The sequence below is a fragment of the Ruditapes philippinarum genome, unplaced genomic scaffold, assembly GCF_026571515.1.
Source record: "Ruditapes philippinarum isolate M1 unplaced genomic scaffold, ASM2657151v2 ctg2208_1_1_1_1, whole genome shotgun sequence".
Lineage (NCBI taxonomy): Eukaryota > Metazoa > Mollusca > Bivalvia > Venerida > Veneridae > Ruditapes > Ruditapes philippinarum.
The window spans coordinates 233-62,380 of NW_026859269.1; the positions used below are offsets into that span (position 1 = coordinate 233).

Sequence of the window (62,148 nt, forward strand, 5' to 3'; positions counted from 1 at the left end):
TATTTAGAGCTCTACATTATAAGTTTGAATATGATATCATTATAAACAGAAGCATATTGATGATTGTTCAGCAGTTTTATTCATATGGTAATGTATAAATGAATGAATATGCAAACTTATATTCTAGTGATATTGTTATAAAAAAAACATTCTAAAGTATTGGATGAAAATATGAAAATGTGAATCTTAAAGGGTAGACGAATAAAGATTCGATATTACTTAAATATGTTTTCTAAAGTAAGGCCATTTTTTACAAAGACAAAAAAAAACGATAATTGAGCCGCCCTTTTAAATGATTTTTACCTTTCAGATCATTTTTAAAAGGAAAATATCTCTCTTTTTCTCTTTCAACATGCAAAGTTAAAGAAAATTTTCAAGAATAGTTTAAATTTTCCTTTTGCTCTACTGAAGGAAACGTCGCATTATTATAAGTTATTATAGGACCTAGATATTGATTTAGCTTGCATTGTGGTATATAAGCTCAGTTGTTTGAAAATTAATCACCAAGGCTTACTGCATTTTTATCATACGTATTTTTGCGCATCTAATTTCCATGTACCATAAAGCACTCAAAATTAACGCTCGAACGTCAGAACAAGTTAAGAGTTATATTAAAATCCTACTAGTCTCGGGTACACTACACTTTTCGATTACATTACATTTTTTTTAATTACATTTCATTACCTGAATATGCAGCACAATGATATAAAATATACTCACTTGAAAATTTTGTAAAATGAAATCACGGTTTATTCATTTTGTTATGGTTTGCCATAAACGATTTATCATATATGTTGTTTTTTTCAAACGTATCTTGTCTACTAACTGCAGCATGAAGTTCACATTAGCCTCCATATGCACTTTGCTGGTGGTATCTGATGTCTTAGGCGCTGGAATAAATAGCTATGGTTAGTCTCAAATTTATAAATAAAAAATCTATAATCTTTGTCCATGTTTTATTTAATCTTAATATTTTCAAATATAATATTTATCGGTACACACATAAGTAATAGCAATTGAAAAAAAGGAAATATGACAAATGTATCGTGAATAGTAATTTATAATTGTTTAAATTTAAATATAACATTTGTCCGATGAATGCAAATATGACGGTTAAAATATGAATACAAAGATCAACCAGGGATGGCGATGTTCATGGAAGGCAGATACCGACAACATCCAGTTATACAGAGAGGCATCCAGTAGGGCACCGAACAAAAAATTGAAACAAAAGAAACCAAAAATGAAACTGGGAGGTATCGAAAGGCAAAGGAAGAGAGGAGGCTTAAGAATAAAATAAATATAGTTTTACCTTATCAATTTTTATCACACACCCGTGCCGATTTTGCAATTCCGTAAATATGGTATTGCACGGCCGTGCATATATTTGACGTGACGTCATTAGCGTTAAACAAACATAGTGTAAAGACGCGCTAAATGTTAGCGTTATACTATAGACGCGTCAATGAAAAATGACTCTTATTTCACTTTAAACGGTCTTTATTTTGGGTATGTGATAAATAGAATATTAAATTCGTGTAAGTTCATTACTGAATTTATTGCACTCGTTGAATAAAATAATATTATGCTCGCCAGAGGCTCGCATAATACAACTCGTGCAATAAATTCAGTATTGAACTTACACTCATTCAATATCCTCTATATATGTAACAAACTTTAAGGATTGGTTACTGATAGATATAACAATTAAACTAATATTAGAACTTGCCTATCTAATTCAGGAGGAGGTAACACCGGTGGTTGGAGCAGTAGGTTAACTGGTAAGTCATAAAGTAAAAAATGACGCAGGACATAAAACCTTATCACGAACTTTTAATGAATAAATGTTTGAATATGGACATAATGTCTGAATCCCATTAATGTTAATATCATCTTGAATACGTTAATGATAATTGATATTAATGCAAAATCTAGTAAACCTCTCTGTGGCAAGGTAACGAAAACGAAAAAATAATCACATCAAACTTAACTTAAATGAGCTATAATCTTTAGTAATGTCAAAGAACATTTTTATTTCAGGTGGTTATGGGCCTAGCAGAAATGCGGGATTGATGTTCGCATCCAGCAGTTCTCTTGGTGGAGGTAACATATATGGAGGTGGGTTTGGAATAAGTGGTGGTAATATGTTAGGAGGAGGTACGATTGGGGGAGGTACTTTAAATAGTGGCAATACGGTTGGAGGAAGAGCTGAAAATGGAGGCGGTACGACTGAGAGTGGTGCTAGTAATGGAGGCGGCGTAACTGGAAGCGGAACATTCAATGGGGTCGGAGGCCCTAGTGATGGAGGTATGATTGGAAGTAATTACTATAAAATAATCAATGAGTTACAAATAATAAGACGTTGCATGCACCATTTGATTTTCAATTAATTAAGTTATAAATAAATCGTTGGTGCAAATTAATTAAACATATTCATTGAAATAAAATTTATTGAATATTCAACAATGAAATGTATGCTTTAGGCAGTGGAAGGAATATGGTAGGTGGCATTCTAAATGGATTTGGAGGTGGTTCGACTGCAAATAGTGGAACTGGTGGTAGATCATTGAATGGAAATGTAGGAATTGGCGGTGGATCATTGAATGGAAATGTAGGATTTGGTGGTGGTTTCCTAATTGGAGGCAGCAAATTAGGTGGTAGAATTGGGTATGGAAGCCTTAGAGGACTTGGAGGTGGAATCATGAATAATGCTGGATTGAATGGAAGTATGTCAATTAATTAATAGCAGTATTTTGATGAAATGTTTATCCAATTCATTAACATTCCAAAACTTGATTTTTAGATGACAAAAATTTTGTAAGTTTTTTAAATTTTTTTTCGTGTTCACTATTTTTCCTCAATTAAAACTAATATGTGATTACGCATTATTTTAAATCTATCAATTTTCCCAATTTTTAAACCTCTATAAGTTTTGTTTGACAAGGTGTTTGGGGGAAATAGAGCAATCGGGGGTAATGGGGGACTTGGCGTAATTGGGCTTGCGGTAATGGTGGGTTCGTAAGCGAATTGGGCAGAAGGGTGGGCTTTTAAAGGGGGAATTGACGGAAAAGGGGGACATAAGTCAATTTGCGGTAAAACCGGCTTTGGGGGTTAAAGGGGGACTTGGAGGTAAAGTTACTAAGGCATGGGGGCCTTTGGGGAACGCGAAATTGGGGGCCCAATGTTTTTGACTTATGGTATGAATGACTTAGCGGAGATAGCAGGCTTGGCGGAAATGATGGTGCAATTGGCGGTAATGGTGGACTTGGTGGCAATGGTGGATTTGGCAGTAATGATGGTATTGGTGGTAATGGTGGACTTGGTGGTAATGGTAGACTTGGTGGTAATAATGGACTTGATGATAATAGTGGACTTGGAGGAGGTAATGGTGCACTTGGCGGTCTTGGCGGTATGGCTGGTGGTTTGGGTGTAATCAATGGAGGCTTTGGTGGTATTGGGGCCGGATTCGGTAAAATTACAATGGGAGGTGCTGGAAGTTTAGGTATATTAAAATATTTCTCTATAAAATTATTTGTTCTAGCTTTTCGAAATGATTATGTTAATTGCATTTTGCAAAAAGATTTTTTTATTAAATATATTTAAGTTGTTTTACAATGATAACGAATGTAGAAACTGAATAAACACATTTAACGAGATCTTAATTTTACAAGGTGGTAGTAACCTAGCTGGTAGCAACATAGCGGGCGGTAACACTGGAGGTGTAGAAATCGGGGGAGGAAGCACTAGAGGAAATGGATTTCGCGGATTTATGGGGATTGGTAGTTCAGGTACGTTTTGTCTTTTAAAGTCTATGATATACATACATATGTTTAAATAATGTTTACGATTCTCTACAGGTAGAAATCCTGGATAAAACCAAATTCATTTACCTCATAAGTTATTATTAGTTGAATGTACAAATACTTGTTATATGATTTCAAAAGATGCAACTATTCAAATTTTAATGTCGCATTTAACACAAAGACTTCTAATAAGTTTTAATTTTTGACAGTTAAAATATAATAAAACACGTGTGTACATTTCAACATGCATGTTGGTATGCTTAACATGAATTTGGTATAATTTTTTTTTTGTTCAGTTAGTTATATACCTTAGTTCCTTATATTTTCACTAAGCCAATATATTTACATTATTCCAGGTATGAACAGATTGAGGAAAACCTATTAGTGACTGGTTGAGACATAAGTCCGCTTTTTATGTGCAGGAATTTACTTAATATATCGGAAAGTGTTATTTGGTTAGCATATTTCTTGTAGACTACAACCAGCATTTGAAAAATATTATCTTGCAACTGAGATATCAAATATTGTTTCTGTTAATGATTTTGTATGCATTTGAATGCTTTGTTTGTTGTAAAGTTTATAAGTAAGTTATTTTACGTATGACAGTTTATGTAGTCCGAAAGAGAGAGAAAGAGAGACAGAGAGTTTATAATATTTAAAATATCATATTCTTACGAACATTTTACATTCATGTTTAGATTGCATTGTGTTGTAAATGTCAATAAAAGTGTACTTTGCATGGAAAACATGACTCATTCTATTTTGTTTTACGTAATATTTAGTAATAGAAAGAGCATCCAAACACGAGGCTATCTAATTTATGCGAGGGGGCGTATCCCCCAATTATTAATAAGATTGCCGAGTGTTTTGATGTTCTTTCTCTTTTGTATCACAGTCAAACAAAAAAACACGTTCCCTGTTGCCAAATATGAAACCCCAGAAAAAGTAACCAATGACCGAGCATCTGGATGTGATGTTTCTGTCGCTTTCCCTTTCTCTGTCGTCACAATAAGTAAACCCCTGCAAAGATGAGCCAATCAATGGGCATGCTCTGGAGTGCGGGTAACTGATACCTGCACTCCAGTTAATGCACTGTGCATGTATATGTATACGATGTAACTCTGACACATTTTCAACAGAAAGGTCCCCAAACTATGATACAATTCTGAGATAGAATATAATAAAACAAATATTAAAAATCGAAGACTAGGTTCGATAATGTCAAAATCATGTATGATACAGAATCATGTGAATGAGAATTGAAAGTAGTCACATGGTCATCTCGTATTATCAGATTATATAACTTAAATATAACATTGGTACATGTATCAAAATAATCTGAATAAGCAATAATAAATTTATCCTGTCACTTGTATCAATTTCGACCCGATAACAAGGTGCCGTATATTTTTACTGATCTACGGCACTTGATCACGTGGTATGCATGTTTGTCGGACTACTTTTCAAGAAAAAATATAAAAACCGTCGTTAAATCTTCTGTGTGTAGAATTACGAATTTTGGAAACGTTGATAAAACTTTGTTTGTTTATTTTATTTCACTCTATACTTTTTCAAGCGAAATAAAAATTATTAAAAGTGAAATAAATGTGAAACTTAACTCGTTTGCGACATTAAAATAGCGTATTTGATTTGATTGTTTTGCACGTGCTGTTTGGCGCTACATTGTGACGTCACGTAAACAATACTTTAAACGTCTGTACAGCGTTAACGACTGAATAAAAGATATTGGTGTTCGAATTCATTTTCTTAGTTAGACCATTTTCTTTCATTCTAGATAGTTTTCACAACAAACTTCGGCAAAAAATTGTTTTTATTTATGACATTTTTCAAACAAAATGGCGCCCTAAATGTGAAAATACACAGGAGATAATAAGAACGGCGAGTGCATTGTTGTAGAATAATGCACGCTTCGGACCTTCTTTGTTTATATAGAAACATTTTCGATAGGGTGATTAAATAAAATTCTTTAAAAAAAACGGTGACAGGATAAATAGAATAATAGATTGGTGCCGTGGATGGAGAAAGTTTATCTGGCTCTGCTCCGGAATTTATTGGGTTCGCCTTCGGCTCACCCAATAAATTCCTCCGCCTCGCCAGATAAACTTTCTCCATCCACGGCACCAACCTATTATTCTCTATATACATTTCTATTTTGCTGTTAAGAAAACACAAACCAGAATCAAAAATGTGTAACTAACTAAACTAACTAAAAATGATAAATTTGGGATACTTTCTTCAACTAAATTCATGCATTATGGTGAAAAAATGCCAATTCAGAGGTAATACAAATAATGTGAAACTTGTCAGAAGAGCAGCAATCAAATGAAATATTTCTCATACATTTCCTAAGAGATTGTATAACATTACAGTGATTTACCATATGTTTGGAGATAATTTATTGTTTACATTCAGTTTACGTACATAACAGTCAAAAGTCTTTCTGAGAATGGTGTGCGAATTTATTATAGAAATGACATTTGAACATGCGAATGTTGTTGCTGTTGTTGTTTTTACATCGTAACGTACAACTGAACTATCTTAAAACTTAATGCAATATTATGAAAGATATTTCTTTATGGTTTAACTGTGGTTTTGAGTTCCTTTAAACAATGTCACAAACTGTTCGAACCTTAATGGCTAATGTTGATGAGTTGAGGATTTGACAGCACATACATATACGTAGTTATGAACAATAGTAGTTTAATTCATTTGTCTGCAGAAATTGTTTACCTTACATGTTATTTGATACATAAATTTTTCAAACTGAGAACAATTTGTTTTATTTTGAATAAAGTTTATATGTAATATTTCTTATTTAAAGACACACTATTACTCAGTTATGCTTTTTTATTTAAATATTAAAGGCTACTTTTATGGTGACCTCTTATCGTTTCCTAAAAGGTTACTCATTGGCCTATTACCTGAACTTTATTAAGCTTCTGTTACCTTTGACAATAAGTAAAATTATAGTGATAAAGTAGTTTGTATGGAAGTCAAAACAATACTTTGTTTACATTTTGCTACTTTTATGGCAAATGATTTTACATGTAGCACATCTGTGCATATGGCATGCTTTTTAAATATTATTTTAACGTTAAAAACTCATGTTTGTCCATTCTAAAGAAGAAAAATATTATTTAATTTTAGGTTCATAATGTGTAGATCTTTCAGGTTCATTATTATTCAAGATGATAATGCATTTCCTAATGCAAGCAGTTTAACCATTAGCACAATTGCACTGTCTAGTTTTGTTCCTGGAAAAAGGAGTCTTGAAATACGCAAACGATCGTCTCAAGCAGATTGAAAGTGCTAAGAAAATACGCTAATGATCTCTTGTCATACCGATGATTAACAATTGGTGTAACAGCTTGTTTTGACACTTGTGAACATTTAAAAAAAGAAAGTATGTCTAAGAGTAAATTTGTATGATTTTTTCTAACAGTTAAGCTCGCGTTTCTTAAATGACATTTTCGACTTTGACATTGCTTTTATTTAATTAGACGTAGATAATTCATATGTTTGTACGCAGTGTGCAACTGTGCTGCATGTGTATACTTCACAGTTAGTGAAAATATTTGTAAGTTTTTGTATATACACTTAACAAAAGTTCTAACCGATCACTTTTTAAATTTTGATTATTTTATAACGGGTCAATAGATCCTTATAAAATTTTACAGAGGTCATTTTTGTGTCATTTTCTACTGATTTGTGGAATGAAAAATAATTTAATACGGTTCCATGCACTCACGCGGGAGACAGGGCTAGGTTTACACATTTTGGCACGAAATGTTCGTGCAGAGCGTGGTGAGTATTAAATGTTACATTGTATAAATCCTTGTTAACTTTATAAGTGAAAAAACATAAAACATGGCACAAATGTCGATGCAGGATCGTGCCGTAGCAGTTCGAATGTTGAATGCTGGGGCCTCTATCAGACAGGTGAGTGGCTGTTCATAAAAATTTTTTTTTTAATATCGATACAGTATTATTTAAATAGAAAAATGTTATAATTTATTATTCTCAGTATGTTCATTCTCTTCGAAATAAAATAAAAGTCGGATCTATTGGTATTATTCTTTTTCATATATAAGCGAAAACTCAGGGTGATCGGTTAGAACTTTTGTTCAGTGTAGTACACGCTGAAAATGTTATAAATAAAATCAATTCATATTTTTATACCAGTTATAATTGTTTTGTGTGTGTGTGTGTGTGTGTGTGTGTGTTGGTGCGTGCGTGTGCGTGTGCGTGTGCGCGCGCGTGTGCGCGCGCGTGTGTGTGTGTGTGTGTGTGTGTGTGTGTGCGTGTGCGTGTGCGTGCGCGTGCGCGTGCGCGTGTGTGTGTGTGTGTGTGTGATTTTAATTCATATCACGAGTTTCAAAAAAGTATTATGTTTTTTTGAAGCTCACTCGATGAAATGACGAAATCCAATTTACGCAAAACAAATATTAAGTTTTATGACAGCAACTGATTAAGGCTGTTTTGCAACTCAATCTTTATTTTATTATTCAAATTTTAATTTAGTGTTCATAGCTAAAAAGTATTTCTCGATTACGTTCTTGCACTGACAGATTGTTCTCAAATCTGTTTAAGAGGTCGTCCGCTGTGTGGCGTTTTACAACAATCATAATCTTGTTAAGACTGTAATGCTAACCTGTTGTTTGTGTTTATTTCTACTTCGGACAAAGTTTGATGGACAACATTAGATAAAAAATATTCAGTCTTGCTTTGCTATTAGAATTAACATCGAAATATACTTCTAGAGATAAAGCTAAAACTAAACATACACAATGACTGACAACGAAGTAACCGCGGAACCGTCATAAAAACACGTTAAAATTAAAAGATAAAACTCAATACATTACTATTACGACATGCAAGCGCCTGGGGTCTTGCGAATGGAAAAATAATCAGGATGTAGTCTTCAGTGTTAGAAATAGAACACTAAACAAACACTACAGTTTCATTTAATAACACATACTGTAACACATACGGTACCGATGGCCTAGTGGTTATGGCGTCCGCCTTCGGATCGGGAGGTCGAAGGTTCGAGCCCCACGGGGAGCGTTAATTGAAGGATGAATGTTTCTCGTGGGACTCGTTCCGAAATGGCCGCTTCGTGAGCCGCGAGGTAGTTAAAATGAATGGTTGCCTCGCGCCTGGCATAGTGGTAGGAATTTGGAGGTACATGGTATGCAACCAAAAGGTGTCTCATAAGTCAAAATGGCTGGCCCTTTCAGTAGGGGTGACGCTATAATAAACAAGACCTTTACCTTTTTTATATATATATATATATTAAGAGTGTTTCATCGATTATTATTAATTATTTAATCTTACCATTTTATAGATGTTATGCCAATTTCAGCAAACGTGTTTTTATAGAGCTCTTTAAATATAACTTTTGGATTTTAAGACTTCTTTTCATTTTTTCCGTCAATGTTCCAGATCTATGGACAAAATGTTAACTTATCAAGTCAAAGGCCGAGTTCTTGCTTCATTTATTGGAACTAACATTTCCTTTACTCCAAACAGTACAACAGTTCTCAAATTTCAACATTACTAATTGGAATACGAATAATTATATGTGTACATATTTTGGTTTCTTTCTTTGGTGAAGCAATCACTCTTCAGAGTTTGGGGTGATTGCTGGCGGCGTTAATTTTTTGTGTAGCAAGTCTAAGTTAATGTTCACGAGTTAAAGCATTAAACTATTTGAACCTGTCTAAAAAATATGAGCCGCGTCATGACAAAACCAACGTAACGGGTTTGCGACCAGCATGGATCCAGACCAGCCTGCGCATCCACGCAGTCTGATAAGGATCCATGCTGTTCGCTTACCAACTCTATTACAAGTAGAGAAACTGATAGCCAACAGCATGGATCCTGATCAGACTGTGCGGATGCGTAGGCTGGTCTGGATCCATGCTTGTCGCAAACGCAGTACGTTGGTTTTGTCATGGCGCGGCTCATATGTTGTGCGCATGGAAAATCTTGAGATACGAATTTAATTAAACGAAAAATTGAATACGTTACATTAACAAATTGAAGTCAAGTAAATTTACTTAAACCCTCTATTTCTTATCTATTTATCAAAATTAGCAAGTCATAAATATCATATTAGTTTTATAATGATATATAGTTTATTGCTGAATAAATTTTAATATCTTTTTACAATGTATTTGTCATAGTTTTTCTTATTTTGTTTCATTTAAAGATTTCTAAACTTAAGGTAAATATACGTAACAGTGCACTCCAAAATGTAAATTTAATAAACTTACTAAAGAGCAACACCAATCCAAAAGTAACACTTATTGTTACCAAACCCTTTTTCTTTTTAACGTAATATTTATTCTGAAAATTAGTTTGTTTGGGTGAAAATTGCTTAAAGGTATGTTTGAATCTTGGTTCAGGCAACTAAATTTTACTTATTTTGCAAACGGGTGGTTTTCGGATGATAACACATAAATATGCCAATGGATACTGATAATATTTAGTACAAATATGTAAGTTCCGGTCGTGTTTAAATCTCGGCAAATACTACTAAATCTTAAAATAGCAGTAGTCTAGCTGTTTTCGTTATAATTGTTTCTATGCATTTTTTCTTAATAGTATTATCTGATCGATTATGAAAAATTCGCCTGTCCGATGTTTCGTGCGAGTTTTCAATACACATATATCTATTTTGAGGTCGATTTTTTTTTTTGAAAAAACAAAACAAAACAAAAAACAAAAAAAACAACAACAAAAAACAAGAACAAAAAAAACAAAAAAAAACACTAAAGGTATTGTTACAGTCATGCCGGGTTAACGTTGGAAATGCAAATATTTTCTGTAGTTTTATATTTTCAATCTGTACATACATTTAATTTCAATTATATCTATTGATAATTAAATGAGTTTTTTATATGCCCGAAACAATTTCGGGCATATATTATGTTATGCCCCCTAGAGTCCGTCCGTCCGTCCGTCTGTCTCTCTATCCGCACTCACAGGAGGGTAATTATGTGGCTAGAGGGACAATAGGTAACTGTTCTTTCTCTTTTATGTCATTCATTCCGTAATGCTTTTATTTCACGGCGTCTCAACGCCGTGATATTGTGATGGGTAGTTTTCGGTAGCATGGGCATAAGTCACGTGACAAAATGCCTTTCGATTTCTACAGCCGACATTTTATTGATTTTTCACGCAATCATTGTACAGCCCATTTCAGTGAAAAGTTACATAGAAACAGTTTTTTTTTCATAACCATATAGAATCTAATCAGTATTTTATCAACACACAATATATCAGTGTTTTATATTAACACATTTCCGCGCATCCTTTCGACACACTTCAGAAATTCACCAGTTAACATTGTCACCGTAGGGAACGTGTTACAGTATCGCGTTTTTCGGTTACAGTATAAAATTTTTAAGATGGAGGATTATTTATGAGAAAAGAAGTACGTGATTTTAAGTCAGGTCCATACTACTATTAGTTTAATTTCGTAAAGTTGTTTTAGTGCTTTGCTTGTAAGGAACAGAATCCGGTATCTAGCCAAATGTTTCTTCAGACCCTGCACCCCAGATATATCGCTAAATTGTCTCATAAATGTGCAGATTTGACAGTTTAAAAATTTGAATCGAGAGACCAACGCATTTTTCTCCCATTCCGACATTATTTAAGCATGCCTATATAAAGTAAATGTACAAAACATTAGTCCTTTGTGTTTAGAAACGTTTATATAAAAGTAAATGACCAGTTGAACCTATTTTCCTGTGAAAAAATAACCAGTGTTACAGTATAGAGCGAGGTTAATTTTGAAGAGTTACAGCATAGATCTAGTTTATACCCAGATTTCGGTTACAGTTTAGGATACTTGCCAAATTTCAAACAAAGTTCGTGTATCGCTTATTGTTATGAAATTACTCATACCTTTCTATTTAATACATTCTTGAAAGGTTGTATTACTTTTTTTCTTCAGCAGAAGTTATACTAGTAGTTTGCTATTTTTTTATTTTAAGTTTCAGATTGAGACTTTTTTGATGAATAAGTAATGTCCTAAGTAATGACTGTTTTCATGACAACAACAGTAACTTTTATCGAATTGTATTGAGAGAAGAAAGATTATTGCTTGATTTCATTACACATTATAATAATGCCTATTAGTAATAAAATAGAGAAAAAAGAATCTTTAACAGAAGTCCAACACGGAAAACATGAAAATGTTGCTGGCTCAGTTTGATTAAACCTGTTCATAGACGATAGTGGTAACCACGCCTCCTAGCATCGGCTTCGGCAGAATTCACATTAAACATGAACTGGTACACTTTAGATTTTTTAACATCTGTGGATGTGTTCATGTGGCGGTTATCATGGAACTTTCAATGTGACACGTTATTTCCATTCTATGAAAAGCGGCATATTATCACCAGGTTAAAAAGTGCGTGTGCCCTAAACGAGAATACAATGAGTGAAACTAAATAAAATGAAATTTTGACCGGGGATCGGAGGTTATGAAGCCTGCATACCATGGTTAAGCTGTCAAAATGCAGAATTAACAAGCAGGCAATGCCTTAAGAATGATTAAACAGTATTTAAGTGAGCAATATATCAATCTTAAATTTTATTTTAATTTGGAATTTCCATCTACCATAATGTATTTTGTAAATACTTAAAAGGGTTTGTTACTTTTGGCTTTCTTGGATTTTAAGTTTCAACGACACTGAGGTCATGTGAAAACATTCCTACTTAAGTGTAAAGAAAAACCCTAGATACCTTTTGTGAAACATTTCAAACACGAGCGGGAACCTGACTAGAACCACCGACCTTCCGTAAATTAGCTTGATAGATTCCTTACATACAAATAATCCAAAGTCATGATTTGATTCAAATTCAGCAGTAAATGAAAGATGATTTGAAATCGACGGCCTTATCCCGACTCTGCCACTTTTATGTACGTCCATCAGGCTCACTAGAGAAGATAATGTAATAGTCTGACCTTAATTTATACTCTTTCAATATTATTTTCTTTTTCAGAAACATGATAACTGCTATACAGGATGTCTGAAATAAAAAAACGACCTATAATTTAATAATGACAAAATAATCGTAACTTCAACAAAGAAGCATTCGAAATGACCCCATGATCATGATTTGATTTGAATGCTTTTGGTTCGAGATGAGAAGGGTCTTTAAACATTGCCTTTTTTCAAAATCTATGTTTTGGGCTTTCGTATCCCCGATTGCAACCGAAACCATTTGGACAACTTAATTGGTAGATAGTCATGTAAATTTCATCACATTTAATCAAGTAGTTACTAAGCGGATGAGATTGCACACACATGTGTAAGATCTAGACAGACGGGCGCATTTAACGAACAAGAAAATAGGTTCAACTGGTCATTTACTTTTAGAAACGTTTCTTAACATAAGGGACTAACGTCTTGCAGATTTACTTATTCTAGGCATGCATACATAATGTCGAAAATGAAGAAATTTAAAATGCGATGGTCTCTCGATTCAAATTTTCAAACTGTCAAATCTGCATATTTATGAGACAATATAGCGATAAATCTGCGGTGCAGAGTCTGAAGAAATATTTGGCTAGATACCGGATTCTGTTCCTTACAAGCAAAGCACAAAAACATCTTTTAGAAACTAAACTACTTGTAGTATGGACCGGTACCTGTCCTCCCAACAAATAATCCTCAATCTTTAAAATTCTATACTGTAACCGGAAAACGCGATACTGTAAAACGTTCCCTACAGTGATTGTATACGCACCGGTCTCTCAAATAGTATATTAATTAAAGGATTATGTATGGTGGCTGATTTACGCCATGTCGTATTTTCGCTTCTTCGCCTCAAAATACGAAAATGCGAAAACAGGAAAGGACGAGAAAGTTGGACTTATGTGTTCTCATGTCGGAGTAAATCTTTTCACGTGTAAAATGTCTTTTGAACATTACATTTCTAAGTTTCTATATTTGCAATTAAAAGCTTTAATTGTCTTTTTTGAATAATTTCATTTTTCTTGCGCAATAACACATTTTTTTCACTAAACTGACACTTGGTTTTCTATATGCGTTTCACAATAAACATTCACCATACCAGGTTGTACGATAACTTAAGTTGGTCCGTAAATCAAGCCTTTACCACAACATCAAACTTCATTCAGAATTCATGTCTCATTATTGTGAGCAAAATTCTGAGTTTCCTTTAGATATGTTAGATATGAGCAAATGCGAGGGGGTTATAGAATTAGTCTCCGTCCGTCCATATGTCCTTCCTGCCGTCAGTCCATCCACATTAATTTTTTTTGTCCGGATCATATCTAAAAAAGTATTAACTTGAAACTTCATTGGTGGAGATATCAACTTGAAACTTCATAGGTGGATAAATCAAATTTAAGAGAAATGCAGTGCACAAGAATGATAACTCTACCCTGCATAATTTTTCAGTTATTGCCCTTTGTGATTTTTCAAACTTAATTTTTGTCCAGAGCATAACTGAAAAAAAAAGCCTATGAGATGTCAACATAAAACTTCATAGGTGGTTAGATCTCACTTAGTGATAACTCTACCTTTCCTAATTTTTGAGTTATTGCCTTTTATTACTTTTTTAATACTTAATTTTCACCTGAATGGAGTATAAATTAAGTAAAAAAATTGAGATGTCAATATGAAACTTCATAGGTGGATAGACTTTGTGAGGAGGACTGTTGAGCGAAAAAAATGTTAACTCTACCCTTTTTATTTTCTAAGGTACTGCCATTTGTTATTTTTCATACTTTGTGTCCGGAGCATATCTGAAAAAGTGTTAGAGGTAACAACTTGAAACTTCATAGGCAGATAGATCTCATTGAGGAGGAGTGCAGCACAAAACCGTGCATTATTTTTCAGTAATTGCCTTTTGTTATTTTTCATACTTAAATTTTGTCCAGAGTATAACTACAAAAGTCTTTGAGATATCAACATGAACCTTCATAGGTAGATAGATCTTACTCAGGAAGTTGCAGTGCGCAAGAGTGATAACTCCACACTTCATAATTTTTTAGTTATTGCCCTTTGTTAATTTTCATACTTATTTTTTCACCTGAGTGGAGCATAAGTCAAAAAGTCTTTGAGCTGTCAACATGAAACTTTATAGGTGAATAGATCTGATTAAGAAAGAATGATATGCACAAGAATGAGAACTCTATCCGTTATAATTTTTGAGTTATTGCCTTTTGTTATGTTTTATACGTTTTGTCTGGAGCTTATCTCAAAAAGTGTTCGAGGTTACAACTTGAAACTTCAGATGGATAGATCTCATTTAGGTGGAAAGCAGCATATAAGAATGCCTTTTTTCAGTTATTGTCCTATGTTATTTTTCATACTTAATTTTTGTCCAGGTCATAACTAATAAAGCCTTTGAGATATCAACATTAAACTTCTTGGATAGATCTCACTCAAGAGGTGTGCAGTACACAAGAATGATAAATAACTGCTTTACTACATATACATGTACATTGCTCTTGTAACAAGTTACATTATAATACTTAAAAACCTTCTCAACAAGTTAACATGTCAATTCAGCGCAATGCTATTTGGAGACTTTTTGTTTTTGTTGAGGGTGTTTTTTCTCTTTATTTTTTGTTTTTCGCCGTGACAATCACATTGCTGCATTTGCCAGCAATTTTTTACTTGTGTGGCTATTTTCTTTTGTGTGGTTAAAAAGAACAATAGAGAGAACAATGGAGTAGCCACATAATTACTCTCCTGTTAGAACGTCCGTCCGTCCGTCAGTTAGCAACTAGGTTTCTGAAGCATAACTAAAGTTTCATTTGGCCCACAATATTCAAACTTCATAGGATGATTGTCCATATTGGGTAGAAGACCCCTATTGATTTTGGGGTCACAAGGTCAAATGTCAAGGTCATTATCACCTTAAAACTGAAAACAGTTTCCGAAGCATAACTTAAGTTCCATTTGGCACACAGTCTTCAAACTTTATAGGATAAGTGGCCATATTGGGTACAAGACCCCATTGATTTTGGTGTTACAAGGACAAAGGTCAAGGTCACTATTACATTAAAACTGAAAACAGTTTCCGGAGCATAAGTTAAGGTCTATTTTGCCCACAATATTCACACTTCAAAGGATGATTGTCCATATTGAGTAGAATACCCTTATTGTTTTTTGTGTCACAATGTCAAATGTCAAGGTTACTAATACTTTAAAACTAAAAACAGTTTCCAGAATATAACTTAATTTCTATTTAGCGCATAGTGTTTAAACTTCATAGGATGATTGTCCATATTGGGTAGAACACTCCTATTGACTTTGGGGTCACAAGGTCAAAGTTCAAGGTCGCTGTTACCTCAAAACTGAAAACAGTTTGCAGAGCATAACTTAAGTTCCATTTGGCCCACAAAATTCAAACTTTATAGGAGGATTGCTATTTGAAGGGGATAATACTTTATTTAATGTATGTAATGTCTTACAAATGCTTCATCCTTACTAAAAAAACACTTTCGGGCATATAATAATCCGCCAAGCGGTGCTCTTCTTAATTTATCTGTGCTATACACATATTCTTAAGTATAGGATCTTTATGTACATCAAACTCAAATTGACTTAAACTATTTATGACCTTGACCTTAAAGGTCAAATTATTGAATTTTTACTCATTATTGGTAAATTTGGCTGTAACTTGTAACTTATAAAAAGATTATCTTCCTACTTTGACTAAACAACAACATTCTCGACAAGACCTTGACCTTTAAAGGACATTGACCGTCCAGGTCAACTTATTGAATTTTGGTTAAATTGTCATAATTGTGTTACTAATGTATGGAATTTATTTAAATTTCGTCAAAACAAGACTTATTACATGTACCAAACCCTCATATCAAATAATTAATATGTGATACTGACTTTAAATTTACATTGTCAAGGTCAAATTAATGAATTTTTCTTGTTTCTTTAAAGGACCTTTTTCATGAGTTTGTTATTTAATTGCGGATTTGATTAATACGTGGACAAACAACTGAATTTTGATTGTATTTTCTAAACTTTGTCATTTATTTATAGAAAGGATTCATGCTACCAATGTTTTTCTTCAACTTTCTTATTGAAGATTTATTTAAACCGCTTATATGTTAGCTTTTAGAAAAATAAAAAAAAGCCAAGAGTCGTTTTTCGCCAATCTTGTTTTCTCATTGAAATTGCTGTAAAAGTTGATATAAGTTAAAATGTTTTTGCTTTCTTTCCATTTTAGAATCAACATGCCGAAAAAGAAGAAAAGTAGAGCAAAACTTGACGTCGAAATGTCAAGTCTTCAGATATTAGTTGAAAGAAAGAGGGCTGAAGCAGCAAAATATTGTAATGTGCAAGAACAAAATAAAGAAACAACCATCTACCCTGCTAATGAAAATAAAATGACAAAAATACAAGAAGAAATAAAGGTCCCTGCAATGAAAGAGGGCACGTAAGAACACCAATCGAATATTGAACGTGGAACAAGGGTCGGTTATTCATGTGAGTTATTGAACAAAACATCCAGTGGAGATGGAAATTTTAATGAGTTATATGAAATAATGGAACAAGATGAGAAGGAAAGTACAAGCAAATCAAAAGACAATATACTTGATGAAAAACACTATCATGTACCTGACGATGACTTTCAACGTGAGAATCCTGAAGAAGACGTGAAAACTGAAAATAATGAGGAAAACATAAGTGAGATTTTAGACACTATAGGCAAGAAGAAAAGAAGGAAAAAGATTAAATCTTCTCCATTTCATGATGAATTATCTAACAAAGCGTGTTGTGAGAATTATGCTTATAATGAGTCAAATGAAATAATGGAACAAGATGAAAATGAAAGTACAAGCAAATCAAAAGACACTTTACTTGATGAGAGACACTATCATGTACCTGACGATGACTTTCAACGTGAGAATCCTGAAAAAGACGTGAAAACTGAAAATAATGAGGAAATCATAAGTGAGAATTTAGACACTATAGGCAAGAAGAAAAAAAGGAAAAAGATTAAATCTTGTCCATATCATGATGAATTATCTAACAAAGCGTGTAGTGAAAATTATGCTTATAATGAGTCAAATGAAATAATGGAACAAGATGAAAATGAAAGTACAAGCAAATCAAAAGACATTTAACTTGATGAAAAACACTATCATGTACCTGACGATGACTTTCAACGTGAGAATCCTGAGAAAGACGTGAAAACTGAAAATAATGAGGAAATCTTAAGTGAGAATTTAGACTCTAAAAGCAAGAGGAAAAAAAGGAAAAAGATTAAATCTTCTCCATTTCATGATGAATTATCTAAGAAAGCGTGGAGTGAGAATTATGCTTATAATGAGTCAAATAAAATAATGGAACAAGATGAAAATGAAAGTACAAGCAAATCAAAAGACATTTAACTTGATGAAAAACACTATCATGTACCTGACGATGACTTTCAACGTGAGAATCCTGAGAAAGACGTGAAAACTGAAAATAATGAGGAAATCATAAGTGAGAATTTAGACACTAAAGGCAAGAAGAAAAGAAGGAAAAAGATTAAATCTTGTCCATTTCATGATGAATTATCTAACAAAGCGTGTAGTGAAAATTATGCTTATAATGAGTCAAATGAAATAATGGAACAAGATGAAGAGGGAAGTACAAGCAAATCAAAAGACATTTAACTTGATGAAAGACACTATCATGTACCTTACGATGACTTTCAACGTGAGAATCCTGAGAAAGACGTGAAAACTGAGAATAATGAGGAAATCGTAAGTGAGAATTTAGACTCTAAAGGCAAGAAGAAAAAAAAGGAAATAGATTAAATCTTTTTCATATCACGAAGAATTATTTAACATAACATGTAGTGAAAAGTATACTGAAAATAATGAGGACATCATAAGCGATAATTCAGACACTAATGATATGAAGAAAAAAAGGATAAAATCAATCTTCTCCTGAATACTTGAGCAAAACGTGTAGTGAAGATGAAATCTATAACGAGTCATATGCTGAAATGGATGAATTTGATATTGATGATTGTGATATAAACATTACCAGTGCTGATATGTCTAAGTTCCAATTCATCTTGACTTTTGATGAATGGTGTAAAATGCAGCCTGTTGAAAAGATTTATAGTAATGGAAGGAAAGTAAGACGCTTAAGCGCAATTGGACGGATGTTTTTCAGAAAAAAAACGAACAAATTATATAAAGGATGTGTTTTGGCATTCAAATCTCACAACATTAAAGCTGCTCGAAGTAGAAAAGTACTAGGAACCTTCCTCGTGGCAACTGCTCGATGTAAGGGGCCATTTATACAAGGGGAAATTTGAATTTCAAATTCACAATAATCCAAGCTTTGAATCACAGATAGTCGTACACTGCATGGTAAATTGCTGCATTCAGCACAATGAAAATGAAGTAAACCGAAGAAATATTACCGGAATTAAAAGACAAAAAGTAGCCGATGAAATTATGAAGTCATCATCTCTTAAAACGTATTAGAATAATGTAATAACAGATGACATTGAACAAATGAGAGAATGTCATTTCACAACTTTCCCAAATAATGACGTCCTACGAAAAATAGTATCTGAGGTAGTTCAGAAAGAAAATTTATACAACAATACTTTGGCGGAAATACAAATTCTACAAGAGAGTTACGATAAGGAAAACGACTCCTATATAAGAAACATAGGTCTTGATCCATTCACAGTTATTATGATATCTGACAAACAAATAAAATTAATGAAACACTTATCCGACAAAAACAAGTTAACTATTTACCTGGATGCTAAAGGTTCAGTGATATCAAATATTGCAGGACAAAAAAAAAACATTTTTATATTCAGCAGTAGTTAAACCAGAACTTCCGGCTGTTTCAATAGCTGACATGTTGTCAACACAACATACAATACCGAGGATTGAACTTTTTCTCTCGACACTTAAACGACAAATGAATATGATGGGTACAAAAATAAAAATACACAAAATCGAAACGGATTACAGTTTTGCTTTATTACAAGCGTCACTCATACCTTTAATTCTAGCAACTTGAAAACGTATCTAAATCAATGCTATGGAATTGTTAAAGGTAATGCGATTCCGGAAAACTTCACTATTCATCATTTATGTACAACACACATGATTAAAGACTTTAGCAGGCAATTTAAAAAATACAACCCAAATTCTAATTCTAATTCAAGAGCAACGCTAGGCGGAGCATTATATGCCCGAAAGTGTTTTTTTTTAGTAAGGGTGAAGCATTTGTAAGACATGGGAATTAGCTGTTCATCCTATAAAATTTTACAGATGTATGTTGATTAATACTTAAGTTATTAATAATGACCTTAACCTTTGACCTTGTGACCCTAAAATCAATAGAAGTCTTCGACCTTTTATGGACAATCATCCTAAAGAGTTTGAATATTGTGGGCCAAATGGAACTTTAGTTATGCTCCGGAAACTGATTTCAATTTTAAGGTAATAGTGACCTTCACCTTTGACCTTGTGACCCCAAAATCAATAGGGGTCTTCTATCCAATATGGACAATCATCCTATGAAGTTTGAACATTGTGGGTCAAATGGAACTGAAGTTATGCTCCAGAAACTGTTTTAAGTATCAAAGTAATAGTGACCTTGACCTTTGACCTTTTGACCCCAAAATCAATAGGGGTCTTCTACCCAATATGGACAATCATCCTATAAGGTTTGAACATTGTGGGTCAAATGGAACTTAAGTTATGCTTCGCAAAGTGTTTTCAGATTTAAGGTAATAGTGACTTTGACCTTTTGACCCTAAAATCAATAGGGGTCTTCTACCCAATATGGACAATCATCCTATGAAGTTTGAACATTGTGGGCTAAATGGAACTTAAGTTATGCTCCGGAAACCAAATTGCTTACGGACAAATTGCTAACGGACAGAATTTGTTTTCAGTATCAAGGTAATAGTGACCTTGACCTTTGACCTTTTGACCCCAAAATCAATAGGTGTATTCTACCCAATATGGACAATCATCCTATGAAGTTTGAACATTGTGGGTCAAATGAAACTTAAGTTATGCTCCGGAAACTGTTATCAGTTTTAAGGTAATAGTGACCTTGAGCTTTGACTTTTTGACCCCAAAATCAATAGGGGTCTTTTACCAAATATGGACAATCATCCTATGAAGTTTGAACATTGTGGGTCAAATGAAACTTAAGTTATGCTTCGGAAACTGTTTTCAGTTTTAAGGTAATAGTGACTTTGACTTTTTGACCCCAAAATCAATAGGGGTCTTCTACCCAATATGGACAATCATCCTATGAAGTTTGAACATTGTGGGTCAAATGGAACTTAAGTTATGCTCTGGAAACCAAATTGCTAACTGACAAATTGCTAACGGACGGTAACTGTTTTCATTATCAAGGTAATAGTGACCTTGACCTTTCACCTTTTGACCCCAAAATATATCCCTGAAGATAATTATGTCAATCCATTCAAAAATAACAAAGTTACAGCCAATAATTGCCAAAAAAATGAAAATTTCAATTATTTGACGGTTTTTTGACCTTCAAAGTCAAGGTCATTTATGAGTGAAGGTCAAGGTTTGGCTGGTTATTTTTAAGGGATATCCTTGAAGATTTTTATGTTCAAGTTTGAAGACAATCGATTCAAAAATAACAAAGTTACAGCTCTCAATTTGAGAGTGTGCAGTTTTTACATGGACAGACATATCTTATGTTCTTTTAAAGTTAATTTACCTGCAAAATCTTTATTCTTTGTGTAATGCCAGTATTGTATGCTGGTAACTTTGTCATCACTGTGCATTTTATTTGTAGACTTCACCAGACTTGATCCTAATTTCATGGTCATTTGTAGCATTTGTCAATGAACCATACATTAAATATGCATTCTGGTCCGATAAATATTAACCAGCCAGCCTGCATATAAAACAAACAGTGCTTGCCATTCATCTTTTTTAATGTTCCAGCGTTTACGCTACATCAGTACATGTACAGAATACTGTACTCGGGTATATTTTCCTTGCGTTTCCATCTTTATCAGTGATTATTCCACTATAATGTTTGTTAAATCCATTTGTAAAATATTAAAACTGGGTGTTAGGAAATATGTTAGCAAAGTCTGAATTAATAAACCCATTTTTTAAACACTTTAAAACACTTATAAATAATTGCTCACACGGAGCACAATCTTTATCTGTTGCATTGTGGTAATTAATGAGTCAGTAAGGGTCTGACTATCGTATTGATTTTTATTCCATATGCTTGTTAATAGTTATCGCTGCACTTTTGTAAAATCACTGTCAAAAACTAGGTTTATAACTCTTTAATATGTTTTATGATTGGGAAAAATGTCCCATTTGTGTTAAAAGTGACTGATTAATATTTGACAGGACATAAACCAGTGCAGGTGTGAAATAAAGGCACATAATACACAAGTGTAATAACACGTTGACGTGGCGTTATTTGCGCCATATTTTTTAAAGCAGCACGCCTCCAGATTCAAAATAATTTTCATGAAATGTTTGAAAATTTATTTGAATGTCTAATATTGTGAAGTAACCAAAAGGAAGCAATAAACGCATTATCAATGGCGCTTACAACCCACGTTAATTACCAAAAAGTGGTCAAAATATACTTAAATAGCCCTTACTGCGTTAGTAACGCAGTAGAAATATAGTTGTAAATACTGAAAAATCAGTCATTGATCGCACACAAAATGTAAAATATTACTTGAATCTTGGATCATTTTATCATTCCTAAAATCCTAGTACAATTTTATCAAGTTTGATTTTATTAAGATATTTTGACTCATCTGGAGGCATGTAGCTTTAAGGAGGTTAATGTTGGCTATCTGTGCGCGTCAAAGAAAAATGACGCTTTTTAACTGGTAACCATACTTACTTTGGATATGTAATAAACATAATATTTAAGTCGAAAAAAAATACCAAATTTATTTAACTCGTCGATAATAATTTTTTCAAGGTCATTTATGTGTCAAAACCATAAAATGGGTGATGACAAACGGATTGCCATGGTTTTGTTTGAAGTAAATCTGTTCTGTTGTAATATAGTTATGACTAATGTTAGCTTTATTGACAAAAAAACCTTAAAAATAAATGGGCATTCAGAGGTTAAAGTCACAAAATTAAGTAATGTGCTGGACAAATATGCAATAATTATGTCCAGTAAAGTATGCAAGTTTTTTTTGTTAAACAGTAACAGTTATACCTTAAATTACAAATTCATTCCGAAGTTAAAGTCAAAGAAATATACGCAATTTTTATTTCTACAGAGTTATTGTGGCCAAATTTTAAGTAATTTCGTTCAGTATTAGGGAAGTTAAATCCAATGTTTAGGTAGTTAAACAACTTTAAAGGTCAAGTTATTTTGAGATTAAAGTAAGGTCGAAGAAAGATATGCCATAAAAATACCTTTTCAATAGTGGTGTAATGGAAAGTATGAAGTCATTCCTTTAAGAATTAGGTAAATAATGGCCAATTTTAGAATTGGTAACATTATAAGTCAATGCTATTTTGATGTCAAAGCCACAGAAATATATGCCTTTAAAGGGATTGTTCAAGCGTTATTGTATCATTTAACCGAAAGCTCAATAGTCAAGGTTATTCAGAAGTCAAAGTATAGAAATGTCACTGGAAAGCTCTTGTCCGAAAAGTTGGTGTTCCCAAATGTATAACGTAATTATGTTTACCAATTATGGCCAAAAATGAAAGTTTTTAGACGAAATGACAAACTGGCGGTTGGATAGTTAAGACTATGGAAAACTCAATGTTCGAGTATCATTGAGGAGAATGAGGAATATTGAGTTGATGGGCTTTTCAATGAATCAGGACAAAATCTAAAATCAAATCGGGGGCTTTATATTATAAGTACATTCTACATTATATTATCGAAACTTTATCTTAAATGCATTTCCTTTTTACTTCAGAATATCAAACGAAGTATCCCATGTGCAGCAAATGATTAATCATTGGCTTTTATATGAAAGTCAATGTTGCATCGTCAATGAGGATCGTGAAGAAGAACACGAAATATGTACAGGAATGAGAACAATATCTAGAAAAGTGACTGTATCATCACCTGTAGCAGTTATACGTGTTTATGAGCACGCCTTGTATGGACGACTATCATTAAATGTAATTTTAAAATCACAAACAATTTCAATAGGAAATTACTCGTATCAACTTGCCGGTGTCACAATGCACCGTGATATGCATTATTGTTCTGTCATAACTTCTGAGATTTATGGCAGCTTATGGTATGACGGGCTAGTTGGTCGACTCCAGACACTTCCAAAAAGCCTGGACACTTGGTTCCCATCCAATGCAATTTTTTTGTAAAATTGCGTAACAGTGTTTTGATATAAGTGAAATTATTGGAAATGTCTAAATCTATTCTCAATGAAAAAAACACCATCAGAAATTACTTTCGTCCAAGTTTAAGTTCCTTAATATTTTCCGAAGTAACATTTAGTTTACATTTGAAGGTCTGTATGAGTGCCTTTTCAGCTATGCGAAAATTCAGTGCTTAGAGTTTCATTCCGTACCAGTTGTATTTTAAGAGTATACAAAATGCTTGTCTGGAACAATTGTGTTTCTTGATCAGAAGATCAATGAACTTATTCTAGAAGTTAATTAAAAGAAAAAGAATAACTAGAAAATTGAATCATGGGACCATTTCATTATAAAGACCAATTCTGTCTAGTTTCCCCTTAAACCGGGTCTCTTATTTTGAAATGACTTGAGTAAGATAGTTTTTTTTTACACATGATCTTGAAACTACCCGTTTACGTCATGTCCCGTTATTGTCCCCCGCCTTTTCGAAGAAAAAAGGGGGTATAGAAATAGGCTTTGTCGGTCGGTCCGTCCGTCACACTTTCGTGTCCGGTCCATAACTTTGTCATTTATCAAAGGAATTTGAAATAACTTGGCACAAATGTTTGTTTTAATAAGACGATGTGTCATGCGCAACAACCTGACCCCTACCTTCAGGGTAAAGGTCGCGCTTGCTCATTCAATGTCAACATTGTCTATTTTAGGGTATATGTCGTGTCCGGTCCATAACTTTCTTATCGTTGAAGTGATTTTGTAAATACTTGCCAAAATTGTTCATAATAATGAGACAATGTGTCATGCCCAACAATCGGTCACCTTCTTCCAAGGTCAAGGTCAAAGTTGGAGGTTAAAGATTAACATAGTCTGTTAAAGGGTATAGTTTGTGTTCGGTCCATAACTTTTTCATAGATCAAAGAATTTTGAAAATACTTGGCACAAATAGTCAATATAATAAGACGATATTCATGCGCAATACCTGCATCCCTACCTCCAAGATCAAGGTCATACTTAGAGGTAAAAAATTAACATATTCTGTTATAGGGTATATTTTGTGTCTGATATTCTTCTTCATAGTTCAAGGGATTTTAAAATAACTTGGCACAAATAGTCACAATAATAAGAAATGTTAAGTGCAACACCTGCACCCTATCTCCAAGGTCAATGTCACACTTACGGGAGTCTGGTATATGGTATACTTTGTGTCCCGTCCATATCTTCTTCATAGATCAAGGGATTTTGAAAATACTTGGCACAAATAGTCACACCTGTGTCCCTACCTCCAATGTTAAGGTCGCACTTAGAGGTCAAAGATTTACGTAGTCTGTTATAGGGTATATTTTATGTCCATTCCATAACTTTTTCATAGATCTAGGGATTTTCAAAACACATATACTTTGCACAAATAATCCCAATTATAAAACGATATGACAGGCGCAAAATATGGGTCCCTACCTCCAAGGTCACACTTAGAGGTCAAAGATTAACATAGTTTGTTATAGGTTATATTTTGTGACATGCTACATATAAAACTTTCGTGATGCGGGGGACATTTGTAACTCTGTTTATAAATTCTTGTTATATTTCATTTAAAAAAAATTATCTTCTTCACATTAAAAATAATTTTACATTTTGTTGAAAAGATATTACATATGCTGCTGCAACTGATAAAACATTCTTTTATTACTTTTTGAATCGTGCCTTGATTGCCTGCTTATAGTGTTACTTCAGAGAATGTATTTTTACAAAAACATATCATATTATGTTTAACTTAGAAGTAGATATAATCCATGTCCTATTGCTACCATAGACTTGACGAAGAAATTATAGAAGATTTTTAATATTTAATAATTTAATATACTTTTAGATGCTATCTTTTGTAAAGATATGGATGTTACTAACAGTTAAACGACATTATATAAAAACACAATGTTTAAACATTCAAAACAATGTTACATTTATACAACAGTTTATGGCATTAATTATAAATAAGTGTTAAAAATTAAAGTCTTAATTATAAAACTCGAAATTTTACCGTGACTTTTATAAAAAATATATTTGTCTGTGTTCTAAGTTTAAAAAGGGTCCATCAACCCCCTTGGTCGCTGAGAACTGAGTTTTTCTTCATTCTTCATTTGAGCATTAGGTTTATTATATTAAAAAGATAATTGAGGTACAAGGACTTTAATATTAAAATTGTGTTAAATTTGGTAGTACAGTTGACTTTATCATTCGAATTTGTAACAATTTTTGTTCAATGAATGCATTATTAGAGTAATGTCAATGTAAAAAGGATGTATCAGAAGCATTTTTGATGAATGTATATTTGATAAATTTCTGAATAATGTTAATATACAATGTATTAAAATTATAATAATGTTATAATTATATCAGCAGTTCAATGTTAATCTACATTTTATTTACTCTATAAATCAATCAGCAGACGCATTCTCAATTCCATGTTAATCTACAATATATCGAGTGTACAAATCGATCATCAAATGCATTCCTTGTGTATCCTTCATCTTCGTTTTATTCAGTACCAATTATAAATAATTGACTTTAACATACATGTTCTGTATAATTATGTTCTATTTGAATTATTAAAGATTAGTGAACATTTTGCATCTGTCATTTTCTATCAAATAGATTTAAGATATGAAATAAGAAATGTGTCCATAGGACAAGGATGTCCCCACACCCCACTGTTTTGTCGATGTACTGACGTATAGCAGGACAATATCATAGAGGGTTATGTAAAGATGCCCCTAATCATCAGTGAACAATTAATTTTTCAACTGTTGACATCTTGATTTTACCCAATGTTCGGAATTTCAAATCTCAGTTTTATATCCTAAAATATGCTTAAAAGAACATATAAGCCAGCAGAAACAAATATTCATATACTGACCAACAGTCCTAAAAGGCTTCATGAATATAGATGAAATAAACAGTACTTTTGAATGAAGCAAGGCATACGTTAACAATTATCAACCAAGTAAAGGGCAATAACTCTATAAATACCTTTTTTGCTACGCACGGCACATATTGATTATGGAATTTATACTAAGTCAAGGGTTATTACTATAACAAAACCTAGTTAACATGTAAAACCACTGATGCAACCTTCAGCTCGACATTAAAAGTGGACACAACGAATGCCTAGCTAAATGTTTTTCTGAATGTCTATCCAGCTTCACATCCCAGCTTGACATTTAAAAAAGGACAAGAACGAAGGTCATGCTGAATGTTGTGTTGAATGTCTAGCCAGCTTCACATCCAGCTCAACATTCAAAATTATGAAAAAAAAAATCGAATGTTGAGCTGAATGTTGTGCTGAATGTCTAGCCAGCTTCACATCCCAGCTCGACATTCAAAAATAGACAAAATACGAATGTCGAGCTGAATGATGTGCTGAATGTCTAGCCAGCTTCACATCCCAGCTCGACATTCAAAAATAGAAAAGAAAACGAATGTCAATTTGAATGTTATGCTGAATGTCTAGCCAGCTTCACATTCCAGCTCGACATTCAAAAATAGACAAAAAACGAATGTCACGCTGAATGTTGTGCTAGATGTCTAGCCAGCTTCACATCTCAGCTCAACATTCAAAAAAAGACAAAAAACGAATGTCGAGCTGAATGTTGTGCTGAATGTCTAGCTAGCTTCACATCCCAGCTCAACATTGATAAATCGAATGTCGAACTGAATGTTCTGCTGAATGTCTAGCCAGCTTCACATTCCAGCTCAAAATTTAAAAATAGACAAAAACCGAATGTCGAGCTGAATGTTGTGCTGAACGTCTAGCCAGTTTCACAACCCAGCTCAACATTCAAAAATAGACTAAAAATGAATGTCAAACTGAATGTTGTGCTGAATGTCTAGCCAGCTTCATATTCCAGCTCGACATTCAAAAATAGACAAAGAAACGAATGTCGAACTGAATGTTGTGCTGAATGTCAAGCCAGCTTCACATCCCAGCTTATTATTCAAAAATAGACAAAAAACGAATGTCGAGCTGAATCTTGTGCTAAATTTCTAGCCAGCTTCACATCCCAGCTCGACATTCAAAAATAAACAAAATACGAATGTCGAGCTGAATGTTGTGCTGAATGTCTAGCCAGCTTCACATCCCAGCTCACCATTCAAAAATAGACAAAAAACGAATGTCGAGCTGAATGTTGTGCTGAATGTCTAGCCAGCTCCACATTCCAGCTCGACATTCAAAAATAGACAAAAAACGAATGTCGAGCTGAATGTTGTGCTGAATGTCTAGCCAGCTTCACATCCCAGCTTTTTATTCAAAAATAGACAAAAAACGAATGTCGAGTGAAATGTTGTGCTGAATGTCTAGCTAGCTTCACATTCCAGCTCGACATTCAAAAATAGACAAAAAACGAATGTCGAACTGAATGTTGTGCTAAATGTTTAGCCAGCTTCACATTCCAGCTCGACATTCAAAAATAGACAAAAAACGAATGTCGAGCTGAATGTTGTGCTAAATATCTAGTCAGCTTCACATCCCAGCTCAACATTCAAAAAGAATATAAGAAACGAATGTCGACCTGAATGTTGTGTTGAATGTCTAGCCAGCTTCACATCCCAGCTCGACATTAAAAAATAGACAAAAAACAAATGTCGAGCTGAATGTTGTGCTGAATATCTAGCTAGCTTCACATCCCATCTCGACATTTAGAAATAGACAGAAAAAGAATGTCGAGCTGAATGTTGTGCTAAATGTCTAGCCAGCTTCACATCCCAGCTCGACATTCAAAAAGAATATAGGAAACGAATGTCGAGCTGAATGTTCTGCTGCATGTCTAGCTAGCTTCACATCCCAGCTCAACATTGATAAATCGAATGTCGAGCTGAATGTTCTGCTGAATGTCTAGCCAGTTTCCCATACCAGCTCAACATTCAAAAATAGACAAAAAACGAATGTTGAGCTGAATGATGTGCTGAATGTCTAGCCAGCTTCACATCCCAGCTCAACATTCAAAAATAGACAAAAATGAATGTCGAGCTGAATGCTGTGCTAAATGTCTAGCAAGCTCCACATCCCAGCTCAACATTCAAAAATAGAAAAAAACGAATGTTGAGCTGAATGTTGTGCTGAATGTCTAGCCAGCTTCACATCCCAGCTCGACATTCAATAAAAGACTAAAAATGAATGTCGAGCTGAATGTTGTGCTGAATGTCTAGCCAGCTTCACATCCCAGCTCAAAATTCAAAAATAGACAAAAAACGAATGTAGAGCTGAATGTTGTGCTGAATGTCTAGCCAGCTTCACATCCCAGCTCGACATTCAAAAAGAAAGGCACTGCAAATTTATTGATCGGACGGTCACCGCGTGGGTGCCGAGTGGAAAAGGCTCGTCATTTTATGATATTCTTTTAAAAATTAGTCATAGCACGTTGCGTTGTCGACAGCGACATCGCAACCTGTATCATTACCGCCTTTTCGTCTTGTCGCTAGCGACAACACGACAAAGCGCCAAACGGCGCGTTGTCGCGCTGTCTTTTTGTTGCCCTGTCTCTAGCGAAGCACGCCAAACGGCGCGTTGACGTGCGGCGCGTTATCTCGATGTCGCCTTGTCACTTGGCTTATAAGCCAATACTTCGATTTGAACTGAGCGACAATGTGACATCGCAAAAACTCGCCGCCCGACAACGCGACAAAACAAGACGAAAGTCCGGCAACGCGCCGTTAGGCGCTTTGTCCTGTTGTCGCTAGCGCCAACACGACGCACAAAAGCGTTCCAAATCAGCCACCATAGTTTTCGGCCTCGATTTCAATCCCTAAATATGTAAATACTTTAACTTGACGCACATGTTATGATGTAAGGAAATCAAAACCTTAACCCACTGACAGAAAGTCATTATAACCATTATAACTTACTATTTATGACATGCCACGATCATATACACCTAAACAAGTGTGTTATTTGCTCTAATTGCCATTTAATGGCCTTGTAATGTATCATTTAAGAAAGATTTGACGTTCAAACTGCCTTAGATTAATTTTGTAAATTACAATATTCGATTGCATGATTTGTTTTAAAACGAATCTACAGTTGCCGTCAATGATTCTTTTGTGCCATACTCACGCTATTTTGTCATAACGCAGTGACAGACACCACTGGTAGTCAATACATAATCATATCTTTATTAAGATCTATGTAATGATATACATTTACGTTGTGAAGACGTTCTAGTCTATTGAACTCTTTGATTGATATCGGAAATTAGTCGTCTGCTAAATATATATCGTTTTTCCTATTCAGTTTTATCTAGATCTTACATTAGATTTAAAGTTGAAACAATAAGACAACCGTCCAGGGGGCAAATCTCCGGCATTCTATTTCGCTGAGTGCCTCATATCATCGGTATGTTAATATTTAGAATCAAAATAATTGTAAAGAAAAAACTTTAATATAGCCAATTGTTTATTAGGGCGGTCCTTTTGATATAGTCGTACAACAATGAATCTCGGATATTTACCTCCCTCAAAAATCATGCATAAATAAATCCATTGTTAAATAACATAAGATAAATTTTGCACACGAGATGACCTCTGACAATTGCGGTAATAAACAATTAATATTTTTAACACTTTTAACTTGGGGGAGAGGGCAAATGTCCGCCCTTCAAATATTTTATGGTGGAAAAAGTCCGTCACTTTCAAAAATGTAAGGGGTAATCATGTAACTCCCCCCCCCCCCCCTCTTACAAAAAGGGGACAAACGTCCGGGGGGCAAGTGTCAGGATTCCGGCGAAATAAGTCACAAAACGAACGTTTCTAGTGTGATAAAGACTTTTTAAGAAATGATTAACGTTATATTTTTTTAATTAATATGTATAAAATATTCAAAACCATGACTTATAACTGTTTTTCTCTCTAAGAAAGTTGGCGTGTCTTCGAATTTGATTATCGTTATCAACAGTTCATTACCTCAGCAAACAAGGAAAACATGAAAAACTCTTTTAAACAAAACATTATGTGAGATTCTTGTGCAACAATAAGTAAAGTTAAGAAGAAGAAAACGTTCATTCAAAATGTACAATAGTAAATGATACTGATTTCTGAATAGCATTTCAACAGAAACTTTCGTCTTAGTTGACTATAAGCGTCATTCCCTGTTGTGAAAAAAAGAAAAAAAAACGTGATTAAAGGGAACTAATTGCAAAGCATACTTAATAGGCAGGCTTTATTTCCCCTAGAATTAATTTTCAGAAAGATGTCAATATGTTTGATGTTGTTTTCTGATTATAATACATTTGTATACACTAATTAAAACACACGGCGTCTCAAAGATGTATTTGCATGCAATTTAATAATAACAACGCTATATCAACAAAATTCAGAAAAAAAAGTTCATTTTAGCTTCAAACATTTACAAAAGAAATGCGATTGAATTTGTATCACCATTACAAATTTTCAGATAAAATCACGCTGCCCTGAATGTATTTTGCAGTAAGTTTCACAATACCTCGGAAACGTATGAAATAAAAGGGCTTGCTTTGTTCGTTTCCTTCTGATAAAGCTTTTACAGTGCCATGAAGTCACTCATGAAGAAGTTTAAAGTAATTCGACATACTGGTAACTCGTAAAAAGTAATTCGACATACTGGTAGCTCGTTAAAGTAGTAAATAACAAGTAAAATCTTGTGAATAAGTTGAGTTAGGAGTCTAACGGGTGCATTATAGAAGTTATCGGAACCCATGCATTTCACATGACCGTTTGCACAGTATGATCATAGCTGTGTGATAAATATTAACATATAAAATCTTAGGTATGGTGGCTGGTTTCTGCCATTTTGTGTCGTAGTGTCTTCGACTAGAGAGTCGAGTCACGATAAATTGCATGGCCAACTATCTTAAGTGGCGAAGACAAATACTGGTTAAGGCGCCGGTACCAAAATGTATACACGCCGACACAATAATTCTGCAGATGAGAATCTCGTGTCTTCACCTATTAAAATGTCGTTATTTCGCCTAAAATGTCTTCATAAAGGCACCCTAAAAAGTCGAAAGCGAAGACTCGAAAAGTGAACATATTATCGTGTCTTCGCATTCGACTTTTGAGGTAACTAAACATCAGGACCATCAGGCCTGCACCGTACCGTCCGAAAAGATATTTAGTTAGTAGAGAAACATTTTTAAAATCCGTTACTGAAATGAGCACCAATCTGCGGTCTAGTGGAAAAATCAGGCAAAAGAAGCAAGTTGTTAAATTAAACGCACGTTTGGAGAAAATGCTAAAATTACGCCGATTCTGATCAGTCTTTCGTATTATTATCATTGTGAATACACTTCAATATCAATGTCAATTTATCCAATAAATATTTAATGTACATTTCATATTTAATATGAATCTTCAAAAATAGGGCTACATGTTGGAGTCTACATAATTGAGTTATTTTTTTACGATATAATACAATATCTAGGTCAAAAATTGTCAAGAAGCACATTTCTCTTGTTTGCATGTCCAGTTTACTATTGTGTTACATAAACTGGTAAATGTTTACATGTTACAGTACAGTTCACTATTGTTAACATGTGTGACCCCACTGTCTTTTTGCCTAGTATAAATAAAGAACCAAAACTGAGGGTTAGTGGTTCGTCGATTTAATTTGTAGTGGACACTATATATAATTCCAACTCAACAGGATATACAGTACATCTCAACATCATATATCACATCACATCACACCAAATTGTGGATCAGACTCTGTAACTATACCTCTGTCACTCACACTGTGATATTAGCTCTGTACTGCAATTACAATTCGTCAATCCAAATCCTTAGTAATAATCTAGGTAAAAACCAACACATCTACATGTCACAATGACCAACAACTTTGTTAAGATTAAAATCAAACAAGGTCGACAGAGTTGTCTTTCTTAAAAAATAACAAATAAACCTTCAAAATAGCACTTGGTTACACATGGTTCAGTTCACTAGTGTTTACATGTCTCAGCTCACAATGGCTTTTATGTTTCCGATCACCATTGTTTACATGGTTCAGTTCACTATTCTTTACATGGTTCAGTTCACTGTTGTTTACCCGTTTACATTTAACTATTGTTAACATGTTTAGTTCAATATTGTTTACATGTTTAAGCTCACTATTGTTTACATGTTTCAGCTAACAATAGTTTACATTTTTTAGCTCACTATTGTTTACATGTTTCATCTCACTCTTTTTTACATGTTTCAGCCAACAATGGTTTACATTTTTCAGCTCATTATTGTATACATGTTTCAGCTAACAATGGTTTACATGTTTCAGCTCATATTGTTTACAGGTTTCCTCTCACTTTTGTTTACATGTTTCATCCCACTATTGTTTACATGTTTCAGCCAACAATGGGTTACATGTTTCAGCTCACTATTGTTTACATGTTTCAGCTAACAATGGTTTACATGTTTCAGCTCACTATTATTTACATGTTTCAGCTAACAAACGTTAACATGTTTCAGCTAACAATGGTTTACATGTTTCATCTTTCAACTCATTATTGTTTACATGTTTCAGCCAACAATGGTTTACATGTTTCATTCCACTATTGTTAACATGTTTCAGCCAACAATGGTTTACATGTTTCAACTCACTATTGTTTACATGTTTCAGCATTAATGGTTAACATGTTTCAGCTTACTATTATTTACATGTTTCAGCTAACAATGGTTTACATGTGTTAACTCACTATTGTTTACATGTTTCAGCTAACAATGGTTTACATGTTTAATCTTACTATTGTTTACATGTTTCAGCCAACACTGGTTTATATGTTTCAACTCACTATTGTTAACATGTTTCATCTCACTATTGTTTACATGTTTCATCCCACTATTGTTAACATGTTTCAGCCAAAAATGGGTTACATGTTTCAACTCACTATTGTTTACATGTTTCAGATAACAATGGTTTACATGTGTCAACTCACTATTGTTAACATGTTTCAGCTAACAATGGTTTACATGTTTCAGCTCACTATTGTTTACATGTTTCATCTCACTATTGTTTACATGTTACAGATAACAATGGTTTACATGTTTCAACTGACTATTGCTTACATATTTTAACTAACAATGTCTAACATGTTTCAGCTCACTATTGCTTAAATGATTAAGCTCACTATTATTATGTTAAGCTCACTATTGCTAACATGTTTCAGCTCACAATTGTTTACATGTTTCAGCTTACAATGGTTTACATGTTTCAGCTATCAATGGTTTACATGTTTCAGCTCACTATTGTTTACATGTTTCATCTCACTATTGTTTACATGTTACAGATAACAATGGTTTACATGTTTCAACTGACTATTGCTTACATATTTCAACTAACAATGTTTAACATGTTTCAGCTCACTATTGCTTATATGATTAAGCTCACTATTATTATGTTAAGCTCACTATTGCTAACATGTTTCAGCTCACAATTGTTTACATGTTTCAGCTTACAATGGTTTACATGTTTCAGTTAACAATGGTTTACATGTTTCAGATCACTATTGTTAACATGTTTCGGCTCACTATTGTTTACATGTTTCGGCTCACTATGATTTACATGTTTCAGCTCACTATTATTTACATATTTCAGCTGACTATTGTTTACATGTTTCAGCTAACAATAATGTACATGTTTCAGTTCACTTTTGATTACATGTTACATTTTAAGTGTTTTTCATGTGTCTGTTAACTGCTTTCGTTTTCTCTTGTATAGGTGTTTCAATTGCTTTACTGCCTCTGATCCGCTATTGTCTTCAAGAAACTGTTGAAAGGGTGGCCTTAAATGAATGCTGCTCCATTTATGTTCAAGACACTCTTTTTATGCATATATGAACTTTTATTAAATGAAACAACTTTCAGCTTAAATTCAGAAAATTTATAGTGGCTTCATTATAACTCAGCATTAAGCATTTAAACAATTTATAAATTTCGCTTATTTATAGTAAATTCTCGTTCAGTCTATAAAAATGCATGTACATTATATTTATATGAGAATTTCTATGTACGAGTCAAAATTTACATCTAAGATGTGTTGTCCTTTTTTTAAATATTTTTCTCCTGACTGGAACAATAGAATATTTATTACGAGGCTATATTCTTTTTTAATTCACAATTTGTCAACCCACTAACATATCTTCCTTGACAACTGACAACCATTGGATTGACAACCTAGAAATAGAAATTATAAAGGTAAAACACATCAGGTTTAATACTAACATATAATACACGTACACGGCTGTCGTAAATCTTTCGTATATGAAATAAAAAACACATTTTCTGCTTTGCGTCCGTGCAATTGTCATAAAGCGTGCAAAGTAAAGTTAAGGGTGTAACGGTAACTTATAATACTACTCTATAGATGCATGTGCATGCCTGTGCGTGGTTTGAATCTTATGGATACAAGTTTTAGATGCTAAGTAAGTTTTTATTATTTTTATTTTTTCTCACATTTGTAATTATGGCTGTTTAATTACGGAATTACTAACACAGTATTGGTTTTATTAGCATAGGCACTTGGTTCCAGGTAAGTCGAACCTTTGGACTTTTTCGTATTACCAAGTCAAATCATTTTGCCAGAGTATACATTACTGTTCTACCACAACAATTATTGATAGCAATTAAATTTATTTTCTAATGCAGGCGTTTATATATATTTGCAAAAATTCTTTTATTTCTCATCAACTAGAGAAAAGCGGAGAACTCAAAATTATATGCTGCCGGCCAAAATCTCATTTAAAAAGCATCATAACTTGGTAAAAAATACATTTATTCAATTGCATATACAAACAAAAACGTTGAACAGAAATTGATTCAAATAATTCTACCATTAAAAATGTTCCCGGAGAACCATACACAAGTTTAAAATAGTATAATAGTATGCCTTAAAGAAATTCACTGAGGTCCAAAAGCCTAAAGAAAATTTGAATGTCTTTCATATAGATGAACTGGAACACTTAGAACATAGATAAGTAAGAAATATACTCAGAATTAAATTAAAAATCGAGTTGTTGTGATATTCCTAGCCCTATTTAAGTGAAGAAGATTTGCAAGTTTGTGTCGCTTTTCAATTTTTGAGTCATTTTTTTCACAATTAGAATAGTCATTCTTGAATAAAGAATGAAGAATACTGTGAAATTTTAAACACGAGTAATTTAAATGAAGTATTTAAGATAGCTCGTTACTTTCCTACTGAAATTTGACAACATCTCAGATCTTGATGATTTTTGGTATGCAAACATGTAAATATATAAGTTTTACTTCAGCAGCATTATTCTGTGAAGAAAGAGCATTTATCCCCTGATACTGTGTTTAATGAATAAAATTCCAGAAAAAATTAGGGCAAAATGTTAACATTTAGTAAGATAGGATAAAAAAGGATGTTGAAAAACAGCCCCTTAGTTGTAGCATGTTCGAATCCCAAATTACTCAGAAAATGATAAGAGACTGAAAATTTTCCATCATTACTCTCTAAAAAGAATTTTTATCACCGTTACACCAAAATATAGATCAGACTTAAGGGTGCTCGGTTATTCAATTCATATCAGGATATGGTTATTTCCTAAATGCTTCCTCCATGCTTTCCACGGCTGTACCTTAATGGTTCACCTCTTAAATCCATCTATACCAACAGTTATAACATTTACACATAAGTGAAAACAGTGTGTAAATTCTGCAAGGGATTCATTCGGATGGACATGTTTTGGAAGGAAACCTGATGTTTCATGCACTACAGATTTACGGTCTAAATATAGGTGTGATATTGCTTTGAAAATTGTACATTATATCTTTAATTATTGTTGCACAACTAAATCCTACCGTCTGTTGAGGCTTTTATTTAACTTGAAACGGCAGGTGTTTTAAGATAAAATTGTACTACCCGTGTTTACGTAATATTACATAACCGGTACTGTATACTTTGATAATGTGGATTAGCAAGGTGGTGTCAAACACGGGCATCTTTTGCATTTTAATTAAAGCTATTACATATATTTTGTTTGTATTTAACCGCAAATACCTTAACTAACTCAAAATTATTTTTACTATACTTCTATAAACGGCTATGATATTTTGCCCAACGCAGATTTTTCATAGCAACGGACCACGTCGTGAAAAATCTGTAATTACCCCGTAATAACACAGAATTGTGCGAGAAGTAATACAGAACAATGCAAATATATGGAGGAAACTAATAAAGAGACCAGTATATTTTATTGTAAATCAAATTTTTAAAAAAAGCACAACAACAAATTGGGGCATACGACTGCCAAGATATATGTAGTTAATATAGTTTACCCTCATTACATTTTACCGTCATTAAACACACGCGCGCACGCACACACACTCGCACACACACTCGCACATACACATTTACAGGAAGTCATTGGAAAGCAAGAGCACTCGAGAGAATTTTAATACGGTCTGGAAACCATATGGACGGCGACTCTTGAGATTCGTCGACGTACGCGCATGTAAAACTAAGTATTTTTGCTTTTCGATACACCTTATACATTTGAAGAATTAATTTGATATTTTACTGTACTGAAGAATAAAATTTGATTGCAAAATGTAATTGTAAAATGTGATTCAGGTAATTTTTATGTGGTAACCAGCGTTCCCTCAGAGACGCATTGTGCCCAAATTACAGTCGTTGTTATGTGAACACAGAAGTCGTATTCGGCACAATAGCCAGGTCGTCGCTCACAAATATTTGTAATGAGAGTAACAGTATAATATCTTCGTAGCCGTATGAGCTATTAACTTGTTTCAATTAGATCCGTCTACTGACCGTGTTGTACTTCCTCACTCGTCTCCTTTGCTCATTTGTTGTATTTTGTTCCAAGTTCAAAGAAAGGTATACAAAGTCGTTGCACAAACGCAGCTGGTGAAGGGTTAAGCCATAAAGCCTAACAGAATTGTTTTTGTTACTTAATGCTTTTCATAATCTAAGCTGATGAGTATTGTTTAATGGGAATAAATAAATATTATGCTACAGCTGTTCTGTTATTAAGCCTGTCGTTATAGCTATCCCTTTAATCGTTATGTACGTTGTGTAATTGCGGATGGATATCTGTATTGATGATTTAATGTATGTGAATAAAAAAGTGCGGCTTTTAAATGCATGGATAAGATATACAAACGGTAACTAGATATTTTCGTTTTTAATTGTAATATTTGGGATGTACCTAATTCATACTAGATACTTCATAATTCATACCTAATACTTACTAGACGTTCAATATGATATGATCTAGTGTATACCACTAATTGGGGAAGTTTACGGTTTTAACATTTACCACGCTAAATAGATGTAAATAGACTTGTATGTTTTTATCCCTCGCCGAAAGGCGGCGGGGGATATAGAAATAGTCTTCGTCCGTGCGTCCGACCTTCCGTCCGTCCTTCAGTCCGACATTTTTGTCCGGAGCATATCTCAAAACGTATTTGAGGTATCAACTTGAAACTTCATAGGTGGATAGAACATATTGAGGAGGAGTGCAGTGCATAAGAATGATAACTCTACCCTGCATAAATTTTGAGTCATTGCCCTTTATTATTTTTCAAACTTAATTTTTGTCCAGAGCATAACTCAAAAAGGCTTTGAGATATCAACATGAAACTTCATAGGTGGATAGATCTCACTCAGGAGGTGTGCAGTGCACAAGAATAATAACTCTACCCTTCATATTTTTGAGTTATTGCCCTTTGGTTTTATTTTCATACTAAATTTTTCACCTGTGTGGAGCAAAACTCAAAAGTCTTTGAGATGCAAAACTTCATGGGTAGATAGATCTTATTGAGGAGGAATGATGTGTGCAACTCTTCCCTATTTGAGTTATTGCCCTTTGTTATTTTTCATACTTTTTGTCCGGAGCTTATCTCAAAAAGTGTTGGAGGTATCAACTTGAAACTTCATAGGTGGATAGATCTCATTCAGGAGGAGTGCAGCACACAAGAATGATAGCCTAACCTGCATTATTATTCAGTTATTGCCCTTTGTTATTTTCAGCCATCAGTATTCACATAGGTTTCAATTACTTTTCGCGGAGGAAGGTAGTCTAGTACTGGTGTAACCCTCCAGGAATGATGGTTAGGAAACTAAAGGCCTCAACAGACGGTAGGATTTAGTTGTACAGCACTGCACTAATTAGAGATAAGATGTACAATTTTCAAAGCTATACAACACTTGCATTCAGACGGTAATTCTACACTGTAAGAATTATCTGAGGTTTCCCCTAAAAAGGATCCCTTTACATTGATCCTTTACATACTTTACTCACTAAATACTTTTTTCGCCATGAGTAATGATTGAAACACCTCTATTTAAAAATATATATATTTTTAATGTGAAGCCTGACCGAGACTCAAACCTTGGACCCTCGGAATACCGTACTGCAGTTCTACTGACTAAGCTATCTTGCCGCCTACAAACTACCTCCCCAACCCTAATTAGAGAACAATTCAATACGTGACATAATCATTTTCGGAATAATTTGGGATTCGAACATAACACAACTTTGGGTCTCCTGAAGAGTTTTTCAACATCATTTTTATCCCATCTTACTACTATATGTTTACCTTTTAGCCCTAATTGTTCTGGAATTTCATTCATTACACTCATTATCAGGAGATAATTTGGTTATCTGTGACTTGTCATTGTGGGAGGTCTATAAAAATCGGTACAAGATTTTCAAAATAGAACATGTCCTATCCCTTACATCTAGACATAAGGTTTCCGAAACCAAGAAATAGTAGCTTTCACACATTAAGATTTGTCTGTACATCTTAGTTTTAATTGGTGTTGTACTTCAAAATCCTACCTGTCTGTAATACTGTTGGGAAAAGGCGTAAAATGAAACAAACAAACATACAAACAATAGCTTTTATCACTCCAGTCATAAGTTTCCATTACCAAAAGACCTCTTAAAATTGAATTATTCTGCTCTACTACATATACATTCTTCCACTGAGCAAACACATTCGGCTCTTGTTAATCTGGACAAATCCATTAATCGTTTCAGGAAAAAAATTCAAACCGTACTGATTGCATAGCTTGATCAGTGGACAAGTATGTGCTGGCTGTACTTGTCACATGGTCATACTAAGTTACCGCCAGTAGGCAAGGTGTTAACAAATAACGCTTGTATCATAGTTTAGAGACTTCACTTGAGCAATACATGCACAGTGCGTTAACTGGAGGCGCACTCACTGCCTGTCTAGAGCATGCTCGTTGATTGGCTCATTTTTTCTGGGATATACTTATTTGACGGCAGGGAAAGAGATAGCGATGGAGAGATGCTAGCAAATTGGATACTTATTTAGAACGTAATTTCATTTTGCCCGTTGTCAGGTGATGTAAAAAGAGCTGTATAATCTTTTTAAAAAAGGCTTTGCATGTCGCATCTGTGCCAGCGTACATAACTGTTTAGTTCCAAGAAGTGGACTCGAAAATGATTGAAAGAAGTTGCATGAACTTTTGCAATCGAGCTAAATAGAAATGTTTATATTATTCTGTTTTGGCGCTACAAATAGTGAATACTTTGATACAATTCTAGTAAAATAACTTTGTCTTATGACTTACCTTGCATTTTAAATTATATTTTGTGTATACCATTTAGTGATATCATTCAATCAACAGAATATAGTTCCGCCATATCTACTTGTATGGTAAAATCATTTGTCAACGCTGGTGTTTAAATACACATTTTTATTGGTACAGTTTAATTTTTTATTCAGAATTACTCTGTAGTCACTGTGCTAAAGTATGTAAATTTAAACGAGAAACATGTTTAATTATACAAGAAATTTAATATAAGTATCATCTGTCAAATACTGCCGTGTTCGTTACTATATGTAATGTTTAACGTTCACTACTACTAGTAATGAAACAAAAGGTTAATTGTACTTATCACCAACGTAGTGTCACATTTTATGTCCCCTGTTTTTATTTGGCGTATTTATAAGTATCTTATATGTATGATCGTATGTACATATCAATTGTATAGTGAAATAAGAAACATGGTTTTTTATGAAAAAAATATTTTTGAAATTTGAATCTTGAATAAAACGGAACTGTGCTAGAATGACGTATCTTAGACGGTAATATAACATTTGAGGGTACAGTCAAAAAACTATAGATGCAAAAATGAATCTACCGTAAAAACATTTTTTTACATTCAAATATAACTAAATTTGTATTTATTTTGTACTAACTATTATAATTGATATTTTCAGTAATTTTCAAAGACAGTAAAGTTGTGTTGTTATACTTAACCCCAGCTCAGGTAGACTGGGTGCATATTTAAACAATAGATCAAAAAGTTGAAGAAGATAAGATATTTAAACTAATTTTGTCCGAGCCATGGTTTAAGTATTATCATAGTTATTTTATAGTTATCAGCTGATGTTAAATTCCATTCACCCCTAACCAAGGCACTGGGCCGTGCGATACCCAAAAGTAAAATGTCCCGCTATTGCTATGCGATGGCAATTAACGATTGTTATTTTCATTACAGATTGCTGAAACATTATTGATGCGATGTACAATGGCAATTTCGAAACTTGAGGTATCGTCTGCAAGAACTAATTTACTCAAAACTGTGCGGAGTAAAAGGGCAACTCTAGGACTTTTATTTGTTCTAAATGCGGGTTTTATTTTTACATATATCATAAATCCCCTTCCAGAAAAAGACAGTAATTCTACCGATTTTGTAAAAAATAATACTCTCCCGCCATTTGCTTATCTCCCAGATTTTTGTAATTGCGTCGAAACAGCTAACAAATATCGTATGACAAGCACAAAGTTTACGAGGGCAAGATCAAAATTTTTACCAAAATACAGAGTTATACTGGTTCGTATTAGAACATACAATAAGAGAAACATCCCGAAATTAAATGGTGGAGATATCATTTTTGCGTGGGCAAGACAGATGTATGGTGACGGTATGGTTCCGGGAAATGTTATCGATCATCGGAACGGTTCATACACGGGTTTTATCCGAGTTTTCTGGACAGGAAAAACTAATGTTCATCTGAGGCTGGTTTCAGCAGTCGAGAATACGTGTCTTCGCTATAAAGCTCTAAATAAGTACGGTGACATTGTATTTACTCTCAGACAACCCTATGGATTGAGGGCCATTTATTCGTATAACAATTCGAAAGTTTTGGCGCCGTGTAATACTAACAGCTTTATATATGGAAGCTCTCGGGTATGTAATTTTACGACTTTGAACGGAGGGATGTCGTGGTATTGTGGACTGCCTGCTGGAGGCCAATTCCAGTGTAAAGACCTTCAATCATTCTCACTTGGTTCATTTAAGAGCCGTGCTCGTAGTGTTGAAGATAAAATCCGATCTCCGGGACACGGTATATTCATGATACCGATGTCAGTAGACGTAACGTTTAAGTCGGATACTAACTCATCTGTAACTTGTAATGAAAGAACGCCATTGGAGTCTTGGACAGAGAAATCTCCGATTGGATTCTTTTTGAAACGTCTCTGGATTCCGACGAACTGCAAAACCAATTTCAAACACACAATTGCAAATTATAGAACATGCCTTCAAAACAGAACGTTGATTTTTCTTGGAGATTCAACAGTAAGGCAGTACATTAACTTCTTTATTAAGGATATATTAGGATTAGATGAAACAATAGAGAAAGGATTAACTTTTGGACCTAACTTTCAAACCTACCATGGTCACCACACGTTTACAAACCACGGAATAACACTGATTTACAGGAAACAAGCTATGCCTTTGCATTTCGCAGGTGGTGAAATACCTATAAATAATATTCAATCCTTTCCCCAAATACTTGACTCAATAACTAATAGTGATATACTAGGTAGTTCTATAGTTGTTCTGTTAAACTACCACGCCCATTTTACTTCATATCCCCCCGAAAAATATCGTGAACGTCTGAAATATTTAGTCGCTTCGTTAAAACGCCTCTTCTATTCAAAACCGGAAGCTAAGGTATTTTTCAAGGGGCCTTCTCCGTGTATTTCAGATTCAAAATGGTGGGATCCATACATTTCACTTGTTTATAATAAGATTCTAACTGAGGAATTTACTGACATTCTGGATAAAGTAACTTACCTGAACATATGGGAAATAAGTGTTGCCCATAATGTGTTAGACGTTCATCCACAGGGCCAAGCCTTGAAAAGTCAGTTACATCAGTTCATGACATTTCTTTGTTAATTGTTTCCTTTGCACTTGCAAGAGCAGTCGTGACGTTCTTTAGAATATATTTCTGAGGCTTAATGTGCCCTGAAGGGCTCACCTTGTAATAACGCTGGATTGTGCAAGAAGTAAAGCAGAACGATGCAAAATGGAATATACTAATAAAAAGTACAACACAGTAAAAAAATAACAATATATTTCATTTTAAATCAAATTGAACGAAACAAATTAGTGCATACGTCTGCCAAGACAAGATAATTTTACCTTCGTTACACACATTTACGGGAATGTCTTTGGAAATCAAGATCATTCGTGAGAAAGACGGCCTGGAAACCATATTAACGGCGATTTTTTATTCGTCGACGTACGCGCATGTAATACTGAGGTATTCTTGCTTTTCGGTACACATAAAACGTTTGCCAAGCTATAATTTTAATATTTTACTTAACTAAATGATAAAATGTAATATCAAAATTTAATCAGACAATTTTTAGGTGGTAACCAGCGTTCCCTCAGAGACAAATAATATAATTGTGTCTAAATTACAGCCGTTCTCTACTTTCAGTATTATGTGTACATTCGGTATGATAGCCAGGTCGTCTCTGACGAATGATCTTAATAGTAAAGACTTCCCGGAATTGTGGGTAATGGTATAATGAATTAGCAGCCGTATGAGCTATTCACTCATTTTATTTTAGATCCGTTTACAGACCGTGCTGTATGTTATCGCTAATTCTGATTTTGAACAGACTATTCCAAGTTCAAAGCAAGGAAAACGTAGCTGGCGAAGGTTTAAGCGATAAAGCAAGACGCATTCCGCTTGAAATAATTGTGTTGTGTTACTTAAGATTTTCCATAATCCTAGCCGATGGGTATATATAATACCACTGTTTGTTATTGAATAAAACATATAACATTTTTATAGCAAACAATACATGAAATACAATGGAAATGTATGGATTTTACTTATGTTTATACAATAATACAATAATAATAATACAAAGGTTTTCTGAATAGCTTAAACATTAAAGAATGTCTGTTAGTTTCTCAGTAGATTAGCATGATATATAAATTTACATAGATTCTGAACAGTTTTCTCGTTAGTTTCCACTTAACAAGTTTTTGATTTTTTGTAAGTTAGGCCAGGTATAATAATAATGTTTTAAAAAGTCTACATTTTGGGCATATAAGTAAAAATAATATTCATTTTCGATCATATTAGAATAACAATTCCGTCCCAGGAATATTTATGTAGCGCACGCGTACTATTGCCAAATCATCTGAATGAATATGTACGAAATTTAGTTAAAAATATTCTGAATGTTGCTTCCTGTATTAGTTACCCGCACTCCAGAGCATGCCCATTGATTTGCTCATTTTTGCTAGCGTTTACTTATTGTGACGGAAGAGAAAGGGAAAACGATAGAAATATCATATTCAGATGCTCGATCATTTGTTACTTTTTTCTGGGGTTTCATATTGTGACAACAGGGAACGTGTTTATATGTTTGACGATGATACAAAAAAGAGCATCAAAACACTCGGAAATCTGATTAATACTCTAGGGTTACGCCCTCTCGTACATATCCTCGTGTTCCGATGCTCTATCTATTACATAACGACCGCTTAACAGGTCCTCTGAATTCATAATTTTACCATGAAATTAATTATATATAAAGGTAAAGTATTCCATGTTTAGGATTAGAAAACTTTTTTATGTTTAAATAAACATTTGTCAGCCTTTATATAGTTTTATCTACAATTATTATATTATGGATACATATTACAAAATAATTATCTTACAGTTGCCTTCTTTATATCAGAATCTAGGTAAGTTCTGTTTTCATTTTGTGTTACTTAACTCAAGAAGTGCATTTACCTTACCCTATTACATAACGAAATCACACGAATAACAAGAATTTACAAATAACACCTGGTTTGTCCACTAATGAATAACAAGAGCGTAGCGGTTGGTATCTTTGAATGGCTTTGGAATGCTTCCTTAAACGTGATAAAGTTTCATAAATAATATTTTCTTTTTAGTAATATTAATAAATACTGAAATATAAACTGATGTTTGGATTGAAAAACAAAATAGCATGTACGTAAGATAGTTAGCGCACGCGGAATATGTCTATATAGTAATTACAGACCAGGGTGGCCTTTTAAAAACCTCGATCGCAACACACTCGGTCTTCATATCGCCACCCGGGTCTGTAAATACTATGCAGACCTGGTAACTATAACTTTTTATTACCCCTCACTTTTTTGTAATGTTAATTTCCCATAGGCCACCGTGAGTTATTCTTACTGTTAAAGCTGCATAACATCTTCACCATCTGCGTTACGGCGACAGTTGGTACACAAGCATATCACAAACCTGATTGACTGACTGGTGATAATTAAACATTAAACAGCTGTTATTAGCCTGGAAATCTTTATTGCGGATTTAATATCTAGGAATAAAATATAGTGCTCGGATAAGACAAACTGTAAGTAGGTATTTTCTTTGTTAAATTTCATACCTATATTTTTCGGTGTCACTAATAAAGAAATACTTACTAGACGTTCAATGATATAATCTAGTGTATACCACTAATTGATGAAGTTTACTGTAACAGCTTTATATGGTGGCTGATTTGGAACGCTTTTGTGCGTCGTGTTGTAACGACAAAGAGCTAAACGGCGCGTTGTCGGACTTTCGTCGTGCGGCGTGTTGTCACAATGTCAAATTTTCGCTCGGCTCAAATGGGAGAATTGGCTTATAATCCAACCGACAAGGCGACATCGCAACAAAGCACCGCACGACAACGCGTCGTTTGGCGTGCTTCGCTAGCGAGAAGACGATAAGACGACAATGCGTTGTCACTTGGCTTATATATATACAAATAGCCAATTCTTCGATTTGAGACGAGTTACAATGTGACATAGCGACAACACGCCGCACGACAACGCGCCGTTTGTCGTGCATCGTTAGCGACAGGATGACAAGACGAAAGTCCGACAACGCGCCGTTTGGCGCTTTGTCGTACCGTCTCTAGCGACAACACGACGCACAAAAGTGTTCCAAATAAGCAACCATAATAAACCGTTTTAGAAAAAAAATGAAATAAGTACTGACTGAATAGCGAACATTGACACCATGATCAGACGACAGGAATGAACTTAGTATGCGCTGGTCGCATGGTCATATTCAGTTAACCCAATAAGGCTAGGTTTTAATAGCGAAAACAACAACAAAAACGCATAATTATATTTGATTTTCTTGACAATGAAAAAAAGAATTTTATCCATGATATTTCATTTACATAACTTTGGTTGCACAGGGGTGACATCCACAACTTACTAAAAAATTCACTTATATCTTTTTATTTCGTACCCACGAGACACTAACGACTGAGAAACTCGTGGGAACGAGTTATATAAAATAAATATAATTGATCTCAACCTATTTAACTGAGAATATTTCAAATTCTAGTTTTACGGGGTTTTCAACAATAAATGCTATTGCATTGGATGGAACATATTGTATTTTGGTAATTATATTCGAAGCTTAAACAGGATATAGCTGGGTAACACGAGGTTTTGTGAAATATCAATTCCTCTACATTGATTTAGTTTTTTGTTCATTTGAAATTAAGTGTACTGTTCCATTGAAATATTTCGTTTCAAAACTTTGTCTATTCATATACGTCAGTTCAGATTTCTGAAATCAACAGCAAATCTGAAATTTAAGTATTACCCCTGACACACCGAGCATATTCGAAGTACGTTCTAAACGATGTGTTCTAATGGGTTCAGACTGTGAAAACGGAGTGATCGTAGTTAAAAACATTTTACTTTTTGATCTTAATGGACGGACACGGACGTGTTTGTTGTAGAACGAGGTAAAAGATTTTTTTAATAGTTGTGCAAGTCACCACTGTGTATATTAGTAAGACAGATGAAAAATATATAGATATTATTCATATGTGCACTCAACAAAGAAATAGGGAAAACCCACGTGCCGTTTGGACAAAATGCCTGCAGGAAATATATATAAAAAAACCGATTCGCATAGTTTTTGTTTTATAAATATGATTTTAATACTGAACGAATTCTTCATAAAAATATTATACAACCCAATAAAGAAGGCACTTTCGAAGTTCGTCGACCAGTAAAGTCTACTTTTGAAGTATCTCTGTTGCTTTTTTCTACCTTGCTCAGTGTGAGCTTTTAAGATCGTTGAATGGCCGTCGTCCGTCGTCTGTCGTCCATCCACATTTGTTCGTTAACACTCCAGTGGTCACATTTTTGACTCAGTCATCATCAAACTTGGTCAGGATACTTGTCTAGGTAATTGCTCGGATTAGTTTGAACATGGGTCTACACGGATGAAAAACTAGGTCACGGGAGCATAAAATAGAATAATCTTGTTAACACTCTAGTGGCTACTGTTTGATCCAAATATCATGGAAATTGGTCTGAAAGTTTGCTTTGATGATTTCTATGTAAAGTTAGAATTTGGGTCACGTGTGGTCAAAAAGTAGGTAACACCGCCCAATATAGAAACACTCTAGTGGTCACATTTTTGACTCAATTGTCATAAGGTTTGATCATGATGCTTGTCTAGGAAATTGTTCGGATGAGTTCGAACATGGGCCATCTCGGATGAAAAACTAGGTCACAAGAGCTATAAATAGAAAAATCTTGTTAACACTCTAGTGGCTACTGTTTTGATACAAATATCCTGGAAATTGGTCTGAAATTGTGTTTTGATCATTTCTAGGTGAAGATCGAATATGGGTCACCTGGGGTTAAAAAGTAGGTCACAGTGCTAAAATATGAAAACCCTTATTTACACTCTTATGGTCACATTTTTGACTCGACTAGTACTGTCAGGAAACTTGGTCAAGGTAATTGTTCGGATGAGTTTGATGGGCCAGGCGAGCGATCTAGGGCCATCTTGGCCCTCTTGTTTATATACTTAGCTTGCTGTCCAGAAAATCTCATCGACTAAATCACTTAGGGAAAGATCACGTGACTGTTCTTAACGGGAGTTGTGATGGTTCTACCTCTTAATTTAGGGGTCATTGGTTCAAGGTCTACTGGGATCACGATAATGATATCGCATTTGACACTAATGCAGGTTAGGTACAGGAAACGGACACGAAAGTGATTTAAAGAAGTTCATGAACTTCTTTCGCCAAAATAAAAAAATTCAATTAGACTACCGTAACTGTTTTGACACTTTTGTGTATAAAAAATGTTAAATATGTGAAGTAAATTTTTCTTTCTTTGCATTTAAAATTATGTATTGTTAATACACAGCTCTCCTAGACTATACCAAAATAGTGATATTATCCAACCAACAGAATACAGTTCAGACAGATCTATGGAACAGAATTAATGCATTTATTCTATCTTGCTTGATGACATTGGAACTTGCATTATGCTTAATTCCATCTTGCTTGATGACATTGGAACTTGCATTATGCTTGATTCCATCTTGCTTGATGACATTGGAACTTGCATTATGCTTAATTCTATCTTGCTACATGACATTAGAACTTGCATTATGCTTGATTCCATCTTGCTTTATGATATTTAAACTGTGCATTATGCTGGTTTCCATTTTTCGTTATTTCATTCAAACATTTCGTAGTCACCAATTCTATCATTGAGTGATAACTAATAAACTGGAACAAGCCATTTGGAATACTAAAATGTTAACGTCATATACCTTTATGCATAAGCTACCTTTCTTCATGCTCTATACAAACCATTTACGGTTTAGTTTTTTTGTATTACTTTTATGTATAAGTCATTTAAAATTAACTATTTAATGTTCCCTGATGGATTTTTTAAAATATGACTTATAGCTCGCATGGCGTGATTACTATTAGCTTTCGCTTATATCCATTATGCAGTGTTTATGCTTAATAAAGCTCGGTGTCTGAGGCTTTGTGGATAATGTTTGATCATCTTACATTATGATAAACAATTAAAACTATGTACTGTTAAGGGGCGAGAACTACGTATCGATGTCAACGGAATTTTTTCCACGATTCGCCTATCATCGGAATTTTCCGTATAGATACTGCGTACATGTATATATAAATACGTACTAAGCGTTTAATACATACATTGCAGTTGAAAGAATATAAATACAAGTAGTAAAGGATTATGCAATATAATTTTATATATGTATACAGTCTAATAGAAAAAAATATGCTCGTAAAAAGTGATGCAATTAGGCAGTTACACGTACAGTCAGTGGCGGTTTCTTTTACCTTAATAAATGTCTCAGAGTCACTAGTAGTGGCGGATAGGTATGTAACGCATTAAAATATACATGTATAATAAGGAAAGAAGGAAGTTGTTTATTTTTGTAACATGTGCATAGTCAATTACAAATAAGCCGCGTCACGACAAAACCAACATAATGGGTTTGCGATCAGCATGGATTCAGACCAGCCTGCGCGTCCGCGCAGTCTGATCAGGATCCAGGCTGTTCGCTACCAGTTTCTCTACTTGTAAAAGAGTTGGAAAGCGAACAGCATGGATCCTGATCAGACTGTGGTTTTGTCGTGACGCGGCTCAAATGTTGGGCATATGTGTGTCTGATTATAGATCAGACATCCCGCACACACCACCACATTCACATACATTTGTGCTTAATGATATACTATGCACATCTTTCAGTAACATATTTAATCACAGAAATTTATTGAAATCTATAAAATTCTTACTAAATATGTTTTATTTAAATAATCAAAGGGCTGCATGCTCTGTGGTATTTTCTGATCTTTCCTGTATAAGTTTATTTTTGCGACGGACGCGCCCTCAGGCGCGTTCAGAGCTAAGTCATCTACACATGGGATTTCGTCTGCTACAATCGCGCAGTGTCCTCAACCGATTAACAGCCCAAGAAATAGTACATGAATTTGATCCTTAAAAACTCCCATATGTTGTCGGGATATCTTAAAATCTTCCATATTTAGCCTTTTCAATTTCAAATTAAGTTATCCAAGTTGAAATATGAACGTATATGATTGATAATAACGTTGTAGTCCCGTAGTATTATTGCGCAATATGCAAATTACTGCCGAAACGATTTACCGCTGTCAAAAAAGTAGGACAGCAAATTATACTATAATACAGGTGTAAGCTCTAAGTTCCAATAATTATTAGTAGGAAATAAATATTTCTACATTATACAAAACATTATTATCAACAAATCAAAAGTTTTTCGTGACTCTAGAATAACTCGCGCATTAATAAAAGAAGAACTATTTTCGTGACTAAGCTGAATATTCAGCAGTTATTAATAAATTAGATACAGTACGATGGTTACTATAAATATCTATTTTTTTGAAAATGCATGTAACAAGAGAGTTTGTCAACACTTTACCACCATGTAGTCTTTCATGGTAATCTTTATTGAAGGAAGTTCTGATATCAGTTCTACTTCCGAGTCTTGTGGTTTGTTTACATATTTTTCTAGGTCACGATATGAGTTAAACTTCGCTATTCTAAAAATAGATTCTGCTTTTGTACACATTATACATGTAGTAAACCAGCGGATACTTACTTTGTTTACATGCAATACTTTCAATACAATTGTAAGAAGCAAACAAGTTGAAAATGGAATTTAGTGTGAAAATGAAAAGGACAACTAAACACTGTGGTGCTTAAGTGACATTTAGATTAAAATAAAAACGATGTGCTCTGGCCCTTGTATATATAAAAAAAATCTACAAAATACACTATTAATTGCTGATGATTTTAACCAAAAATATTTTTAATGAGACATATCCAAGAGAAATAAAAATACAACATGTACAAATGACTTATATTTTATTGTCTATATGCCCACTATGTTATAACACGAAGCAATTCTAAATAACATTCTCACATGTATAATATATTATGCTTGAAGTTTATTTGCATGGTTTTATTTAAGAAATATTTCGTTGACAGTTTTTTTTTTCTATTTACATATCATTTCTTGGAATAAATCGATAAGGACACTAATTTACAAGTTTAAATTTCATTCTGTATTTAAATGCTTGAAAAGTAGAAAATCTGAATTATATCAGATTGGGACACAAAATATATTGCTCTACAAATCTCGAACTTGTATGGATCAAATTTTCTCTGTTATATATTTTGTGTTTTATTTTATTTTTTTTTCTAAAAAAAGCCTAAATGTCTCTCCGGTTGCATGTCCGTCGCATTCAGTGCTGCAGCACTTTGATTATATACTATTATTCATCTTACGCAGGGACTGTGTTTAACATGCAGTTTGTGATTGATACATATGGAAATTTGCATGCTTAGAGTTGCATCAAAAATCATTTTTCATTTTTTATTACAGCCACACTTTATCCTTGCATATCGTGGCAACTTCCTTAAAAAAGCCACTTCAAAAAAAATGTTGCCTCGACATGGATTTTTTACCTCAGGCCTCTTCCACCCTAACGAGCGCGCTACCTCTGCACCACAGTGAAGTAATACGTATGTAGCGTGAATAAAAACAAATATATTGTAATTCTAAAATTGAGAATTTTCATTTCGTATTTGTAATCCTTATTTATTTCGAGGTATTTTGTTCACGATAAACCTGTTGTTAAACACTGATGAAAATAATTTAGCGAAAATCTTCTCGCCAAAACAGTCCGACATGTATATATTCCATGACTCGACAGTCAATTTTTTGTGTGCTACGCTCTGGAGTATTCGGTAATCGACATAGCTAAAAATAGCATTTTCATTGATTAAGCTTTACGGAAATAGTGGAACATTTTTCATTGGGTAAAAAAGATATTCATCCGCGAAATTTGTGATTGTAACCTCATATTTCTCTTGAATAATGTAAACTTTTAATGCACTGTAATTCGTTCAATGCCTACATTAAAAAAATATTATTTCTTTAAATTGCTGGTTTTTAAGCAGTTTGGAGTGAGAACTACTTTGCGTTGATAGGTCTGTGAGGAAATTTTGTGTTAGACCGTGGATGTTAGCTATGTATTTACCGATCTTGCGATCAGAAAATACAAAAACACATACACATAATGTATAGGAATCTGCTTTCCTTATTACGGGTCAAGTAAAGTTGTGTCTGTCTTTAAAAGAAACTTCATATATTTTTTTTGTAATAACACTATACGTTTACGAATGTATATTCATACTGCCCACTTACAGTGTAAAGGATTGAAAGCACAATATTTGTATGAAGCCAAATTATATTCATTTTATTCTACAGAAAAAAAATCAAGTTTGTACTGTACTAACTACTAAGTCGTGGCCACGAGTTACTAGATCGTTTAAGTCGTGGGAACGAGATAACTGTGTCGTGCAGACGAAATAATTAAATCAGATTACACCATGATTTTCTAAACTTAGAAAATTTCTGTTTAAAGATTTACGTGCAACATTAATTTTTTGAAAATACTGAAGTGTTCACTTTGAACTTGATACATGTCTTAAGGATCATCAGGCCCATAAACCATACATTAATTTTGACTTAGTTATAGCCCTTTGTTGGAATAATTCTATGATAGAATTGGTCATTTTGTACGTACAACGGCCTGTTAACATTTGAGAGGGACTTAGTCCTGGTTTATTTTATTGGGTAGGGACATTGCCCATGGACAGTAGATATCCTATGAGGATGTTTGAGGTCACGGGTCAGACAAACATGACACTTCATGTAAAATCATTGTCTGATCGATGAATGATTTAGAAAGAATAAGCTGTAGTTTATATAACCTAAAAAGATCAGTAGATGACATCTAATAATTTTTAGGCAATTTGGACAGAAATCAGGGTCACAATGACGCTAAATCTTTGACCAATCAATAACTTGTATGAATGTACGTACTTTTACGGACAGGAGAAGTAGGGGCATCCTTGTTAGGAAAATTCATATAAATAGTGTAATTTGATTGGTTATTAAATATCTCGTTCGCACGACTTAACTTTCTCGTGGCCACCGCTAAACTTTCTCGTGGCCACGACATAGTAACTTGTTCCAACGACTTATTCCTCTCGTGGCCACGACTTAGTCATCTCGTTCCCACGACTTAATTATCTCGTGGCCACGACTAAGTAACTCGTGGCCACAATATAGTATCTCGTTCCCACGACTTAACTATCTCGTGGTCACGACTTAGTAACCCGTGGCCACGACATAGTATCTCGTGCGCATGAGATAAATAAAAACTCACACATGTCACCTTTGTGCCACCGTAAGTTTGAGCATAGTATATCTTAAAATTCAATTTCACTATTGCTCATACGACTATCACACACGCCCAAAAAGAAATGTAAACAATTATATAAGAGGTGAGTTGCCACTTGTAGGATGAGTTATTAGAGAAATCTATAATATTTTTTTTTTCACATGCTGGCGGAATCTTCAAAAACACGCACTTTTCGTCTGTCTCACCGTGTTCTCTTGTTTTCCAGTAAATTTTCCCTTTACATGTCAGTCTCCAACTAACACTGTTCTGTATACGCCCCTGTATAAAGGGGACGTAACTTTGTTTTACTCCACGTGCCAAAATACGGGATCATCCGGAAAATAACGGGATGTACCGATAAAGCGACACCTGCTGTCATAATATGAACACAAATTATTGCAACTCGCATTATGCTTACTGCCAACTGCTTAGTGCGTACTGTCACATGCGACTATAATATCGCTATCGTTGTCATCTTCGTTGTCGATGCGCAGTGATCATGTATTGCATTATATTTGTAATCAGTGAATATATTGAAGCATATGAATGCTAAGACACATCAAATTCGCCAATTATTGATCAAAATTAATAATTTATTGTGACATAATGTCGACAATATAAGGCAAATTAAAGGTACTGACAGAAACTAACCATGTGACATTTAGTTATATTAAGAACAAGCAAAGAATGTTATCTTAAACACCAAACATAATACGTTGATCTTTATAAAAGATGCAATTAAATATATAGCATATTAAAATATATGAGTTTGATGGTTTAGTAGGGAACACATAAGGTTGCAATTACATGAAAGTGCATTCAGTAATAATAAGGCATGATTGAATTCAGCAAAACGCAGGTTTTCATTGTCATAAAGAAGTATAGAAGCAAGCATAATGTAAGTCCCAATATCATAAAGCAAGATGGAATAAATGCACTAATTCTGTTCCATACAGATCTGGCTGCATTGTAAAATCATTGTCAGCGCTGATGTTTTTTTTTATTTCTTTTTAAAATATATCAGTGTTATTTTTATTTTTATTTAGATTATTCTGCGTTTAAGTGCTAAAGTATGTAAATTTATTCGAGGAACATTTGTGATAAAAAAATCAGACTGTGGCCTTAGGAGGTTTCCTGTACAGAATTGAAAATAAAACGTACATCTAGATCAATTCATTTAAATCAACATTGTTCTTCCTTCCATACATTACTAGGTCACTGTTTGGAATTAATATTGTATTAAATTAGCGTTAAAACGCCTTTTGTTTTGCGTATATTACGCCTTTTGGTTCGCGTTATTACGCCTTTTGATTCGCGTTATAACGCCTTTATTCGCGTTATTACGCCTTTTGAATCGCGTTATAACGCCTTTATTTGCGTTAGTACGCCTTTTGATTCGCGTAATTACGCCGATTGTTTCGCGTAATTACGCGAATAAAGGCGTTATTACGCCTTTCAATTCGCATTATAACGCCATTATTCGCGTTATTACGCCTTTTAATTCGCGTTATAACGCCTTTATTCGCGTTATTACGCCTTTTGATTCGCGTTATACCGTCTTTTTTCGCGTTATTACGCCTTTTAATTCGCGTTTTAACGCCTTTCAATTCGCGTTTTAACGCCTTTATTCGCGTTATAACGCGAAGCAAAAGGTGTAATTACGCGAATCAAAAGGCGTAATAACGCGAATAAATGCGTTATTACGCGAACCAAAAGGCGTAATAACGCAAAACAAAAGGCGTTATAACGCTAATTTTATACCATATAAATTCCAAACAATGGCCTAGTAATGTAAGAAAGCAAGAACAATGTTGATCTAAATGAATTGATCAAGATGTACGTTTTATTTTCAATTCTGTACGGATACGTTCTAAGACCACAGTCTGTTTTTTCTTAATCTTTTATTAGGAAATGCTTTCGTCGGATTAGAGGTTACTATTACCCAACTATAGATACTTTTCTACAAGGACAAAGAAGACAATGTCTCCTATGATTTTAACATCACCTATCAATAATTAAGATATACTTTCACCCTAATGTGATTTACTTATACCTTACGTTTTTTCCAAATCTTGTTACCTATAGCCTATTACCTATAGCGTAATTGGGAACGACATTCACATAATTAGAAGATACTATACAGGTTATTAAGTAATTATAGAGGAATATCCGTAGATAATTGAACATATGACGCACATATAACATAAGATAAGATAAGATAAGATATAAGAAAAGATAAGAAAAGAAATTAATTTACTATAGTGACATAAGTAAAATCAATGATGTGATACATGTGAATTTAGAGTAACTGTATTTACGTCCAGTCCAATGGACATATAAGTCACCAAGTCACCTTACATTGGCAAATATTAAAGAGTCTTCATTAGTTTATGACAAATAGTTTGCATTAATAGTCCGCAAATGGAATGATAGTTATTGTAAATGTATATTATATTATTCTATACGAGTTTATATCGTAAGCAATAAATTCAGATCAATATTGGTCTTCCTTTCTCGCGTCACTAGGCCATTTGATTAGTATAAACATGGTATAAATTTGGCATTATAATGCTTTTAATTTGCGTAATTACGCCTTTTGTTTCGCGTTACTTCGCCTTTATTCGCGTTATTTCGCCTTTTGATTTGCGTTATTACGCCTTTTGATTCACGTTATAACGCCTTTTTCCGCCTTATTACGCCTTTTGATTCGCGTTATAACGCCTTTATTTGCGTTATTACGCCTTTTGATTCGGGTTATAACGCCATTATTCGCGTTTTTACGCCATTTGATTCGCGTTATAACGCCTTTATTCGCGTTATTACGCCTTTTGATTCACGTTATAACGCCTTTTTTCGCGTTATTTCGCCTTTGATTCGCGTTATAACGCCTTTTCTCGCGTTATTACGCATTTTGATCCGCATTATAACGCCTTTATTCGCGTTATTTAGAGGTTAATACTTGGTTGCTGCTCGACATTATGCGATAATGGCCCGAAGATGTGCATAATGGCCTGAGGGCTGCAGGCCCGAAGGACATTATGAACTCGAGGGCCATTATCACATAATGGCCAGCAGCAACCAAGTATGAACGTCTTTAATACCTATGTCCTAAATACCGCATTTAGACATCGCCACTTATCTTGGTTGTCGCCCTTTCTAAGAAACGGACAGTTGTCAATATAAACAAACATATGTCATTCAGTTTAACCCTCCGATTACCTTTGATCTTATGACAAAACAAAATAAATTTGAGACAATGTTGATATCTATAAATACTCTATATATTTTTTTGTGATAATAACATTTAGTGCCAGTTTTTATGAACATTTCTGCCTTCAAGACTGATATCTAGCTCTATTTGCCATCGATCCGATCTTTTTTTATACCGTCAAAGTGAAATCATTTTTGGAAGTTCTGAGGGTTATGTTTTGTCTTGGGTAGAGTTATTGTATTCTTTTCTTGAGTTTATAAATCTTCTATGTTAAACTTTGTTGATTGAGATTGATAACGTCATTTAAACTTAAAATTTTGTGTTCAAATGACTACAGTTCATTCAACGTCAGCAGCCATCTTGAAAGTCACTGAGAGTTGATTACGTCATTTTGTACGTGCGCTCATTCACTCGCCCATTATGGAAAAATAATTCCGAGTAGCAAGGCGGCCGAAATTGCATAATGACCTAGATCTTGCCATAATGGCCCTGAAATACCCTAGATTTTGTTACTATATATAGTAACATAGGTATTAATACGCCTTTTGATTCGCGTAATAATGCCTTTATTCGCGTTATAACGCCTTTGCATTTTTATGTTTTTTATTTTATTTGACCACTATTAGGCTTTCGTAATTAGGCTTTCGTACGTATCGATATTTCAGCAGATTTTAAATGAAGTGAACTTGTGTTTCATACATTTTCTCACGCAGTCTCTGTGCAATTTAAAATAAGAATTCAAGAATAATTTAACTAATTATATACGAGTCATGGTTAAATTTTTATCGTATTTATTGTATTTTTAAAAGCCGAGGTTAAATTGCAGTTAACCCTAGCCTATCCACTGGACAGAGCAAGAGTGTACATGTATTTTGTATTGACATGCACCCAAAAGTAGATGGTGTTTCTAAACGTTTAAGAGTTCTAATCTGAATTACCCACAAGTCGATGCTTTTATCGGAAATTTCAAATCCCTATAGTAAATGTCCCGCTATTGCTTGTCGATGGGATTTCAGCGTTACAATGAATTATTGTATTGTTGTTTTCATTACAGATTGCTGAAACATAATTGATGCGATGTACAATGGGAATTTCGAAACTTGAGGTATCATCTGCAAGAACTAATTTACTCAAAACTGTGCGGAGTAAAAGGGCAACTCTAGGATTTTTATTAGTCCTGAATGCGGGTTTTATTTTTACATATATCATGAATAACATGACAGAAAAAGAAAGTAGATCTACCGATTTTGTAATAAATAATGCTCTCACTTCAGTTGTTAATCTCCCAGATTTTTGTAATGGCGTCGAAACAGCTAACAAATATAGTATGACAAGCACAAAGTTTACGAGGGCAAGGTCAATATTTTCACCAAAATACAGAGTTATTACCGTTCGTATTAGAACGTACAATAAGAGAAACATCCCGAAATTAAATGGTGGAGATATCATTTTTGCGTGGGCAATACAGATGTATGGTGACGGTATGGTTCCGGGAAATGTTATCGATCATCGGAACGGTTCATACACGGGTTTTATCCGAGTTTTCTGGACAGGAAAAACTAATGTTCATCTGAGGCTGGTTTCAGCAGTCGAGAATACGTGTCTTCGCTATAAAGCTCTAAATAAGTACGGTGACATTGTATTTACTCTCAGACAACCCTATGGATTGAGGGCCATTTATTCGTATAACAATTCGAAAGTTTTGGCGCCGTGTAATACTAACAGCTTCATATATGGAAGCTCTCGGGTATGTAATTTTACGACTTTAAACGGAGGAATGTCATGGTATTGCGGACTGCCTGCTGGAGGCCAATTCCAGTGTAAAGACCTTCAATCATTCTCACTTGGTTCATTTAAAAGCCATGTTCGTAGTGTTAAGGATAAAATCCGATCTCCGGGACACGGTACATTCAGGATACCAATGTCAGTAGACGTAACGTTTAAGTCGGATACAAACTCATCTGTAACTTGTAATGAAAGAACGCCATTAGAGTCTTGGACAGAGAAATCTCCGATTGGATTCTTTTTGAAACGTCTCTGGATTCCGACGAACTGCAAAACCAATTTCACACACACTATTGAAAACTACAGAACATGCCTTCGAAACAGAACGTTGATTTTTCTTGGAGATTCAACAGTAAGGCAGTACATGAACTTCTTTATCAAGGACATATTAGGATTAAATGAGACACTCAAGGTAGCATTAAATTTTGGACCTAACTTTAAATCCTACCATGGTCGCAACACGTTTACAAACCACGGAATAACACTTATTTACAGAAAACAAGCTATGCCTATGTTTTTTGGAGGTTATGAAATACCTATAAATAATATTCTATCTTTTCCCCAAATACTTGACTCAGTAACTAATAGTGATATACCAGGTAGTTCTTTAGTTGTGCTGTTAAACTACCACACACATTTTACTTCATATCCCCCCGAAAAATACCGGGAACGTCTAAAATATTTAGTCGCCTCGTTAAAACGCCTTTTCAATTCAAAACCGGAAGCTAAAGTATTTTTCAAGGGTCCATCTCCATGTATTTCAGATTCAAAATGGTTTGATCCATACATTTCACTTGTTTATAAGAAGATTCTAACTGAGGAATTTACTGACATTCTGGATAAAGTAACTTTCCTGAACATATGGGAAATTAGTGTTGCCCATAATGTGTCAGATGTTCATCCACAGGGCCAAGCTTTGAAAAGTCAGTTACATCAGTTCATGACATTTCTTTGTTAATTATTTTCTTTACACTTGCAAGCAGAGGCATTATATTCTTTGAAAGCTACAGTCATTATGTTTTTGAAAGCTACAGACATTATGTTCTTTGAAAGCTACAGTCATTATGTTATTTGAAAGCTACAGACATTTTGTTCTTTGAAAGCTACAGTCATTATGTTCTTTGAAAGCTACAGTCATTATGTTATTTGAAAGCTACAGACATTTTGTTCTTTGAAACCTACAGTCATTATGTTCTTTGAAACCTACAGTCATTATGTTCTTTGAAAGCTACAGACATTTTGTTCTTTGAAACCTACAGTCATTATGTTCTTTGAAACCTACAGTCATTATGTTCTTTGAAACCTACAGTCATTATGTTCTTTGAAAGCTGCAGTCAGTATATTATTTGGATGATAAAGTCAGTATATGTTCTTTGAAAGCTACAGTCATTATGTTCTTTGGATGATAAAGTCATAATTTCACTAATGAATTTAAAAAGAATCAGTGAAAAGGCGAGATTATGCGTCAATGTTGATACATCTTTAATTTATGTCCCCTGATGCTTAACGCATATGAAATACATAAGAAAGCAGGATAAAGTAATATTTGCAATCGCGCATGTGCAGCTCATTATTAAGATATCGAATAACGGACAAGTAAAAAAAGTAAAGTAATTGCATTTTATTGTCTAAGTTTCATGCTTACGCACGTTCACCGACTTTACAGCTATTACCCCTGGTCATCGGGCTACTGGTATCTATCTATCAATCTCCCTGGGGAGTCTTTTGACTCCGCTTAGTGCAGCCGACACTTTGGCGCAACGGAATTATACCACCCTCGCAGGTACCCATTTACACCTGGGTGAAGTGAAGCAATCGCAGGTAAATTTCTTGCTCAAGGAAATTAGCAGTGCCCCTAGTGGGGTTCGAACCACAGACAGCTTTATATCCTTTTGAAAATGTGCTTTCCATTTTTCTGTAAAGGTGGCAATATATCAAGTACATATAAATAAAGTATCTGTACATTTGATGTAAAAAAAAAACAAAACAAAAAAACAATGTACATGTATATGGTAAATGATATGTTTTTTATTACATGGCTTCTTGACAGAACCATTCACTTCCTTTAGCTATAGCTGAATAGCCAACTACTCTGAAGAGATTCGAACCAACAATTGTAAAGTGCAAGAATCTTCATTAGCAAAACTAGTTAACGAACATAGAAGAGATCATGGACTTAATACGGAATAAAACCATTCCTTACATATTGCAGGGGGGAAAGCCTGCCTGTAAGTGTCATGTCTGCAGACCACAAGTCATGTGTTCGAATCTTTGGAGCGGTGTATATATTTCTTATTAATACGACAGCTTTTACAACTGTAACTAAAATTAAAAGTACACGGCATGGCAGGACAATTGCGTTTTAAATTCATATATATAACAAAATTAAGAACTATGCATAAATCTAATAAGTTTGACAATAGGTTATGTTTTGTAAAATCGTGGAAATTTCTATTGTTTGGCAATATTGACCTGAGACATTTGAATATTCAGTGACCTTTTGTCGGTAATTATCGGATTCCGAAGTATATTTTACGGATTTTTTGGTATGGCAAAACGGTATATGTGTAACAAATCACCTTCCTTATCAGTCTCAGTGACAAGCTGTGGGAGTTTAGTTGCAAACTGAAGGATGGTGGGATGGTGGCTTCTATACATTATAAAAAATATTTTTCTATTTTCTTTTATTATTTTCTAATGACAGCGAAACTTTTTTTGTACATGTGAATCACTAATTGTACGACTTTACATATTGGTGTTAACGGAATTTTGCATATTATCCGATTTATAAAATTTAAAAACAGACACCAAGAAATTTAACAAATTAATAACTTTAATCCAACCATGCTCCATCAAAATAATTTGTTAGTTCTAAAAAAAATCTAGAAAAAAACCTGAAAAAGACATAATCCATGAAGATATCTAAGAAAATGGTTTGCCTAGTACTCGAACTTGTAGCTACGCTATTTCTATTCTGTTGTGCTTGCCACTGTGCAATGGTCTACTTTCATTAAGAACCAATGCGTAAATCGTAAGACAAATTAGCCGCGTCATGACAAAACCAACATAGTGCATTTGCGACCAGCATGGATCCAGACCAGCCTGCGCATCCGCGCAGTCTGATCAGGATCCATGCTGTTCGCTTACCAACTCTTTTACAAGTGGAGAAACTGACAGCGAACAGCATGGATCCTGATCAGACTGCGCGGATGCGCAGGCTGGTCTGGATCCATGCTGGTCGCAAAGGCACTATGTTGGTTTTGTCATGACGCGGCTCAAATATGGAAACTACCGGATGAGCCTTTCAAAAATAAATCAGTCACGGGTCAATATTGCCAAATTTTACTCTAAGTCAAGTAAACTTCAAGCATAATTTAGTGGTTTATGACTCATCAACAACATAAATTGTTTTTAAATAAGCACACCTTGAAAATGAGTACATGCGTTTTCGAAATATATATTGTTTTTAACTAAGTACTGGCATTAAAACATATAGAATATAAAAACAAAGACAATGAGTGAGCACCAGGACACCGCTCCCACGTAT

At 34.1% G+C, this 62,148-nt stretch overlaps 4 protein-coding genes across 4 annotated transcripts; all 4 read left to right on the plus strand.

Moving 5' to 3' along the window:
- Positions 1-2,015: 2,015 nt before the first annotated feature.
- On the plus strand, positions 2,016-3,618 carry LOC132755916 (uncharacterized). The gene is made up of 4 exons (XM_060746856.1): positions 2,016-2,307; positions 2,484-2,726; positions 3,218-3,502; positions 3,605-3,618. The coding sequence occupies exons 1-4, from the start codon at positions 2,016-2,018 to the stop codon at positions 3,616-3,618; spliced, it is 834 nt and encodes a 277-aa protein (XP_060602839.1).
- A 13,764-nt stretch (positions 3,619-17,382) lies between these two features.
- On the plus strand, positions 17,383-17,964 carry LOC132755919 (uncharacterized). Its single transcript, XM_060746857.1, has one exon. The coding sequence runs from the start codon at positions 17,383-17,385 to the stop codon at positions 17,962-17,964; it is 582 nt and encodes a 193-aa protein (XP_060602840.1).
- Positions 17,965-35,474: 17,510 nt separating this feature from the next.
- LOC132755911 (NXPE family member 3-like) lies at positions 35,475-45,395 on the plus strand. Its single transcript, XM_060746850.1, has 2 exons — positions 35,475-35,612; positions 41,709-45,395. The coding sequence occupies exon 2, from the start codon at positions 41,727-41,729 to the stop codon at positions 43,395-43,397; it is 1,671 nt and encodes a 556-aa protein (XP_060602833.1). The 5' UTR covers positions 35,475-35,612; positions 41,709-41,726; the 3' UTR covers positions 43,398-45,395.
- A 12,637-nt stretch (positions 45,396-58,032) lies between these two features.
- On the plus strand, positions 58,033-59,559 carry LOC132755920 (NXPE family member 3-like). Its single transcript, XM_060746858.1, has one exon. The coding sequence runs from the start codon at positions 58,033-58,035 to the stop codon at positions 59,557-59,559; it is 1,527 nt and encodes a 508-aa protein (XP_060602841.1).
- The last annotated feature ends 2,589 nt before the right edge of the window (positions 59,560-62,148 follow it).

Excerpts from the sequence above, each read along its gene's own strand:
- LOC132755919 (XM_060746857.1), top strand. The coding sequence starts at position 17,383 with ATGGAACAAGATGAGAAGGAAAGTACAAGCAAATCAAAAGACAATATA.
- LOC132755916 (XM_060746856.1), top strand. The coding sequence starts at position 2,016 with ATGTCAAAGAACATTTTTATTTCAGGTGGTTATGGGCCTAGCAGAAAT. Across the intron at positions 2,308-2,483 it reads CGGAGGCCCTAGTGATGGAG|GCAGTGGAAGGAATATGGTA; the intron begins GTATGATTGGAA and ends TGTATGCTTTAG. Across the intron at positions 2,727-3,217 it reads TAATGCTGGATTGAATGGAA|ATAGCAGGCTTGGCGGAAAT; the intron begins GTATGTCAATTA and ends GACTTAGCGGAG.
- LOC132755911 (XM_060746850.1), top strand. The coding sequence starts at position 41,727 with ATGCGATGTACAATGGCAATTTCGAAACTTGAGGTATCGTCTGCAAGA.
- LOC132755920 (XM_060746858.1), top strand. The coding sequence starts at position 58,033 with ATGACAGAAAAAGAAAGTAGATCTACCGATTTTGTAATAAATAATGCT.